Consider the following 72,089-nt stretch of genomic DNA (forward strand, 5'->3'; position numbering starts at 1 on the left):
GGAACATTTTATTTGTGAGAGAGCCTTGCACGAAGGGAAATTTGGGAGTTAATATTGGGGAAGAGAATCTTTTGCTACAAGGAATAGTATTTCTATGAAGATTGAGAGTGATTGGCCTGCCTGGCATTTACATGAAAGCTCAAAAGGATTGTATTTATCCTCCTCCATTTTAATGAATTTTGATTGTTTGGGCCAAATTTAAAAACAGAAAAGTGTTTGTAAGAAATAATAATAACCATATAATAGTTTTACGAATTAAGTTTGGGGAAGAGGAAGTATCTAATATTACTTGGTATTATGTCAACCAATGTTGAATTGCTATTTTGTATTGATGTAAGACTGTTTTAGTAGGTTTTATATTATTTTTATTTTTGTATAATTTTTAGGGAGTTTAATTTTAAGTTTTACATTTCCTTCTACAATTAATTTCTTTATATTTTTAATTTACTTTAATTAAGTAGTTTCTTTTATGTCATTAATAGGGTTTTATTTATTATAAAAACATATAAGATTAACCATTAAAATATTATATTTCTTTTGTGATATTTTTTTTCTTTGTACTTTCAATGTATCTTATCTTGTAGAGAGAAGATCGTTGCTTCTGCTGCATCATCTATTATTAAGAAAATTGAAGAGTTTTCATTGATCAAACACTTGCATATGCATAGTAGACACAAGGTGATATTGAATACTGTGTATGTGCCTCTGTGTATGTATATATATATATAGATCATATACCCCTATTATATATATACATACATACATGTATAAGAGAAAGAGAAAGAGAAAAATAGGGGAATATGATGATATGAAATTGTGATTTTATTTAATTTGACAGAGGTTGTTTAGAAAAGTAATTTGCCATAATAAATGGGTGCAATGCAAAGTAAACGATGATGGGCCTGGCATGGGGACATGGGTTGTGTTGTGTCTACTCAACTGGATACCCGGAAGATGTGAAATGTAGCGGTTATAAACTCATCATAATATCACAGTAAACCCCATTCAAACTTTTATTTATTTATTTTTTGGTCCCTATGACTGCAGACAAAAGTTGAATGTGAGTCGAGAGAGAGAGAGAGAGAGAGAGAGACAGAGCCCCAGTCCGTGTTTTGGTGGTGGTCTTTGACGTCTCTGACTCACTTTTCTCCCACTGCCCAAAAGCCCTTTCACGTGTTCCCAATACCAAACAATTCCCCACCCAGCCGCGTTTGACGCTCTCCTTCTCTCTCTCTCCTTTGTCTCTCTCTAAACTCTCTCTCTCCTCTCTCCTGTGTGTGTTATTCGTGTTGCCGAAAGCTCACCTCACACAACTCCACCTGTCCCAACCCCATTTTGCCAAATTGTCAAACACCTTGCATATATCTCATCACCTCCCTCATCTCCATGTGCCGACAATCAAAACCCCAATTCCGAAATCTGGGGTTTTTGTAATGGAAGACCATAATTCGGCTTCACCCCACTGCACCACCCACATGGAAGCTCAGAACCCAATTTCCGATGAAGCTTTACACGAATCAATTCACGAAATGGATGATTCGCAGATCGTCGGAGCTCCGGTGATTGTCGCCGGTGATGGGGATGGTCCTTCAGCTGCGAAGGCAGAGGGGGACGCTAGAGGAAGGGGCGGGAAGAAGAGGAGGCGGACTTTGTTGCCGAGGGTTCAGGCGAGACGACCGCCGCCGCCGAGGAAGAAGAAGGAAGAAGAGGACGTCTGCTTTATATGTTTCGATGGTGGAAGTCTCGTGCTTTGCGATCGCCGGTGAGTGGATTTTTTTTTTTGTTTAATTGTAGAAAATATCTGTTTTTGCTTTAGTTTGCTGCCAAATTCGTTCTACCTTTTTTGTTATTCCATTGACTTAGGTATTGTTTAGCTAAAGCAATTTTGCAATTTTTTGCTTCTGAGAGCAAAATTGTTGTGGCATTTGCTCAGATGATTGTGAAAGGTATTTCAAAGTGATAATTAAACAGTCAATCGGCTGAGTACCTTGTTTGTTGATTCCATTTTTGGGTTGTTGCTTGTTAGGGGCTGTCCTAAGGCATACCATACTACTTGTATTAAGCGCGACGAGGCATTCTTTAGATCAAAGGCTCGATGGAATTGCGGTATGTTGCTTTGAGTGAATCAATATTTCTTGGCATATGTGTCAGTTTGTTCTGTTTCTCTTGGATGATATGGTAAAGAATTTAGAACATTGCCATCTTACAATGCTGTAGAGGTTTGACCAATTGGCAACATATACCTAGAAGTTGTACAGGCCCATTCAGTAGTCGCCGAGGATCGAATTTGATGGGTAAAATCTGTTTCTCTGGAAGCTCATCTCGCGATCTGGGATGACTCTTTCAAGAAAATCAAGTGGAATCCATCAGGAAATGTAATGGCAATGTTCAGGAAACTTAAAACTTTCAAAATGTTCACTTCTATGATTTCTATATATATTTTTTCTATTTTCTTGAAACCATTTTTTCAATAATGATGCATGATTTCTTTAGCTATTGTAAAAATGTTTATACTGTGATTACCCTACAGTTTTTCTAATGCTTTATATTAATTTTTTCTGCAAGTTTTATTTCAAACAATTTCTTTCTGTTTGTTATGGTTATTGAACCGCATTTCTCTCTTGCGGAAACCACTTTTGTCTCTTCTTCAGGTAACTATGATCAACTCCTCTTTGCTTTTCTTTGGCAGTTAACATTAATTAGGAAGTATTAATAGAGATTTAAACCAGAGGAGTGATCATGCTGGGAAAAGTATGGAAAATGTCATGAAAACCATCCAAATTTTGTTATCAATCTTTGAATGCCCCATAAAAAAACAACCCACCTACGATTTTTTAATTTTTTACATTAAGAAACCATACGTGTGGAGTAAGACATGCCAATGGAGCAAAGTTGATTATTATGTCTCTGATTTATGTAGACATTGTTGGTGTACGTTACTTCTATGCAAACTAATGGTGTACATTACTCCTTGTGGAAGTTTCCGGAGGAGGCCAACTGTATTTGGAAAACTGTTGTATTGGGTGTGGCTGGCAGTTCAAGCTGTGGTTAGCATCCTGGATGGCAATTTGGGAATCATCCCTATGGGTTGCCAACAATGCAAACATTATTACTACTAGTATTTTAGAGCTACTCCAGTTACCACAATCATTAGCACTTTAGTCTGGAGACACTGGATGTTGCGCAAATTCTCAACCACAACCTCTTGAAGAGAAACCACCTCCACCCTGCTCCAGCTTGGGCTGCTTACTAGGTGAATATTGGTGTTCAACACATCAGTTCACGGTTAAAAAGTTCAGACTCTAGCCCACTGAGCAGTGGCTGTTTTATCTCATGCGTCAACTCAAATATGATGCTGTTCTTGAGGATGGAAGGATATAAGTAGGATTCAAGCAGTCATTCTGTTTTGACGATTGAGTTGGATCCGAACTTGGAAACTTCTATCTTAGCTAGTTGTGAGATTTGAGTGGATGAGCAAGAATGTACCCCAGTTAAATACACAACCAGAAGATGGATATCCCTCATTTGGCACACTAGTAGACTAATAGTAATCTCCTTGAGATGTGTTTTGTATTGATTGTTACTTACCAGTATGGTAGTGCTATCACCATATTGCTCTAATTGAGAAACTTGTTAGGTTGGGTTACTAAATGACCAATGAAATATGATTCCTCTCTCATCATAAATATAGTGTATAGTGTCTTATTCTTACACAACACGTCCGAAACATTAAAAAGGGAGGAGGATTGCATTTGGTAGCGGACGATAAGGTAAAGCCTTTACTGAACTCCTTATGATCATGAACTTTACAATATTTTGAGTAGTATTGAGGGTTTTAATTAAGCAATGCGTTGTATCAATCTTGGGTGCTTCAAAAAATGGGGAAAAAAATGCTATATTGGACCCTAAATGCAGCGAAAGGTGGAAAGGTTCCTTTGGTATTCTGCGACAATAGCATGTTTAGATTATTGATCTGGAATATTAATATTTATCTTCGTCTGGTTTTTATGCATTTGGAGGAAACTTATAATAGGGTCTCTAGAGATGTAATATGATGAATTTTAGAAAATAAATGGGCAAGAATATACTTTTGACGCGATCAAGGGCATGCATGATAGAGCTGGGATTCCAATAAAAATAACTAGAGGGGAAACGAGTGAAGTTCCAATCTTGATAGGCTTGTATTAGGGATCGGCATCAAAGCACTATCTTTTTGTTTTAGTTGTGAATGAACTGACAAAACACATTCAAGATGACGTTTTATAGTTTATGATATTTGCTTAGAATGTTATTTTGATTGTTGAAATTGAAAAAGAGAAAAAAATAAAAATAAATTAGAGTTTGGAGATAATCTCTAAAATCAAGAGGCCTTGCGATAAGTAGGATTAAAACTGAATATATGGAATGTATTTTCAGCATAATTCGCAGTCGCGGATGCAGTGTATCGGAATTGGACCCGTATTGGCATAACTTAACGGAATTGATTATCGTAGTCGTGAATTTTTTTTGGCCTCGCACATAGTGCTTAAATTGCAGTTATATGCAACTTTTTACCATAACTCAATAAAGATGGATATTTAATGAATTTTAGTGATTTTTATTGAATTCTCGAAGATCATTTAACACAACTAATAACCTATAAGTCAATAGCATTATTAAAAAGGCTTACTAATTTTTAACAAAAATAAACTAAATTTTGAAATAAATGAAAATTCACTCCATATATAATGCGTGTAAACTAAAAACAAAAAATAAATATGGAGATTGCATCTACTAAATTTATTCCTTTATATGGTGTTTATTAAGAATATGAAAAGAAACAATGTTATAATTAGATTCACTTCAATGCCTCAAGATTGCCAGCATGACGCTTTTCCGCTCCATTTGAAAATCTTCATTCCTTTCCGTGAAGTGTCATCGAAGGTGTGTTTTTCATCACATTAGTGTTCTTGTGAGAACTGAAAGAATTAGGTTGCACCTTTTTATGGCAAAACAAGGAAGGCTATGACTAATGGGTGACAACTCAAAGATTTCTTTCAACCAATTAAAAATTTCGTAAATGAATACTTCAACATTTAACTTTGTTTACACTTTTTATGTCATAGATGAACATAGAGGAATTAAGGGATAATAATAATACCATGTTATTGTCATATCACAAATTGTGAGTTTGTTTGTTTCAAAGGAGTCCCTCATTTAAGCAGGTCTAACAGCTTTTGCTTCTAATTCATTGGATTTCATCTCTAATAGATGTAGATCTTTTTAATTTTATTTATTTATTTTTGAATGAGTATAATCTTTTGCTGGGGTTAGGGGAAAAACAATAAAAAATCATTCTAAGACTCTTCTTATATTTTTCTATCCTTGTTTGATGAGGCTTAGAGCCTTAGACATTTCTCACATCGAAACTTTTGAAGAAGAAGTGAGCAAAGAGTATCTTTAAAAGCTAAGCCTTAGACTTGTCCCACATCGAAACATTTGAAGAAGTGAGCAAGGAGTGGCTTTAAAAGCATCGCAAGGGAGTTTCACATTGAAGTTTCATTTTTAGAAGGAATAGCCTGTTTCTATGAGAGAAACGGGCCTTCAAGCATTGAATTTTAATTCACGGTTAAACTGGCCTGCTCTGTGAGAAAGCTGGCCGGTTCTTGGCCATAATGGCCGTTTGGCATTAGGAATCGGTCGGTTATGTGAGAACAGGCCGGTTCTCACGTGAATTTTAGGACTCACTGATATATCGTTGAGTCTCGGAATTGGCCTCTCAATTTTTTGTTGCGGATGTCGTAAAACCAAAGGTAAAGAGATACCGAGGAAAATAATTTTGTGAAAGCAAGAGGAGATTGAAGATGATGTGGTGCATAAAATTAAAGCTAGATGGATCAAGTAGAAAAGTGCTTTTGACATATTATGTGATCGGCATCAACCTCTTCAATTGAAAAGTAAAATTATCTAAAGCCATGCTTTATGGGATGTCCATGATGGGCGACTAAAAAAATGATCATGAAATGAGCGTGGCCGCAATGCGTATATTGAGCTGAATGCCTAAATGTGTGGTAATATAGGAAATAATAAAATAAAAAATTAATATATTTGAGGGACTGTGGAAGTAACACTGTTGGTGATAAATAAGGGAAAGTAATAGGTGTAGCAAAGACAATAATCGCACCAGTGAGGAAGAGTAATTTGGTCAACATTAAAGGTAATGACAGGGGAGAGTGAAGACTAAGATTAATATGTGCAAGGATAGTGAGGTAAGATGTGGTAGCATGTGGTTTAATTGGAGTTATGGCTTTATAGAGTAGTTCATGTAACTGAAGGAGTTGGGACAAGACTTTATTGAGTTGGAGCGAATTTGGATTCCAAGAAAATCATACCCAGATTCTTAATGGAAAAAATCAATCAAATGCTAAGAGAATTGTCAAATTAGGTTTTAGGTTGGACTATTAAAGGCCTGCATCATTTTTCGTGATAATGGTGGTGTTGTCTTCTAAAAGGTACTCTGTTTCCTTTTAAGATCATCTATCTTTTGTATTTCCTATTAAAATCTAGATCTTTTGAAGTTTTGTGGTTCTTTGTGTGTCATGTCACGGAGTGTTGTCAATATGGTTAATGTTTCAGTCCATGACGTGGGAATATTTTCTTGGGTATTTGTTAGTTTTTTCCTTGATAGACTTGAATGCCTGCATTACTCCTTATTTTATCCTTCTTTTTATGTTTATAGATGCATGGTATTGTGATTCCTTGTAATGCAACATTGTACGCACGTCAATTTGTAGCTCATGATCTGGCTTTTTATTGAGTTCTGTTTCTGAATTACTCCTTATTTTATCCTTATTTTTTATGTTTATAGATGCATGGTATTGTCATTCCTTGTAATGTAACATTGTATGTATGTCAATTTGTAGCTTGCATGATCTGGCTTATTACTGAGTTTTGTTTCTTGCAGTTGCCAGTTGTTGTTGATCTGTATTTAGTTACTCTCTTTTTTTATTATTATTTTTTTAAAATAAAAGAAGTAATTATTAATGTCAACACTCGTAAAGTTTCTCCATTTTTAATTTCCTGCTGTTGGAATACATTTCAGGTTGGCATATATGTAGTAGCTGTCAGAAGGCTGCCCATTATATGTGCTACACTTGCACATATTCATTGTGTAAGGGATGCACCAAAGATGCCGATTACGTGTGTATAAGAGGGAACAAAGGCTTTTGCACAACATGCATGAGAACTATTTTGCTGATTGAAAATAATGAGCAAGGAAATAAGGAAACGGTATGTAAAATTTTATCTATTTGGCTTTTTTAGGCTGTGTTTTCTCTGCTCGGTCAAGCTCTTCATCATTGGGATGAGTTGAAGCTGGTTAAGGTCCTTTTTTTTCTGTGTCATTTCTCTCCTAGTTCCAACATTCGAAATTGTTCTCCACTCTGGTTTAGCTTAACCAGTGGTGTTTTCAAACAGCCAGAACTATCAACTGGTTGTTTTTGTGACTTTATAGCAACCATGTTGAAGGAGGTCTAGGTAGCAAATAATATATATACATACATACATACATATATATATATATATATAATTGTTTTGTTTGGGGTTTTTTGGGGGGGGGGGGGGGGGGGGGGGGGGTTGGGGGGGTGTGAGTGTCTGAATGGTGAAGATGGACATTTTCTTCACAACAATTGACTTGGTAACACCCAGCTGGTGTTATGTATTTTACTTACTCCTCTATACAAGAGAAGAAAGTATGAGAATGGAAAGAGTTAGAAAATAGGAAACAACATCAATACTAGAGGATTTTTCTCTACCGATTCCTCTAGTAACGGTAAATCTTCAATGATAGGAAAGAACATCAATGCTGGAGGATTTTACTCCATTGATTACCCAACTTGCCATTTAGATGACAAGTAGCAGCAAGTGCAAATGATGAAGAGGTGTAATAAGATGACCTCAATAAAAATGGATCTAGAGATCCAAGACTAGTAGCAGCAGCCTCAATTGATGAACAGGTGTAAGAAGATGACCTTAATAAAAATGGATCCGGAGATCCAAGACAAGAACCAAAAATGGCTCAGATGAAAAGAGAGAAATGAACACAAAACCTTGTCTGCTCTGGTACCATGTTAAAAATGAATAAATAAACAAAGTATGAAGAATACAAAGGCAAGGATATACGTGGTTCAGCAACTAGGGCTTACATCCACGGCACACAAAGCCCAAAGGGCTACATCACTTTTATTATACTCTTTCTTTTCATTCACAATACAATGGTGAAGGCTCCTTTATATAAGAGAAGAAATTACGAGAATGGAAAGAGTTAGAAAATAGGAAACAACATCAATACGAGAGGATTTTTCCCCGATTCCTCAAGTAACGGTAAAGCTTCAATAATAGGAAAGAACGACAATACTGGAGGATTTTCCTACGCTTATCCCTCCGGTAAATCTTCAACAGATAAGAAATGAAACAGTTCCATGGACAAATACTGTTAATGATTTCAGCACAGACATGCAGTGTCTAGTGTATCAGAAGAGAAATAAAAAGAATATGGTGAAACGATGAGGGTTTGTCATGTGGATAACTGTGGTGGTTGTAATTTTTATAAGTGGAAGAATGCCACAAGAAATAACATTATTCTTGGAAAATTTAATGGATTTACTGGATAGGGATTGATGTTGAATCAGTACTGTCCTACTGAAATTATGGTTTGGTTCAGAAGTGTATCATGTTTAGATTGTAATTCTTTGGCTTTCTGCTTCTGCCATTTTTATTCTTGTTTGTTTAACTTGTGCAGGCTCAAGTAGATTTTGATGACAAGAGCAGCTGGGAGTACCTCTTCAAGGTATACTGGATATACTTGAAAGAAAAGCTATCTTTAACTTCAAATGAGCTCATTCGAGCAAAGAATCCCTGGAAAGGAGCTGGTACTATGGCCTTCAAGCGGCAATCATCAAATTTACATTGTGGTGGCAAAGGTTCTGCTTTAGACAACTCATCTGTACGCAAGGAGACAAATGGTTCTAAAAGAAGAAAGATCAAGGAACATCCAGAGTTCCTCAAAAAGGACACTTTGAGCATGGGTAAATTAGATAGTGACAAAGGCATAATTATGATTGGTTGCACAGAATGGGCTTCTAAAGAGCTTTTGGAGTTTGTTGCACACATGAAGAATGGTGATACATCAGTTCTAACTCAATTTGCTGTCCAGGCTCTTTTGCTAGAATATATAAAGAAAAACAATCTTCGTGATCCTTGTTGCGAAAGTCAAATCATATGTGATTCGAGGCTTAGTAATCTGTTTAAGAAATCATGTGTGGATTATTTTGAAATGCTAAAGCTTCTTGAGTTGCACTTTCATATAAAAGAGGATTTCCCGAACGAAGCTAGTAAGCCTATTATTCAAGAAAGCATTGATGATGCTGTTGCAAGACAAGTGGATGCTGACAGTAACAACGGCAACATACTGATGATGGGAAAAGATATGAAATGTAGACCCCGTAAAGAGGGCGAAGAGAAAGGACCACAAATTAGTGTAGATAAATATGCCACAATCGATGTTCACACAGTCAATTTGATTTACGTGCGCCGTAATTTGATGGAGACTCTAATTGAAGATAATGAAAAGTTCCACGATAAGGTTGTTGACTCGATTGTGCGAGTAAGAATTTCCAATAGTGACCAGAAGCAAGATATGCATAGGCTTGTCCAAGTTGTAGGTATACCTGCACATCTTTTACAAGCTGCAGTTCTTTGAACAATTTTGTAGTCTTTAAATCACACTTATTATCACAAGGGGATAAAACAAAGACTAATAATACTTGGTCTGATATCGTGGACGTGTTGATATTTTTCGTACAGGTACAAGTAAAGTGGCTGTACCATATAAACTTGGTGAAAGGACGGCTGATGTCATGCTTGAAATATTGAATCTAGATAAGAAAGAGACTGTATCAATTGATGCAATTTCAAATGAAGAGTTCTCTGAGGTATTTAACAGAATAAATCTTCTACTTTCCCAGTTTCATATTTGTTTGATTCTTAACGGTAATTTGATTACAAATTTCTACCTTAAGTATTTTCTGATAATAGTCGGAATGTTGCTTCTGTAACTACATGCAATTTGCTGATTGCTGCCACCCGTCTTAATAGGTCTAATTTAAATGAAATCAAGAAGTTTGTGCTTGCTATATCACTTAGTGTCTATATGAGTTCTTGAGGCTTCTGTGTTGGCTAATTGTTATAGATTTTTGTCACATTTCTGGTATAGTGTTTTCTTCAATAAGTTTATCGAAAGTAATTGTCATAAAAATCTTGCATAAAGTGGCATGATGTTTATTTGTTGTATGGTATACCTATCATTGTTTTGTATGGCATGTCTTCTTGTCTAATTGTTCCCGACATACTACACGTGCATATTTTGTATTATTAATTCCTTTTGCATTCATTGGTTTCTGATACAAATGGCTCTAGTATCATAGATGACTTAACCTATCCTAGTTTGATACCGGTTTAACTTCTCGCTACTACATTCTTTTCTTATCTTATCCATATTGCAACTCATATCAACATCCCCATGTTGGATATACTAATTTTACCTTCTTTATTTAGAAAATGATAAAAATGTATGTTTTGTTTCTTGACAGCCCAGTGGTGCCAGTACAATGTGATATATAGTAGTGCTGATTTTATATTTAGCTTATTCTATGGTTATCTTTTAACTTCTCTCTTTTAGTTGACAAAATTCCATTATGACATTACAAACTAGAGGCACTTTGTTACATTGACTTGTGCTGAACTTAACACATCCCCCTTTTGATTATCCTTCGTTACAGATGACTAAGCCAGTCTTCAGACAACGAAATGGTTTTTTTTTTTTTTTTTTTTTTTTTTCCCCCTTTATTGGAAGGTATTGATATATACCGTGTTACTGAAATTTAGCCTTGGCATGGTGTATTGCTGCAACATGAAATATATTGCCAAAAAAAAAGAAAGAGAGAGAGAGAGAGAAAACACGAAGATATACAGGATACATTTCATTCATAAAGCACTACCACCCCCCCCCCCCCCCCCCCCCCCCCCAACCCCCCAACACACACACACACCCAAAACACCCAATTAATGCCTAGAAAAACAGTTTCATCCTAGAATTCGTATTCTTTTCCTAAATAAATTTAAAAAGGATCTTGCTCGTTATGTACTACAGCTACAGAGCTTAAAACATGACTTGTACATGTAATTCCAAAGTTACCATGTGGTTAAAGTCAGCAACGTTGTCTATATGATTTTACACAATCAGTTATATCTTTAGCCATCTGTTTTGTGTTATGATTTGGGGATTTAATTAAACATCCTTTATAAGGTGAGTTTGGATGAGGTTTTGTTGAGTTGTCCTTTATTCTGAGCGCTTTAATGTCGTTAACAATTTTGTGCTCAATACTGTCTGAGTAGGTGTAGTAATCTGAAGCATTGTTGAACATATACACGTGTGCACCATTTTACGCACTGAATTCATTCGTCATAAGATATCCTTTTGTTTAGGTTTTGATGCATCATTATGTTTCCAGGACGAATGCAGATATTTACAGCATAACATAAAATGTGGGCTTGTTAAATGGTTTACTGTGGTAAGTACATGTTAATGTCTTCTACATTTTATCAAAAGTATATATGTATTTACCGTATTCTGCTAAGAAGATTCATCCTTGGTTGTAGGGTGACATACAGGAGAAAGCAATGGCACTTCTTCAGGCAGTGAGACATAATGATGTAAATTTCTCAGCTTTTAATTGTAATGCATAAACACAACATATTATGCTGATGCGAAGTTGATATCAATTGTTGTTGGTTTCCAATTTTGCTAAATTCTTACAATGATCCTATTTATTGCATAATTTAGTATACTCTACTCAACTCAACAAAGCCGTTTTACAACTGCTTGGGGTTGGGTACATGAATCCTAGATTCCTAACTCTTATCATTTCTTGTCTTGCCTCACATCCGTCTGAATATTCACATTTCCGCCACACTCACTTTGTGCATATGTTGTTTCTTAGCTGCCCAACATTCTGTTCCATAAAGAACGACAGGTCTAATATACATTTTCTAGAATTTCCCTTTCAATCTTAATGGGAGATGTTGATCGTACGATGTACTAGATGCACTCCTCTATTTAACCCATCTTGCCTTCATTTTTATGATGTCATGGTTTAGTATATCTACTTCATTGGATACTGTGAGAATTGGTCTCGGGACTTGCATTGCTGCTGTGGATGTTATCATTTTATTTATTTATTAATTTTTTTTTTTTTGTAATTGTAGTGGCTGGAAAAAGAGATATTGCGGAGCAATCATCTTCGTGTTAAAGAGAGTGAAAAGGGGCACAAAAAAGAATATCCTTTGTTGATGGCATGTATTTTGATCTTCCTAATACCTTAAATGTGACTGATTGCTTGTTTATTGGGTTGAGCAACTTTGTGTCAGATGTGATAATATTGGACCTTAAACCCCAGGGGAGAGAGGAGAAAAAAAAGCCAGAAGTTGCATCTCTATCTGAAAGGAGATAGAGATCTGTATTAAACAAGTTTATATGATCTGAAAAGCAAAAGAAAGCATTGTAAAAATTTCCATGCTTTTCTACTGAACAATGGGTGCTATACTTGTATGACAAATGACTTCACCTGATATAGTTACCATTTTAGGACAAATGTCTACCTAGGCTGGTCTGGTTTAGGGTGTGATTCCTCCACGACAAGCATATATGAAGTATGTTCTGATGGTAGTGTACCATCGAATCTGCTGCAATGAGCTCAACTAGTCTTCATTGTATGCTATTTCTAGGTAATGCATATGTGGGATGTAGGTATATCTTAGTCCATACAGCTAGATCTGGTCCAAAAACCCTAGTGTTCATGTGGAATATCTTCTAGTGATATTTGTTTCTTAAGATGGCGCCCTTTATTTCAGTCTATACAGTTGAATTAGACATACCTCTCTTCCATGACCATGTCCACATGGAATTTCGCTCAATGATACTACTTAAATTAGAATGAAGTGTCTGCGTTCCTTTGCTGGGGTTTGGGGGATTTACCATAAGTGATAACGTAGGGAAAGTATAACTTCTCACAACTGTGCAAACCATGACTTTCTCAATTTACTCTCATCTTGTCCTTGATTGGTGTGCTTTAACTTCTTAGAATTGCAATTGTTGTTAATTGTGCTTGCCTTGCATCTCCATTAGATTCATCAATTCTCTCATTCAAGCTATGGGTAATATGCTTATTTTGTGGATTTTCTTTTTCATGACTGCCCAACATTCATCATCATCATCATTTTTGCCTTAACCCCATATGAAGGGATTGGCCAGATTAATTATCTTTTTCAATTATTTTCTATCACAAGCTGTTTCTCCTATTATATTTAATTTTTAAAAGTCCTTTCTATTACTTTGTCCCATTTTAGTTTAGGTCAACCTTTTTACCTCTTTCCTTCTACGAAAACTACCCTTTTCTTATTGGCCTATCGATGGGTCTATGTTGTACATATCCAAACCACCTAACTGTGCTTTCTCTTATATTAGGGCTAATAGGTACCACTCCTGATTTCTCCTCACATTTTGAGTACAATCCTCTCTTCTAGTCATTCTTATCATCCATTTCAACATTTTCATGTCAGCTACATAAATGTGTTGTTCTTGTTTGTTTTTTAGCACCCAACACTCTAGGATAGGTGGTCTCATTACTATTCTAAGAACTATTCTTTTAAATTGTTTGATATTCTTTTATTCGACTGCCCAGCATTCTCTATTATAAATCATGATTGTTTATTATTGTTGTTGTTATTATTATTTTTATTATTATTCTATCATAAAGGTTACCTTTATGCATTGAGTGTGGGTTCAAATCTTTAGGGCATCCAATTTGCACAAATAAAAGCCAAATGTTTGGTCTGTAAATAGTTTGCCCCTCCCATAAAGGCCCAAGGCGCACTAAAGTACCGAAGCTCTTTTGAAGCCTAAGCGCAAGGTGCAATATAAGGGAATGCCTGATGTAAGTAAGGCACGTATGTAATAACAATGCATGTTAATTATACAAAATATTGCTAAGCTTGGTAGAGATAGGAACTTACCATTAGATGAACTACTGATTTCATTGTACTGAAAATGATGCAAGTGATATCCGATACTTAACCACTCTATTATTTTTATTTGTTACTAGACGAATATAATTGGATATGTGCTGATATTCCTTGACAAGTTCCACGATTAGAGAGTGTATAGAGAAATTACAGCTTCCACCTGAGGAACCTCAGCGCAGACTGCATGAAATTCCGCAAGTACATGCTGATCCAAATTATGAATTTGAAGAAGATGCTGGAGAACTTAATGCTAAGAAAAAAGGTCCCTTGAATTGCATCGTGGACATGACACTTAAATCTGTCAATTGTTAATTTCATTCTGTTCCTTCTTTCAAATATGGCTACTCATGGTTACTCTTATTTCTGTATATGCAGATGAATGTGTGATATCATATTCTGGATTTGGTAGAAAGGGAAGGGGTTCGGTGTCTCCACGAAAAGGGGGTGATATTTCAAATGATATTGGTGGCAAGGCATGGAAAGTTTCAATGACCTGTGGGCAAAGCAGGAACACGTGTAATTCAATTTACCCTGATAAGGAAAGTCATCCCTTGGATGCGAGAAAAGATTCGTGCGGGTCGAATAGTTTAGAGAAACCAGGAGACCAGGTTGATTCTGCTGGTTCAGCGTTTGGTGATCGGTATAGTCAAGCTGTGTTGAGGTCCGGTTCATTTTCTGGGGTTGCATCAGGAATTTCAACTGCACCTCTCTCTACTGGAATGGCACCATCTCTTAACAAAAGTGAGAAAGACAAATTGTGGCACTATCGAGACCCAAATGGAAAAATTCAAGAACCAGTTTCTATGGTGCAGCTGCGTGAGTGGAGAATGAGTGAAAACTTCCCACCCGGTATGAGAATATCGGGTGTAAATGATAAGCAAGATGTGTCATTATATAGTTGTGATGGCAGGTGGGGTGGGAGTATGAATACAGTTATTATAGACAGTAAACAAAGTGAGGGAAGCTGTAACAGCAATAATGCAAAATCACATTCTAGTGATATCAATGAAACTATGAGCATTACTTGTTGCTCACATTTACAGGCTGGAAATTCTTCTCAATGCTGTGACTCATCCGAGTGTAATAATCCATCTTCTGACCTGCCCCAAGTACATAGTCAGCTTTTCCCATCCACATTGTCTGGGCGTCTACATGGAAATCTGACACATCAAGGAAGAGATCTAGAGGGCAAAAGATGGAACTCTGGTCCGAATAATTGGAATTCACACGGGACTGCAGTGTTTAAAACTATGGGTGTACATAGTCATGAGAACAAATGTAATAGTTGGGGCCATCCAGGCCAATCTTCTGGACAGAACTGGAAACCTTTGCCTGTAAATTTTTCTTCCACCCACCAGAATTCTAGCTCCAATCTTGCTTATGTGACCAAATCAACAGATTCATCAGAGCAGCACCGTGAAATTGGTTTCGTGAAACTGCCTTGTTGCACACAGAAGCCAAGCAATGGGAATTGGGAAAGCCAGGCTGCTGATAACAAGCAGTCTGTGTCGTCAAATGCTCCTGATCAAGAGTCACGTATTCAGGATCTGCCAAATGCTACAGAAAAATCTAGCATTGGGAACGAGAAAGGTCGGGTTACTATAAACAAGCAATCCGTGTCTTCAAATTTTCTTGATCAAGATTCAGGCCCTAGTTGGAGCAGTGCTTCTAGTCTTGTGGCTGGCAGTGGAACACAACTTCCTGAAACAGCTGATGAATGGGATGGATATTCTGCTACTCCGGCAAAATCTTCTGTAGAGGAATTAGACTCCAGTGTCGTCTCTGTCACTTCATTGAAACCACCTGAAGTGTTTGGTGATCATGCTGCTACCCCTACATCAAAGATTGAGCAACTTGCTTATTCTCCCCCATCTAGTTGGCAGGCAATTGATGCCGAGCCCATTGAAATTAGCACTTTGGCCGAGGAATCAGTCTCAGATCTGTTGGCTGAAGTAGATGCAATGGAGTCCCAATACGGCTTGACTTCCCCTACTTCGAAGCTTAACTGTGGTGGAGAATTGATGCAGAATTCTAAAGACGATTGTTTTAATTCCATTGAGGTGTCAAGCCCTACACACAATCCAGGAAAAAGTAATGCTTTTAGCTCCACTAGTGGTATACAATTACCTTCTCAATCGACTATGACAGATGAAAAACTTGGGTCATCTCGGGATGATATTCTTGATCCTGTAAAGAGGTCTGGTGGGCACTCCTCTACAAGTGCACAAGGGGAGGGAGAGACATGGTTTGGTGATGTCCCTGTTATGCATTGCAATGCTGGTTCTAATATCCAGCCTCTGGCACCGTCTACCATGAAGCATAACATTCTCGATTCAGATACTACTCAGACTGCAGGGTTAGAAGCTACGGACACTGGTTGGGGAACAATGAAGATAAATGTGGATTTGGGCTGGCGAGGATCAGATCAAGGAATTACGAAAATGGATTGGGCAACTGGTCTGGAGACTCCACGGGGAAATGCAATCATGGATTGGATTGCTTCACCTGGGAGTGTAGGGTGGGAGAACCAGCGAAAATCTAGTGATATGAGATTTACTGGTCCAGGAGATGGTGCTCTTTAGTATTTTAGTAGGAGTGGTCTTCATGAAGCTGGAAATCATCATTCGGTGGTAGTTGTGGTAGAGGAGGTGGCGGTTATACTAGGTCTTCACCCAAAAGGGCAACGGACTTTGTAGATTTTATGGGAGTGGACATTGCAAGAAGGGATCATCATGTGACCGACTATCTGCATTGGCGATGGTGAGGTTCCCTGGCAATTTTATACATTTTAACATTCTGTACAATAATATTTTTTAGAAGCATCTTGCTCTGCATCTGTTAATGCTTCAATTTAACTAAAAGTTCTCTGGGTAACAATGGCGTTAATCCATTTTTTTCTTCGAGTAGCTTGGCTGTTCAGCTGTACATTTATTTGTAGCATGTAGTGATACTAATAAAGTAATAAATAATACAAGGAGGCTGCCCTCAATACTTTAAAACATGAACTTTTCTTTCGGCTCTTACATTTTTTTAACCAATTCTTGACTTTCCATTTGTCGAAACTTCGAGTTTGTCTGAGAAATTTTGCTGAACTAGAGATGTTTTTTGAACTAAGATCTGCATATCAGTCATCTCAAATTTGTTGAGCACAATTCATGTTGAATAAGTAGATGTGAAGGGGTGAGTTCTTGATATGCATATGGGAGTGCTCTTCTTGCTTTCTATCTTCTGATTGTGTAAATAGGTTGTTATAAACAATCCATTTGATTGATTCTATTGGGAAAAAAAAAGAAAAGGGTGGAATGTGAAAAGAAAAATGATACATCCTCCAAAATTTCGGAGGATACACCAAGTGTTGTGTGAGTTGGGCCAAGTGTCGTGTGAGTTGGGCCATAACATGATGTTAGCCCACACCCTCACTCACATATCTCCTATTCGGCATTTTTTGAATTCGGGGATTTATCATTGCTCTTTTGAAAAATGTGTTTGTATGTGCTTATTTTAATTTTTATTTATTTATTTATTTATTATTATTATTTTTCACTTTGAATCATTTGTGGTAACGGCTACATTTGTTGTAGTAACTCCATTCAAAGCCTTGCACACCATTTTTTTAAGGAAGAAAATAAGAGAGGAAAGGAGAGAGTATATATTTGAATGTAGGGGAGAAAGGAATAGAAAGGAAGGAATCGCTGTGACAACCATTTTTGTTTGGCTGTAAAATTTTAGTATTTGGTTGCAAATTTAACGAAAGTGCCAAACACTGTACTCCTTTTCATTTGACCATGAAGGGCAAGGTATAGACAATTGTAGAAGAAAAAAAAAACGACTCTCTTTTCTTTAATTTTTTATGCCTTGACAATAAGAACTTCCACGGTGAAGTAACGTATGGCAGAGAATTGCTTAAAATTTCATTTTCATTAATAAATTTGAAGGATGAGAACACGTGGTAAGAAATGAACTAAATGTTGATACAAGGGTAAAATAGCTTAAAATTTCATTTTTTATGCCTCGACAAGGATTAAAATCCTTATGAGTATTATTTCCTTATTTTTATTATTATTATTTTTTTTTGTCAATAAATAAATAAAATTTTTCTTTTTTAAAAAATTCAAGTAAGAAATGAACTAAATGTTGATACACCATTTGTTTCGTCATTTGTGAGGACAAGAGAGGAGAAAATAGGAAAGAGAAGAGAAACTGTAAACAAATCCATCTTTTGGTTCACACAAACCAGGATTGTTATATACTAATAGTGAACGCAGCAACTGCATAAACATTTAAATTTTATTTTTCGATTTGATGGTGTTATACTATTGTAACCGTAATAGGTCACACGGGCATTGTATCTTCACTATAATTGGGGTAAAGTTTTTTTTAAAAAAATCCCTAATTATGTCCAAATTTGTAAATAACTTTGAAGTATTTTTTGTGTGCATAACCTGAACTATCACATTTAGTTGCAAAATGTCCAATTGCCTACACTATTTTTCTCTGTTCGTTTGGACGTAAAGGTATTTTGGTTATCGTAAAATATTTATGAAGAAAAAAAATATATTAAAATTTAACAAAAATAATTTTCATTAATTTTCGACAAGTTATTTTACATGCCCCGCCCGATGAACTAGATCTCAACCTCGACGTAGACCTTTGCCAAACACAGACAAAGTAAAAATAAAAAAATATTTTAACCGAAAACAAAAAATATTTTTCAAAAAGAATAGTTTACGTCGAAATAGAGTATTATTTTTTATTGAATTACACTTGATCTATTTTTGTGGTTGAAGTAAATTATGAAAAATATTTATACTAATTTAATTAAATATGCTCCCTTAAATTTACATAATTTACCTTTAATTTTGAAATTAATTATTTAAATAAAAATCTTAAATAAAAATTCTTTAATTTTGTAATTAATTATTTTTGAAATAATTTAAGTAATTTCTTAATTTTTCATTAATATGTTGCATATAAAATAAAATTGTCCTAACTAACCCGACTACCCTTTCAAATATGTATGTGTCATCTTATATTTTTTGGCCACATGAAAGGTAGATAGAAACATCCAACATTGCAGAGGCACCTATTATAAAAAAATTATTTATTTATTTATTACCATCTCACACGACCGATCAACCGAACTTTGAAAATGTAAATCCTCCTCTCTATTTTTTTTTTTTTTTTCTTAAGCTTTCAATCAAAAGACTTCATTTAATAATGGTAATAGACTTTTCTACAAAAACCCACAAAATTCGAACAAATCTCCCTTCTGAACACTCCAACAATTTATTGGAATCATCTGAATAAAACCCAAACAATGCTTGAATAATTTCTGTCTTCTACAAAATTTTGAGTGTGTCACACGACGATGTCGTCGCTATTGACGCCGACGCAGAGGTACGCCGCCGGAACTCTGTTCGGGTTGGCCCTTCACCAGGCCCAGATCCACCAAACCCGCCCGCTTGGCTCGCCTGCCGCCGACGAAGATGACCCAACCGATGAGCTCCTCAGCAATAGCAGCAGTAGCGATTCAGTCTCGGAGGATCCCCACCTTTGGGTCCATGAATCCTCCGGCCTCCTTCGCCCCATCTTAAGTTAACTTCTCTCTCTATATATTGATATATACATATACATATATAATTTAGTTATTTTTATATTTTGTTAATTTCATTTTCATGTCAATGATTTGAAGTTTTGATTTAGAGGAAAATGCTCATTTTGGGTTTTCGTTTATTGAGATATTTCTTCTTGTTCTGTATACTGATCATGATTTTAGTAATTCCTTTGTGTTAACTTTTAGATGTTAGTCACTTATCAAAAAAAATTTTTAGATGTTAGTCATACAGAAATATATTTTGAAGTTCTAATTTAGAAGGTAATAGTCATTTTGGGCTTTCGTTTATTGAGTTATTTTATGGTTGTTTTGTATACTGATTATGATTCTAATAATTACTTTGTGTTTAATTTGTTTGGTGGCTGTGAAAAATGTTTCAATAGGAAAGAAATTAGTATTTTAGAGCTTAGTTACAGAATTATTTTATGATTTTAATTATTACTTTGTGTTTAATTTAGTAATGTTCAGTTGAGGGCGAGTTTTGAAAGTCCTATTTCAATTTTTGTTATCAACAGGTTTCTAGAGATAGACAGAAAAGCATGGAATGGGCTTGAGGAAACTGCTGGAGTTTCTTCTGCTAAGAGTCATGTTGGAGCGGTATGGTTTTATGTCTTAAGATTACGATTTTATGTAAAAGAATATTTGAACCAGACTTTTTCCACTGTTGAGAAATACTTTCGTGGTGAAGTTAGAGTAGTATGCAAACTTTCTATCTTGCTTACAATTGTTCATGTGCAGGAGATAAAATTGAAAATTCCTCTATCATATATATGACCATATGTTGCTATATTGTACAATGGATGACCGACCAGACAGATGTCCTTTCTCCCCTCAAAAAAGTTCTTTTGACTGGGAAGGTTTATAGAAATGGCTCTTCGTTTCAGTATGATACACATTCAACCAATAGCATGCACAAATAAAATTCCTTGGAAGCCTGTTCATACTCTTTAACATTTGCCATGATTTATACCGAAAGATGTAATGTTCATTTATGATGGATGCCCTTCATCTATGAAGCACGGACACAGGTATGACACGACACGGATACGGCGACACGGCAAATTTTAAAAAAATAGGACACGGACAATATGCCTATAAAATAATATATGTATATATTCAAAATCCACAATACCATAAATCTAACCTCCCCCAAAAAATACTGTAATAAAAAGAATACTTCAATTAATTAAGAACAAAGCAAAGTTATCAACAACTTTACAGTTTACATTTTACATCCACAAATATAATTGTTCTGATTTCTCTTTGTTTTTCTTACTACGATCTAAAAGTTTATTTAATTCCAATACTGAGATGAATGAATCAAATAAAAAAATAAACATAATAAAATCATAAAATTTAATAAAAGTAGAAGTTCAGAGTCTCAAGACAAAAGAGTCAAAAGAGTTAAACTTCTAAAATTACATTAGGTATCCCATTTTTTTTAAAAAAATTTACAAAATATACCCCGCCGTATCCGGTATGTGTCCCCTGCGTGTCCCAGCCGTGTCCACCCCGTATCCAATAAAAAATAATTTCTGAACACTTCACAGAAGTCCAAGCCTCGGACACACGTGTCCGACACGGATACGGGACCCCTGAGAGAGGTGTCCGTGCTTCATAGCCCTTCATCGATGGGTTTAAACTAAAACAATGGCTCTTAAATTGTCCGTACTCAATAGTTAAAAATTTGAGACTTGGGAAAGGATCCATAATTACAAATGTAATTTAATATGAAAAAACAATTTTTAGAAGAAATTCAAAGTTTAGCATCTTAATTTACTTTTTTTGTTTGGATGAGAATTCAGACAATAATTTGGGAGTTTTGGTGAAATTCTAGTCAAATTAAGGAATACTAATCCACATTTCAGTCTCAAAAATTTAAATATTTTGATTCTTATTCTTATGCACTCTCGTGTATGTATTTTTGACCACCTTAATTACAGGTCCAACACACTGCTGATGGGTTTGATTTGCATTATGTGTGTTGTACATGCTTGCGAATGACATTACTTGATTTTGGTGGCCAAACAAGATTTCCAATTAGTGAGCCCTAACCATCTAATCCAATGATCAGCTATTGTCTACTGTTACAAATTGTGTCAGGTTTAAAGCCAATTTCTGGTTTAATGATGGTTAGTGTGGGTTAATTGTCTATTGTGATTCATCTCATTCTGTCTGAGAATGGCCATTGCATGTTGGCCTTTTAGGTACTTGTTATGTGATCTGATGGTGTCTCTGAAAAATCTGAACTAATGTGTGTAATAGTTGTAACAATGGGTTATATGGGTTATTATAAACTTCAAAATGCAATTGATAGTTGCAAAATTGAAGAATTGTGAATATTTAATATATATATATATATATTTTTTTTTTGATAAGTAAGAATTTATATAAAACGCTCAAAAGGGGAGCGGAACCCAAAGAAACACAAAGGCCAAAAAAAAGCCTCAAGCCTTCAAAGAGGCCAAAAAAAGAAACAATCTCCTCTAAAGATCTATAATCTCTCCCTGAAACCCAACAAAAAAGAGTGGAAATAATAGAGAACTTAAGCAAAGAGACAGGCTTCTCCTTTCTATCAAAATGCACCACCAAATACAAAGAGTAGCAGCCCTCCAAGCATCACGAATGAGAGCCCCAACTAAGAAGCCTCTCTAAGCCTCAATCAACCCTCTAGTGAATATTTAATATTTAATCAAATTATATTTCAATTATATGAAAACTCACTTAAGATGTTAAGTGTTAATGGGAGTTATAGTTGTTTTAGCAAATGTTACAAAAATAATGGCAAATATTTTTAAAATTTTTACAATCCAATATATTACAACCGTTTCTGCGTTGTAGTGTTTGGTAACTACCACATTGTTGTCTTGAGGAATGCATTGAATTTATAGTTTGAACTTTGAAGTTGTAAATGGCAATTGGTATGCATAGAATTAAGGAAATACCGGAGCTTCACCTTAGTCACTTTTCACTGGTATCTTAAGATCTTGGATGGTCTATGAAGATAAGTTTCATATCACTTGCATAGATGTATATAAAAGTTCTCAAGAAATTTTGCCCCAAATATGGAGAATGTTAGCTATAATTTTAATAGTGACGGAAATGGTTATATCCTTAGAAATGGGATATTGTAATACTTCATATATATATATATTTTCAATTAAAGAATTCTTGTAGTATTCCAAAATGCAACTCTCTCTCTGTTTGTTTTTTTTTTTTTTTTTTTTTGTATGCCTTAGCACCCGTGATTTCGTAATATATCTCTTTGATGTTCCTACTTTCCTAATACCTCCCTTTTTGGTCATCTTTTTGCAGTTTTTAAGGCTACTCTCAGAAGAAAGTGGCAATACTTCTAAAGAAATGAAGGATAAGGAACTTGCCTTGTCGAATGGTGTTAATGCTATGGCATCTAGTATGGAAAAATCTTCTGGAGATTTCAAATCTAAGAGGGAGAAGCATCGTGAGTATGAGCATGAATATAGGGAAAAGTATTCCATTGATGAGATGCAATCAAACTCTGAAGGGGCAAATGCCCACTTTGAAACTCAGCGGGCAACAAATTGTAATCTGATATGCAATGAACAGACATCTACCGAGTCTGGCAGTGAATTTGATAAAACACCCTTCGAAGAGGTAACAATGCTTAGTTACCAGAGGAAAGTGACAGTTCTATATGAGCTTCTTTCAGCTTGTCTGGCAGATATTCCTGAAGATAACAAAAATAGTACACGACGAAGAAAGGGATATGATGCTCGACATCGCGTGGCGCTGCGGCTTCTGGCGACCTGGTTCAATGTCAAGTGGATTACAATGGTTTGTTTCCCCATATGGTTAATATGTTATAAGCTGTCAGCCATATTCTAGAAATTTCTTCTGTCCTATTAGTGACATACCTCTAACCAAATACTAATAAAAACTGCAGTGTCACCTGATAGAATATTATTAATTCATTACTAATCCTATTAGAATGGCTTTGATGAATTTGTCCCATTATTCTTTCCTGTTTGGCTTTGCAAAATACTCCTCTATCGTGTAGTATATCTCAACGTAGATGGTAATTGGGATTCATGAATATACCTGTCCCTTATCAATACTGTAAAGCATCTTTTATGTCTGGCTCATAAAAGGAAAATTTGAGAAAATATGTCTTTTTGTTACTTGTCCTTCCAAATGTAATAAAAAAAATAAGGGTAGAATGGAGGTACTACTCTCTAAAAGCTCCAAAAGTCGCAACCTATATTTACAGAATTAACAATGTATAGATTTTTCTCAACATCCCTCTTATTTCCTTTCTCCTTAAAGTTTGCACCTATTCTGGATGAGGAAACTAGTGGGTCCCATTAATTTCTGCATAACAAATGTTTGAAAAATGAAGAATAGGATATGTGGGTACTACAGCCACCCAGATTGTCACAATGTTCGGCATATCTTAAATCTAGATGGTGTAATACAGTCTATTAGTATCAAGGTAGGTTTCTCCTGGCCACAATTGTTGTAGATCTCAGTTCATAAGAATGTGCATATTACTAGAAATCTCTTACCTAATTTACCTTCTTTCAACCTCAAAGTTGTATGCTTCTGCTGCCCACTCCAATTTTATTCTATTTTATTTATATTTGTAGGAAGCCATCGAAACTATGGTTGCTTGCTCTGCTATTGCTATATTAAAAGAGGAAGAATCAAAGAAGGATGAAACTGGAACTCCAAAAAGCTCTTGGGCTAAGTGGAAACGTGGAGGTATCATAGGTGCAGCTGCATTAACTGGTGGAACCTTAATGGCAATTACTGGTGGTATGATGTCCTTCTTAGGTTTCTCTAAAGTTTAAACATCTTATTCAAACAATGTTTCCAATGACATGAATGTTTTAAAATTTCATTTTGTGTCGTGTTCTTCAACAGGTTTGGCTGCTCCGGCAATTGCTGCAGGATTTGGTGCTTTAGCACCTACATTGGGCACTCTCATCCCTGTGATTGGAGCAAGTGGGTTTGCTGCAGCTGCAAGTGCTGCAGGGACTGTTGCTGGGTCTGTTGCAGTGGCTGCATCTTTTGGAGGTAATACATAATTAGGTTTAATGGGTTGCTTTTTGTAGATCTCACATCAAAATTGGTTTCTTTTGTAAAAGTGCTTACAACAAATGGCAAATAGTTGTGGTGAAGATTTCTACACATGAAGCATGGTGAAATACCTGCAATTCCTGTAGCTAGCTAGATAGATATTAAATCATGTGCTTATCTTGTTTTAGATTTTTCTTTTAAGTTTAATTAATAATTATCACAATCAGTAATGTATAGAACTGATAGCATTTGTGTACTATTTGCTGCTGGAATCAAAACTTGAATTAACAAAGAGGATATGTGAATATCAGAAAGGACGTCATTCTTTCATGTTTTAAAACTTTCCACTGTAATTATAATTTTTTAAATTAACACTTTGTTTATCACAGCTGCTGGAGCTGGACTTACAGGGAGTAAAGTGGCTAGGAGAACTGGAAGCATTAATGAATTTGAGTTCAAAGCTATAGGGGAAAACCACAACCAAGGGGTGAGTTTTTATCTTCCGTCTCCCAATAACTAGGGACTTCCTTTTCTTTCTGTCCCTTGGTAAGGTGGATATTTTAGTCTTCCAAGGAACTTTGTTAAATCTTCTCTTTTTCCAAATTTTCGTTTAATTTTATACTGACTGATATTTCTTTTCAAATAAATGTTGTTGAAAAATTCTATCCTCATAAAACCCTTCCCTTGCCAGCGGCTGGGAGTTGAGATCTTGATCTCAGGATTTGTTTTTGACGAGGAAGATTTTATAAGGCCGTGGGAAGGACAGAATGATAACTTGGAAAGGTACACCACATTTTGAATGTTCTGACTGTTAATTATGTTCATGTCTGCCCACTGGATACAATTTGGTCCTTGTCAAGCAATTCACATTGATAGCCTGAATGTGGATATGTATATATATTTTTCTGCTAATTCTCTCATTCTTTTTCTTATAATTTCCTTTGTGCTTGACTTTACCATGACCTTTCTCCAATTTATATTGGTTTGCCACACATGATACTTTGCCCGAGCAGCACTATCATTTTATTGTTCACAAATAAAATCCACAAGTACGTGCCAATCATATATATATATTAGAGTGTAATTTTTATTTTTAATTGGAATAACTTTGAAGTTATCATTTATACGAAATATTGTATTCCAGGATTTTGGTTAATTATTAGGAATTTTAGGTTTTTATTGGATAGCAGGTAGTTTCAAATTTCAGGATTTATTCGAAGTAGGTAATAACTTGATTCATAAAAATGAGGTCGGAGATAATATGATCTTAAATCAGGGCACACCTACTTTTTTATTTTTCTTATTTTTCTTATTCTGATCCTAAAAAAATTAAAATTTTATTAAGAAAGAGAAGTACAAAGTACAGGAAGAGAGTTCCTTACGCCAACAGAGATATCATGAACACAACTTATAAAAAAAGAAAGATATCATGAACATATGTCCCATTCTACAAGAGAATAAAGAAAGCTTAAAAAATTTATTTTGATCAAAATATATAAAGAATTCTTTAAGAGATGATGATCCTCTTTTGGCTAGAATGTCTGCTTTGTGTGATTCTTGGAGTCCACTCAAGTGTGCAGTCCATCTTCCTTTATATCAAGCTCTGTTTAATTGAAGCCATGGCCCTAGATAAATTGGAATCTTGAAACAGGATTAATTTGATTAATGTGGTTGGACGCCATAATAGTTACGGCAAGGCTTTGTTGAGTTAACATTTGAGCTATGACCCTGTACTACGGAGTACGGATCGTAGATCCTTATACGAAATGCTTTTCTAAAAAAACTTTATTCCAGCTTTGTCAATAGTACAACGTCGAGTGAACATGAAAATAATGTTACTTCAATAATGAGCTATCAAAACCGTAGTCATGAATTCCTAAGGATCAAGCATTGACGATTAATTTCATCTTAGTGCGTGCTACAGTAAACATAATCGAGGGTCTAATTGGTAAAGGGCAGGAATAAGAGTTTAGCTATAGGAGGTCCTGCCATGTTTTTCTTGCGTGGAAATTATGTTGTGATGCAACGTATGTTGAGTAGCCTGATTTTGTTTGTTTAATATTTATTTTCTGTATGGAGAATTTTAAAGTTAATAGTTTATTATTATTATTTATATATTTATCTATTTATCTAGTTGTCTATTTTTGCAATTAGAATCTACATGGTAAAGAATTATAGAGCCCTTGAAGAACATTTACTGCTTTCATACCCTTACAACCCTAACATTTCTTTAGGTATGCACTGCAGTGGGAGTCTAAAAATCTGATTGCTGCAAGCACTGCAATTCAGGATTGGCTTACTTCAAGTAAATGGTTCACCCCTCATAGTTGCTACAATAAACTAAATAGTTACTGCAACGGTATATGATATTGCCAACGTTACTATATCCTGCAGGAGTTGCTTTGGGGTTGATGAAACAAGGTGCTATGCTTACAGTGTTGGGCACGCTTTTGACAGCGTTGGCTTGGCCAGCAACATTACTTGCGGCTACTGATTTAATTGACAGCAAATGGGCAATTGCTGTGGACAGGTTTTCCACTTCTCTCTGTCACTTCACTGTAAGTAGAAATATTAGGAGGAAAAAGGGGAAGAAATTGTTCTCTAGTTCCATTCCATTCGATGAGCATGTATGCAGTCACATCGGAAATAAGGTGTATTTTCATTCTATAGAACTACTTGAAATGGAACTTTGAGAATCGTTAGTTTTGGAATTCGATTGAGTTATAACTTTCTTTAAATGAACTATTGTACCTCCATTAGCCTTCTTCAGACAGCATATATTCGCTGTATGTAACTGTGGATCATTGGCTCAGAGAATATTCCAACCTTGTCTATTTTCTATTTCAAACCCTCCCATATATACTAGATGTGTACTGTGCAGGAAGGATACATTTTTCATCTCTCATGTTCCCATTTCTTAGTATCCTTTAGGAAATTTCTTGGTATAGCATATCATTTTAGTTGTACCCAAAGTTGTTCAAATCGCGATTCTAGGTCGTAGAATCGCACGATTCTACGATCCTAGACCCCCAAAACGAGTTAAATCGCATGAAAATCGCTCCTTTGGGTAGAATCCTATAGTAGAATCGTATGGTAGAATCGTATGGTAGAATACGATTTTATTGCGTGCCTTTACGATTCGTATAGTAGAATCGCTCCTTTACGATTCTATCACTCCTTTACGATTCTACTGATTGTATACGATTTTATTGTGTGCCTTGTTTGGCCCTGTATTTTTGCGCTGACACACTGTTTTGATGGGTTGGGCTCTTTTAATAAGAAAGCCCAACGATCTTGGGGCCCAAAACAGTAAAGATAAAGATGAAATTCTGAATTTGGTGAACATTGAAGACTCCAAATTCAGTTGGTCTTCGACATCAGGCCTTTTTTTTGGTTTCTTTGTTTCTTGTTCAGATATTCCTAATTGATAAGCATGGGTGATTCTTGTTCAGTTGCACCTTTGTTAATCTGTTCTGTTTATGTTCTATTTATTTTTTTGGATATAAATTTGATACTTTTGGTAAGTGTATAATGTTTATAACTTTATGTTCATAATTCAGTAATTCATATTGTTATTAGCACTAGCATCTGAGTTAGTAATAATTCTTTTTTTGTTTTGTTTTTGTTTTTGTTTGTTTTTTTTTTTTTTTTAATATATATATATATAAAATTCATATCTAATTGAATTGATGTTGAAAGTTTGAAACTTGATTAGTTGAATTATTTGGATATATTAGTAGCACTACATTCTCTTATACATTATATTTGGATTGGTACTTCTATACAAGTTTTGTGTTTTGGACTCATCTTTGCTATATGTTAGAGATATTAGATTGAAACGTTTTTCTACTAGTTTGGTAGAATCTTACGTTTCTCGATCCGATTCTACGATTCCGATTCTACGGAGTCCCCAACAATCCTACATAGAATCCCGACTTTAACAACCGTAACTTGTACCCTTTCTTATTCTCTTCATGGATGAAAAGGCTAGTCTAGTGCACGTGTCTCCCTCCATTTTAGGGTCTGGGGAGGGTCAGATGTAAGCAGCCTTACCTCCACATATGGAGAGGCTATTTCCTGTTTTGAACCCGTGACCTATAAGTCACAATGAAACAACTTTACTGTTAAGCCAAGGCCCACCCTCATACTTATTTTCTTCATGGACCTTTTTTCTTAATGTTTTGTAGATCGGATAAGGCTGGAAAACTTCTTGCCGAAGAAGTGTTACTGAAAGGATTGCAAGGGCACAGGTATACAAGTATCAAAATTAAGAGCATTTTTACTCCATTTTCTTGAAAGTATGATATGAGCAGTACATGCAATTCTATTCTTGGCTGCCCATGAATTTTCAGGCCCGTGACACTTGTAGGCTTCTCACTTGGAGCCCGGGTGATTTACAAGTGTCTCCAGTTCTTGGCTGAAACAGAACGGAATGGTAACTCTTGGTCATAGCATCATTTTTTTTCATGAATGGGTCGGTTTTATGAATGATCCGAATGTAATTCTACTGAATTTTGGCAGCCGAACTTGTAGAGAGAGTTGTTCTTCTTGGGGCACCCATTTCGATACAAGATGAGAATTGGGATGCTGTTAGAAAGGTGGCTGAAGTTCTTTTCTACTTTTTCTCTCTTAACTTTTTGCCTTTTTCATCTTTAGTATTGATCACGCTTATTACCTATCCTTAGTATATATAGAAGTTGCTTTTTTTCTGTTTTGCAGGTAGTTGCTGGCAGATTTGTAAATGCTTATGCTACAAATGATTGGATGCTTGGAATCGCTTTCCGTGCTAGGTATGTGCCATATGCAAATACTCTCGGATGCTATACATTATGGCTGACACTGCAGTTGAAGGGCAAAAAAGATGCCTTTACTTCTTAAATTATACAATATATATATATATATATATATATTCCTTCTGAAGGCAATTGGCCATCTGATGTTTTTTATACCTTTCGCTGAACCTATTCTCTTTCTGAAATGGAAGCATGAGAGTGAAATGTTTGATCATTCTCTCTCTCTCTCTATATGCACACACACACACACACACACACACACACACATATCTAGTTGGGATTCTGTTTACTATTTATATGTAATATGTCTATATATATAGGCTACTAACCCATATATTTACAGGCAATAAGGTTTGTGTGTGTTCAGAACTTTCAAATTTGCTGTCCTGCCATATGGAGCTTTGGCAAAATAACCTTTTAATAATTTTCGTATTTAAACTTATTTGATTGTATTGGAACAGCCTACTTAGTAAAGGATTAGCTGGAATTCAACCAATTGATGTTCCTGGAATTGAGAATGTAAGTTCTGCTTGCCATTACCAATTTTTTTACCATGGCAGATGTTCCTTATTTTAGTTCTGCATTTTCTTTTCGGATATGAAATTTTCTTTGGTTCCACAGGTGGATGTAACAGAGCTCATCGAGGGCCACTCTTCGTATCTATGGGCTAGCCAGAAGATCCTAGACCATCTTGAACTTGATGCCTATTTCCCCGTGTTCCACGGTGCTGTTATTAAAACCTAGAAACTGGGTTCAGTTTCTACATAAAACCAGTTGTTGCTTAATTTTTTTAGTGTCAGTCAATCTCTTGCTTCCATTTTTCTTGCCAATTGAATTGTCAGTCAATCTCTTGCTTCCATAGCTTTGAGTTTCTTGGCAAGATTTTCGCTTCATTGTTCTAAAATTGAGATATCATGGAAATTATGTTTGGCAGAATCGGTGAAATTTAGTTTAAAGTTTGAACTAATTTTCTTCGATTTGGTGCTCTGAAAATACAATAGGAACATTGTATTGGATTTTTCACTAGCTGGGTGAATGTACATACTGTGTTGTCATGCAAGTATTAACATTTTCTTCTTTATGAAATTAAGCGCCACTATACTTCAGGTGTTCTTTTTGGATAAAATTATGGAAAAACTTTGGATTCAATTGTGAACTGAACCTAATTGACTATGAATTCATGGTATTATATATTTTTTCTGATCTATATTTGACAGGTTTTACATGAAGAAGATTTGGCTTATGCTACGTTTGAGATCACCAAATAGGCGTTTTGAATGGAAAAAAATTTAGTTTAAAATTTGAGTTAAATTTCATCTAATTTCATCCAACATTATTACTTGAGAATTTCATCTAAGTTAAAATCTCATTTTATCTTAATTGTATTTTCAGATCATGTGGTACATTTGTAACTCCTTAATACATATTGTCAATATATATATATATATATATATATTTATATATATACATAAAATAATCTGAGCTTGAAAAGCTAGCCTTGGAAATTTGGAATATAAAATAAACGGGACTATCCTGACCTAATATTTCAAGCTGATCTGAAATTCATGAAAGAAAAGACAAGTCCTTTGTATGGAAGATAAAGAATTACATGTTTGCATTACCCTCTGCGATTTTTTTATTCACTACAGAGATTCTTCACCTAATAGAAATTAGTCAGAAACTGAATAAAGATACATCATATAGTCAGACAAAAAGAATCCAATTCTAATTCAACATCCAAGAAGAAGATATATGATTTGAAGCGATTTAGTGCAATCTTAAACAACTAGTTACAATACTTGTGTCATCTATTTTCTTTTAAGTAAAGAAATGCACTTGATTACTGTCGTTATTATTATTCTTACCTTACAATTGGATCGTCGGTCGGACATATGAATTTTTTTTAAAAAATTTTTTTTTCATACAAATAGGTTGGTTATATGAATTTTCTTTTTTTGCACTCTGGATCAGTATGATATTATCACAAATCAGTATCAAGACTTACGAATAATTTGGTACCCAATTAACACTAGTTGACAAGTAATAATGTTGGATGAATTTCAAGTAACGATTATATAAAATAATTTGGCATATACAATATGCCAGTAAAGCCCGTCTAGCTCAGTTGGTAGAGCGCAAGGCTCTTAACCTTGTGGTCGTGGGTTCGAGCCCCACGGTGGGCGCATTGTCACTTAACTTTTGCCGCTCTCTCTCCTGTTTATGCTCAATACCACTCTTCTGCAAATCTCTCTCTCTCTCTCTCTCCCTCCTGTTTTTGTTCAATACCACAAACACGAAGGTAAATGTTGAAAGGAGTGAAATCTCTCACGAGTTCCAAGGACGACGACTACATTTTCTCACTTGTTCATCTTTTCGATCCCTCTCTCTCTCTCTAAAAATATTTGATCCAATTTCTGTGTAATTGCTGAGAAGTTGGCTTTTAGGGCTCCAATCTCTGCAACGCCCAAGATCGCAGTCGAATGGCCGCTTATTACGCGGCATGTAAGCGGGTGGGACAATTCAGAACCACTTTGAGCATCAATTTGGCCCCTCAGATTAGGTCATCATCTCATCTTGTGAAATCCAACGGAAAGCGCTTGTTTCTTGTGGACACATTAGCACTTGTAAGTTTGCAACTGATCTTCTCTCTCAAGTTCTAATTTTTGATCTTTCATTTTTCCAACTATGAGAGATTTGATGATTGATTAGGGTAATTTCTTGCCGGATTGTAGTTGCTTTGACCTCAAATGTTCAATTGTTAGAGAGATTGAGATTTGATGAATTGATTAGGGTAATTTGTTGCCCTAGTGGTAAGGATGGATTGTAGTTGCTGGGAAAATGACATTTGATATTGTTGTATGCATGTGTAGGTTAGGAGATTAGAAGCACAAGGTGTGCCCTCGAAGCAAGCTGAGGCTATAACGGGCGCCATTACTGAAGTTTTGAATGATAGCTTGGAGAATGTGGCCCAATCCTTTGTTTCAAAGCCAGAAATGCATAAAGTATGGTTTCGCATCCACAGACACATGTGCATTGCTAAGATTGGTATTGCAACTTTCTATGTGGCTGATTTGTATTTCTCTGCAGATTGAGATGGTTCAGGAGTCCAATTTGTCCAAATTCAAGTCTGAAGTTCAAATTTCACAGGTACTTTGGCTAGAGCTTGATAAAGTTGTGGCTTTTTATTTGACTGTATTGACATTGTTATGTCTGAGTAGAATTAAAGTAAGCAGCTTCTGAAATCTGAATTATTGTTTGATGCTTAAATGTTATTATAATGACAACAACATCATTGGTGCAAACATTTTGATGGCAGAACATCTATTGTGGAATTTGAACTCCCAGATCCTGTGCATTCTGAAAAGAATTCTTTTCATGGTTCTCTCTTCACTTTGAATACTAGAGCAATAGCGTAAAATGTCAACAAAAGAAACTGAGAGCAGCATTTCTATATGTTTAATTGTAGGTAGGATTGGATTTAGTAGTTCGGTTTTGTGATTTGAGAAAGTGTGGCTTCTCGTGGGTGTGTAAGAATTGGATTGCACTGATATGATGGAAGTCATAGGAAAATTCGGATTAGATGGAAGTCAAGATTGAGTTGAGAGAGAGAGAGTTATGTAATGTCGAGGTCTTCATAGATCAGGGCTTTTCCGAAAGTCAATCCGACTGTCCAAGCACAAAGAGACCAATATCTTTTCTAGCGTTTGTAAGATTCTTCAAGAGATTAATAGTATAGTTCTATCCACAATTGGGATCCCATCATGTACAATGTGGTTGTCTGATAGAATTTGATAGTGGGTTGAATTGTGGCTATAGAGGTGGCAATCCAATGCATAGGATTGGTAGTGAAGTGTTAAGATAGCGCCGAAGTGGCTAACCATCCTCGTAAGCTTTTGTTTGGTTCAACATGGTGTTACCACATCATATAAGGCGAAAGTCATCTGGGAGTCACTTGATGTCTATCCTTCTTTAATTAGGCAGAGATATATGCTTTAGGAGACACCTTGGCAAACTTTGGGATTCATACACCAAGTTAGGTACTCCTAAAATACCGCACTGTAACATGCTTGTGTGTTTGAGGTGGGCTATAACAATAACAGTATAGTGGGCTTTGTTCCCCTTACTATGAAGTGGGCCATTCTGACAGCCATGCATTGTGTTGGAGAAATCCCCTTACAACCCCAAACACCCATCACTACCCCCCCCCCCCCCCCCCCCCCCCCAAACCCAAAAATAAAAAATAAATTTTAAACTTCATAAATCTTTTTATTTTTTATTTTCATACTACTAATTTGGCATCTGCAAGAAAAAAGTTTCTTGGTCTGCCCCTGGAGGAGAGGTTAATTGTAATAATAAAAAAAATGTATTTTCAAAAGGTTAGAGCCTCACTAAAAATAATAAGTGCTTGTGGAGAAGTAGGTTAGGTCTTTCTACAGCTAGACTTATGTAGAGAATAAATAAGAAGATTGGGAGTTTGTTTGTAGAGAGATGGATTATAAAGCCAAAAATGTTATGCGGTCGTGTCTTATTGAAGGCCATAAGCATGCCAGAGAATTAGTGATAATAAGCTTGTGGAGGGGGCTATACGATAGACGAACTGATAGAGAGACATATTATCTTCAACAAGCCTCTCTTTCCGGGGATAGTAAGTATGCTGAAGATTATAATTCCTTTCCAGAGCAAGATAGGCTTGTTGAAGATGAGGATCATGAAATAAGTCTTCATCTCGACTAGTAATCTCGAGGTCTTGGACTTGGCATGTAATGATTTATAAGCATGATTTTAGATAAATGGAAAGAGAGGAAAAATCTTATATGTCATCCCTATGGAGGGTACCATGAATGAAGTTGCAAAAGTGACCGATCTACCTTTGTCTTGGTGTCTTTAGGTCTTAATTTCCAAACCCCAGGTCTAGGTTTCAAGACTGGAAAGAGAAGAAAGGGGGGAAAAAAAAAAGTTGCAAAAGCGAGACTCAAATAAATAAATATATATATATATATATGTGTGTGTGTGTGTGTGTATATTTTGATAAGTAAAATTGAATAAAAGCGCTCAAAAGGGGAGCGGATCCTAAGAGAAATACACAAGGCCTCAAAGGACCTCTAAGCCTTCAAAGAGGCCAAAAAATCGACAATCTCCTCTAAAGATCTATAATCTCTCCCTGAAACCTAACAAAAAAGAGTGAAAATAATAGAGAATTTAAGAATAGAAATTGACATCTCCTTCCCATCAAAATATCTCCTATTCCTCTCAAGCCAAACACACCACCACACACACAGAGGCGTAGCCCTCCAAGCATCCCGAATGTGAGCCCCCAAAAAGCAACCACTGCAGGCCTCTATCAACCCTCTAATGGATCTAGCCATAACCCATGGAAACCCAAACAAGCCAATCATCAAATCCCAGCAATCTCTAGCAATGGTGCAGTGTAATAGAAGATGATCTGCTTTTCCTCGTCTTGAAGACACATATACCAACGATTGACCACCACCACCTGATTTCTCCTCCTCAAGTTATCCTGGGTTAAAATCTTTCCCAGAACAGAGGACCACACAAAGAAGGCCACCTTAAGAGGAGCCTTTGAGCGCCAAACAGACTTCCAAGGAAAGTGATCTCTAGGTTCATCCGTGAGGCACCTGAAAAAGGACCTAACCTCGAAACGCCCCTGAGAGTTAGCAACCCAAGTCCAACTATCAGAGTCCCCATCCACAATCCTCTGGCGATACAACAGCTCCAAAAATCGAATGGCATCCTCAATCTCCCAGTCCTGAAACAATCGCCTGAATCGAACATCCCAAACCAGTCTCCTGTTATCAAATAAATATGGAGATATCTTGTGATAATTAGAGATAACATGTAAACAATCATCGTGATAGTGATGAAGTGGTGATGTCCGATAGGCCTGAATGGTACTATCATTCTTGTGGATTTGTCTCACTCCCAATGGTCAATGGTTTTCGTAGATGCAATGGTTCAATGATTTTCGTAGATGCTGATATTTTGGTTCTGGAATTGCCAAAATAATGTTTGATGGAGACTAGAATCATGTTACAGGTACTGCCCGTTGTAGTCATACGGAATTAGAGAAGTTAACAAAGCTGTCAACATAGGATCTGTCTAGCAAGACTACATTTAAAGACTTCCAGTTTCAAAGAGGGAGGGGGAGCATACTTAAGATTTTATGTGGCTTTCCTGAATTTATTATCTCTTATACGCGGGAATTTTAACAAAATTTAATGGGCATGAAAGCTCTACTTGACATCATTTTTTCTTTCATGTGTTCCTGTTGGAAGTTTTTATAATATATTTGCCCGTCATAATCAGTGGGCATTAGCCTGGCACTATATACTTCGTGGCTTCATAAAAGAGAACCTTAAATGGAATATTTGAAGGATACTTTGGATGCCATATAAGATAATTATTTTAGTTCAATTGGATCAAGTGGGAAGGTCCAAATTAAGCATTTACTCATCTTAAATTAAGTCTGTTGTTGACCTAGTGAAAGTGACATTTTTTTTTACCCAACAAATAACACACTCACCCATTTTGCCCCTACAAGCACTTGAACCCTCAACAAGGAGATACCACTGCAACCCTTGCTGAAAGTGTCGTGGTTGCTTGAAGCTAAAGCGACTGATGTGCAAATCAACTTTATTATTGGTTAACACTTCAAATTGCTAGAATGTTATTGCTAGAATAACACTTTTAACACTTTATTATTGGTTACAGTTTTATTTTAATAAAAGAAATGGCACCTTGAACCCTCATTTCTCAAAAGTTGTGTGCAAGAGATCAAGAGTGGAGTTGGCATCTTTAGGGCTCTGTTAGATCACTACTGCCCACTGGATCTTCTCAGTTATTATCTCTTTAATGTTGAGCTCTTTTATAATTAGAAAACTAAAAAAGACATCTTTTTTGTTTGTATAGCTTTATAAAATGGGCAATAATACCTTTTTGAGAACATAAATAAAACCTGGCCTGTTGAACGGCCTAGTATTAAACTGGTTGGTCAACCGTTCAATCGATTCTTATTAGTTTCTTGTCTTAGGTGGTATTATAATAAAGCCCTACAAGGTTAGAATGCTGTACTAGTTTTATCACTCTAACACCTGGTCTTTTTTATGTTGCCCTAAAATAAAGCATCAAGTGGTGGAAGACTTACTATCAAATGAATCCTAGTCTTAATTTGAAATTGTCATTCCTTCATGCACTCTTACAGAAGGTCACATTGGGAATTTAATTGTCTTGTGAGCCATTGGGTGTTTCTCTATGTCAATTAGTTAGTTTTGCATATGAAAGATAATTTTCTGGAAATATTTGTTCAACTCACCACATGCTAGTGTCCATATTAAATTAGGGATATGAACCATAATATAAATTACAAAAATCCAGTAATAAAGGGGAATATCAACTGCCACTGACTTTCTTATGTGACTAAAGTTCCCTTCATAATTATGTAATGCCAAAAAAACAGTCTCCCTTTCAGAATTGGTGGCTTGGTTTTGGAATTGGAAGAAATTTAGTTCAAAGTTTGAACTGAATTTTCTCTAATTCCAAATCCAAAGCACCGATTCGGTGCTCCCAAACGCTACATAAATTTATTCATTTGTGAGTTCAGGTACTTATTTCTTCTGAACAGTTCTGGAATATTAGAATAACAGTGACCATATTTAAAGTTTCCATGCCTGGTTATTTATTTGATCTATAACAGGGACACCACTTCTCTTTGTTGCAACACGAGACTGAAAAACTTCGTAGTGATATAGAGAAGATGCGGAGTGAATTGAGGTCTGTTTTAGGCTCTACAAACTGTTTCTGCATGCTAACACACACCTACGAATTCATATCCATTTTGTTATGAACTTCATAAGCACGATTTGACTGCGATGCAGGTATGAAATCGACAAAGTCACTGCTGGGCAGCGTCTAGATTTGAATCTTGAAAGAGGGTAAGAAAAGTTCTTTAGTTCTTGTTTCTGAGCTCAATGCTGTCAGTGTTATATCATTACTGATCTCAATGTGCAGGAGAATACGGGATGAGTTAGCAAATCAGAATCAAGAAACCTCTAACCTTACTAACAAACTTGATAAAGTGAGTATATTATTGCAATTGAGAAATTATTTTCTTCAGTTGGTTTAGTCTTTTTTAATTTCAATATATATATATATATCTCAGGAAATTCATGCATTAAGGGCTGAGTTAGAAGCAGCAAAATATGAAGTGATAAAGTACTGCATAGGTACCCTTGTCTCTATATCCGCTGTTGGTCTGGCTGTACTCCGCATTTTGATGTAAGCTTGTTGTATCACAATTAATGGTGACATACAAAAAAAAAAAAAAAAAAAAAAAAAAAGAAGAAGAAGAAATAAAGAACTGTAGTGTATGTTTTTTGTTGTAATTTTTGTTGCAAGGAAATAAAAAATTAGAAATGTTGAATCACATTGTTGAGGAAGCTTATTGTAAGAAAGCAATCATTGACTCGTTCTGGACCTGGATCCTTCTAACCCTTTTATTAGCTACATTCTTTTCTTTTAGTTTTTGCTTGATTTAATTATACCATTTGAACTTATAGTTTTTGCTGAGTCAAGGAATGTGAAATTATTCTAGTTCTCCCTCTGTCCCAAAAAATATGTTGTGTTATTGTGAGTCACGGTTTTCCAAACTGGATATCTTTTTTGGAACAGATAGAGTAATATAATAAATTGTTCCATTTTAAGTTGTGATATATATCTATGAAAAAATAAAAAAAATAAAACGACAGAAAGAAAAAAGTGTGGTGATATTTGCACGAGTATGGCGTGTGTGTGTTTTTTTCTTTCTTTTCCCAAAGTGTTGGTGAATGATGTTGGTCCAAGCTGTCAGAGGTACTTGGGCCAGTAAGCCCACCTTCCAATTTGTACCATCTGATTGGCCACTTATGATTAGGGAACATGGTTGTCCGGGCCAAATTTAAAAAAACCAAATTAAGAAAAGGTTACCTTTTGCAGGGTGATGATGGACCACAAAGACAATACTACTACTCTCTCTCTCTCTCTCTCTCTCTCTCACACACACACACACACACACACACACACACACACACACAAGACTTTCATTGGTAACCCGTGTAATGAATACGCTTTAGGATAGTGGGCTTAGCCTTTGGATCTCGTGGGTTCTACTGGCTCATGGTTGAGTTCGGTGCACTTAGCAAGATCAAGAACTTTGTGATGTTTCTTATTAATGAAAAAAAAAAATTCTAATAAGATAAAAAATAATAATAATAATTTTAAATGTGTTAATTACGTTTCTTATTTTTCTCAGATTTCTCTACGAGAAACCTTGACCTAGGACTGAAAAAGGTAGGTAGAACAGTGTGTTAATGAAATCAAAGCATTTGCATATCTTCTACCAAAAATACAATAATTAATTTACCTGCCCAAAAAATAATAATAATAATTATTAATTATGCCATGTTTTCATCATGCATATGTTGTGAATTGTTTCCTAATCTCCTCAAATATCAACATCATCAGCTCTTACCAACACAACCCCAGTGGACCCAACAGGAGGTTTTGTGTAAGTTTTCAAGGCGTTGGAAGAGTGAAGTTTGGTTTCTATGGAAGGCACTTACAACTGAGCTGACTAACACTTGTCCATCATTTTCTTCTTCTTTCTCATCATTTAAGTAAATTGAACCAATTCATAAAAAGCCACCATCAAATCACACCCTCAACTCACCTAAAATTCCCTCTCTCTCTCTCTCTCTCACACACACACACACACACACTTGTTTATATAGGTCATACTGATTCGATCTGCTCTACTTTGCCAATTATTGTATATCATATGTATCCAACTAAAAATTGTAGAGTTTAAAGTCAGTACACGAAACTCCTATCATTGTAAAGTTCATGAAGAATTTGTACACATAATTCGTTTTCTTATTCAAAACTCTACCCAATTATTAAAATAGACCCAATTATTAAAATAGAACAACATTATCGTTATAGTGGAAACTGAACGCTCTACTCACTAGATAATGGTGATCTGATTTTTTTTATTTTTTATTTTTTTTTTCTTGGACCTTCTCTTTTAAACAACCATTACTTATTTATTGTAACTTGTAAATATGCAACTTTTTAGTGCTGCATATATTTTTTTTTTATATAGTACCTACTCCACGGGGGCAATTTGGCTCATCATTATCTATAATGGATAACTTTGGCATGTTGAGTGGTCACTATTTGTCCTCTTGGTTAAGAATGTATTAAAAAAAAGAGGAGGGCAAAAAGGCAGAATCACCCAAATTATAATAATATAAACCTTTTAACCAGTACTAAATATACATCCAAAAGAATTGTGCCTTTCTTAGACTATGATTCATTGGCTTTCTAGGAGAGTAGAGTTCAAGTTTTTATTTATTTAATTTTAATATATATATATATATATATATATATATATTTAAAAAGTAACTTTACAAAAAGATTAAAGGGTAGAATCTTTAAAAAATTAACGTCGTCTTTTACTCACATCAAAATAGTCACAGTCGGAATGTTTTCAAACTAAAAAGCAGTGAGCATTTAATATAGACATGTGTGTATTTACTCACATCAAAATAGTTACAGTCGGAATGTTTTCAAACTAAAAAGCAATGAGCATTTAACATAAACATGTGTGTGTATAGATATATATATAACACGTTATCTTTTACTTACATCAAAATAATTACAGTGTCTGAATGTTTTCAAACTAAAAAACAATGAGCATTTAACATAAAACTATATATATAGATGTGTTGGCACAGTCTACATCACTACACACGAGTTTAATAATTTTTCATTAGGCATTATTGTCCCTTCTTGATTATCATTCAAGCAATTAACATAAAACTACACATCTCGTGAGCTCATGAGCCCCTTTCAGCTTATTCATCACATGGAAGCCTCGCACTTGAATAGAGTCCCACCCAAAATCAAACATCTCCAAATTAAAACAATTAACTTGAAACATTTATTATTATATAATTTTGTTCATATATGCAATTCAAATGAAAACTTATGTGATACCCTTTATTTGAATGTGATAGAAAGAAATAAAAACAAAAAAGAGATTGGGTTACAACCAAAAGATCAACATAAAACAATTGAAATAGAGGCTTTCTTGTTTTGGTCATCCCTTTGATGTTATTTCTTCTTCTTTTTTTTTCCCTCTCAATATTTATAAACACAAAAAAACAAAAAAATAAAAAAAAAAAAAAAAAAAAAAAAAAAAAAGAGAGCAAACCACCATGATACGTCACCGTATCAATCCCCTTAGTATCCACAAATTGTAAATCCCAGCAAATCCACTCTGCTCAGTGCTCCAATATTGTTGGTTGCCTTTGCCTCCTCAATAGAGTGGACACAGCAGGCGTGGACTCGGTACGGCCATGAGTCGAATCGCTTTTGGGGCGGTGAGTCCGAATATGTCACCCACGTCGATTTCACTCGGTTTCATTCCGTCCGGCAATTCCCACGTGAAGCTGTGTAGAAGGTGAGCCACGGCCATCTCCAGAGCGTAGAGTCCGAGCTGCATGCCGGGGCAGGACCTCCGACCCGACCCGAATGGTATGAACTCGAAATTACTCCCTTTGAAGTCCGGCATGTTCTCTTTGAGGAACCGGGCGGGCTTGAATGATTCGGGGTCAGACCACGAATTCGGGTCACGCCCAATGGCCCAGGCATTGATCATGACCCGGGACTTGGCCGGAATGTAGTATCCGGCAACCTCAGTAGCTTCGGAGGTCTCGTGGAGGAGGAGGGGGATGGGCGGATGGAGGCGGAGCGTCTCTTTGATTGAGCACTTGAGGTATGTGAGCTTGTCGAAGTCGGACTCTTCGACCCGTCGATGGAGTCCAACCACGTCAGCGAGTTCTTGTTGGACTCTCTTGAGATCTTCGGGGCTCCGCATTAGCTCTGTCATGGCCCACTCTATGGCCGAAGCCACCGTTTCGGTCCCGCCAAACATTACGTCCTGAATTACAATAATAATAGCAATAATAATATTTTTTGGTCAATAATAATAATAATAATAATAGAGTAATTAAAGCCATTAAATCAAAGCTGGCCGACTATAAAGTGATTAATTGATATTATGCTAATCATAAGATATATTTTTTTTTCAGGAAATTAATTTATTTGACTTATTTTTTTGGATTTATTTATTTCTTTGTTTAGTATGTAAAATCTCAAACAGAAATCCCTTTGTTTTATTCGATACTCAGAATCCTTAACCTTCCAAAATTTAGGGGTATTTTGGTTTTGTTGCTGAAATTTTTGTTTTTTCCTACCTCTTTCTAGCTAGAAATTTTACTAAACTGACAAAGAAAAAAATAAAAAGGAAAAAGATATGAAAAAGTGAAAAAATTGGCTAAATGAAAACATCTTAAACTTTTTGGGGAATTTTTTTTTTATTTTTTTATTTTTTATTTTTATATACAAATGGAATCGGTAAAACATGTATGATTAGAACTTCGAATTATATGAAATTTGAACTAAAGATTTAAAGAAAGTACTTTTAGAAGCAATCCCTTCGTGCTCTAAAATGTTGGTAATGTTATGCAAATAAATTTTTTATACATAATTTGATTCATTTTATATCTATATGTACTTCACAAGTTCGTAGCAAAAACAAACATATTTTTATTTTAGAATTGCTACTTCATAGTTTACATCATCTTGTTTATGAATCATCCTAAAATTTTTTTTTTTTTTTTTTTCCTCCGAAAATTCAACCACTTTGATATATAAAGAATAAACTGTACAACTAAAAGGATGGCGTAAAGAAATATTGACATTAATATATAGTAGTATATAAAAATGAAAAAAAAAATGTTTTTTTTTTTCATTTTTATTATACTTGCTACTTTAACAAGATTTAGCAATCACAATATTTTACACTCAAAAAAAAAAAAAAAAAAAAAAAAAATCATTTGACTAAAATTCTTTAAAATTTATACGTTAATCGAATGACATTACAAGAGGGAGGTCCATCTCATAAGGAAAATGACATCACTTTAGTCTCTTGTGATGGTTAAAATTTATAAAAATTCCAGACATATATATATATATATAATAATAATAAATTAAAATAAAATCATTTGACTAAAACTCTTTAAAATTAATACGTTAATCGAATGACATTAATATTTCATAAGGAAAATGACATCACTTTAGTCTTATGTGAGGTTAAAATAAGGATTAATTTGACTTTTTAATGTGAGTAGAGGTTGCTGTCATCACAAGTAAACTCGTAAGTAAAATCACACTGATATAAAAACCGGTAAAAATGATCTTTAAAAATGATTTTAAAAACAGAAAAATAGCAAATAATTAAGTTATTATGTTATGGTTTTAATCGACAACCAACCTACCATGATGATGGCTTTGATATTATCTCTAGTGAGTTTGATGGAGTTTTGTAGATCGTCTGATTCGCTGACTTTTGCTTCATCACTGTAAAAAGCCAACAGATCATCAACCATGTCCGTCTCAACCTGATCATCAGAGACACCATTCACTCTCTTCTTCTTCTTCTTCTGCATATGATCATCGATGATTCTATCTATAAACCCATCAAGCGAAGCCCGAGCCTTGGCGAGTCGCGAGTTGAGTCCCTGCGGGTCAACCCAGCCGAGCCACGGAATGAAATCCGCGATATTGAAAGCACCAAACAGTTTGGAAAACTCTTGCAGTATCCTGATGAACTCGTCCTGTCCCTCGTCCGAACTCGTCCCGAACGCGGCTCGGTATATGATGTCCCGAGTCAACTCGAACACCAACTCACCCACATTGACTGTGGTCCCCACGTTAGACGCGACCGTCCTGATCGTGGTGTCCACCTCGTCCCGGACGGAATCCCACGACTCGGCCCGTTTCCGGCTGAACAGCTTCATGACGCAGAGCTTCCTCATCTGGCGCCAAAACGGGCCGTAGTGGGCGAAGGCCATGTCGGCGCGGTCGTAGGTGAGGTAGCTGATGGCGATGGTGGCCGGGCGGTTGGAGAAGATGTTGTCCTGGACCTGGAGGACTTGGCGGGCGATGTCCGGGGACGACACGGCCACCATGTGGAGGAAGCCCATGCGGAGGTGGAAGATGCCGCCGTATTGCCTGGCGAGTTTGGCGAGTCCCCGGTGAGTTAACTCGCCCATCAGCTTCATGTTGCCGATCACCGGCAACCCTTTTGGTCCCGGTGGATATGGCGGTCTCCGGCGGAGCCGGGATAGAAGAAAAAGAAGTAACAAAGGAACAATGAAGAATATTGTCATGGTTATAGGTTCTTGCATGTTCTCAACAAGAAGAGAATTCATTTCCATTCTCTCTCTCTCTCTATATATATTTCTCTCTCTAAAATATAACTCTTTCTCTTGCAACTCAAAGTGTTGCTAGATTTTGGTAGATATTATGGGGTCTTATATACAAGTTTTTTTGGTTGGTGTTGGCACACTAGTTGGTTTTCATACCTTTTTTTTATTTGCAAACACTCGTTCTCTGTCTATTTTCAATTTAGTTATACTATTAATTAGTGATACTAAAAGTGGAATTATTTAAAAATGCATGAATATATATACTAGGTCAAAGAGTGTGAAAATAAACAGTGAATGCTAGCTCTTTATTTGAAGATGGGATAGAAGAATTGATCTAAATTAAGTTTAAAATCGAAAATAACCTCTACATATAACAATAAAATTGAGTATATTTAAGACTAGTCAGACTTCACAATTACGATACTGAACTATTCATTTTAAAATTAATGGTGCTAAAAAATAAGTGTATTTACAATGTGTATACACATTTTTTTTTTTCCGGAAGGTGATGTGTATACACATTGTTAGCTGGAATAAGGTAGGACTTTGTTGTCTTCTCACTTATACACGAAGTTTGGGGCCAATACATAAACCAGTGACTCGTATATATTTTAAGGAATTGAATGGAATTAATATGTTTGGTACATAAAAATATAATATATTTGAGAGTTAAATTTTTGAATTTATTTGAGATGACTTTATTTATTTATTAAAGGATTTAATTATTTTATAATGATAATAAACGCACGTAACTTTTAATGTGAAATTATTTTGTTTTTCTTATTCAATTCAATATAATTAAAGACTTGGATTTTCTAAATTATCTTAAGTTGAATTATTTGACGTGTAAAATCTATTCAACTAATTTAAAGATGAAATTAACACCGTATTGATATAAGGAAAATTTCCTAAAGTTTGAAAACTGCACCGTTTTAAAATAACGAAAATTCACCATACTTTAACGACGTCGTTCTCTTTCCCTCATCTTTTCCAAAAAAGATTGCTCCCTCTCTCTTCTTGTTTATCTCCACGATTGGGGGAATATTTCGCGCCAAAAATAAATGTGCAAATTAAAAGCTTTTGTAATGGATTTTGTAGTTTAAATTTAAAAAAAGAGAGGAATTTTGCAATTTAGATTTCAAAAAAAAAAAAAGAGTGAAAAAAGAGGAATTTTGCAATTTAGATTTCAAAAAATAAAGAGAGTGAACCAGATCTAGGCGCCAAAAATCGTGGGAAAGAACATTTATTTTTGGTGTGCATTATTCCCCAAACGTGGGAATGAGCAAGAGGAGAGTCATTAAAGTATGGTGAATTTTTCTTATTTTAAAAGGGTGTAGTTTTTAAACTTTGGTAAATTTTTTTTTCTAAAAACGGTGCAGTTTTTTTAAAGTTTTTAAACTTTTTTTAAATTCGTTGGTGTGGTTTAACACAAGTAGTACATAGATTTTAAATGTCATGTGTCAATCTGCAGAGAATTCAACTTAGAATAACTTAGAGAACTTAAAAGGATCCAAATCCTATCATCAAAACATTTTTAAAAAATAAAATAAAATAAATTTCATTATAATCAAATATAAGTTTTTTTTTATCGGATAAGTTATAATCAAATATAAGTTGTATTATGTCATTTAGTCTAAGGTTAATTAAATTAAAAAAAATAAAAGAAAAGCAAAGAGCTAGCTTTTCCCTTCTCAGTAATTACTTCATGCATAAACCTACCTTTATAATCAAATATAAGTTGTGTTATGTCATTTAGACTTTTTCAACTTTTTTAAGTTGTTAGATCTAAACCTAGCTTTGTAAGACATTTAAAATAAGTGTATAATTCAAATACTAAACAAAATGATGGTTATGCAATTGATAAGCATTTCTATTTTATGAAGAGCTCTTCCCTTCTCAATAATTACTTCCATACATAATTTTCTTAGTATTTCGAATAAAAAATATGAACACATGGAGAAAACGCCAAAGCTACATAAATTAAGAAAGATATATATATATATATATATATATATATATATATATATATATATATATGGACAGAATTACTACGTGTTAATTAAATAAGTAAAATGGCGAGATAAATTTTTAGATTTATTGGTTAATTTACTATCAATTTCACTTATATAAATCTTTTAAGGAAATGAACTCAAAATTGCTAATCTACAAAAGCAAACATTTCGCTATTCCTTGATGAGCTCAAAAATACGATCAAGACAATAAGAAATTTTTTTCTTTTAAGACCCACTGATTTATTATTTTGGTTTAATTAAACATATGCTATAAAAGTGGAACTGATAAAAATAGATAGAATAAACACATCCTACGAAAGTGCAAGTGGTAAAAATAGATAGAAATACCTTTTGGTATTCAAGCATTTTTAATCAGGACAAAAATACTCCAAATTATCTATGTATGAATTTTTTTTTTTTTCACTTTCATACGACAATTATCACTAATAGAAGCTGTGAGGTAATGATCAATATGTTAATGTCATTTTCATTAATCATTTTGTTGTTCTTCTAATTTTGGTGGGATTGAGAAAAAATGTATGTTAAATTACTTCTCAGTTAAGATAATGTTGTGATCAAAGCTCTAATTAAAACAAAATTAAAGCCTTAATCAACCCGGCTTATGTTTGATGCGTAGATTAATATTTTCAAGACCCACTGTTACACAAACTATCAAACATTTCAAGACCTGTATTCTCTTTTGCAAATAAATAAATAATAATAATAATAAAATAAATTTTATATATCAGAGAATATAAATTATTCAGCTATATATATACACTAATATTAATAATAAAGTGGGCAAAGTCTTCATTTTAAATCTCACCTTTCACCAAGAGGTGATGGATCATTTTGACAGTCCCATTGTTGACAAATGTAAATGTGTGGGAATACATGTTATTGTGTTATTATATCAAGGATCTTGTGGTTGAGAATTATGCTTTGTTGGGTAGAAAATAAAAAAAATAAATGGAAGGGAGAGAAGAAGAGATGATTGAGACATTCTTAAGGAAAGAGATTAAGTGTTTCTCTATTTTTGTTCGGTTGGATGGAAGAGAATGAAAAGAACTAACAATTTAATTTGATAGGTAAAATAAAAGAAAAGATAAATTTTTAAGTTATTTTTAATGAAGTAATTTAAAATTTCTATAATAGGCTCACTTTCTTCTCTCATATCGATAAAAATTTGTGAAGAAGGAAGGACCTTCCTATTATCATTTCTTTCCTTATATTATTTTTATCGAATTAAAAAAATTTGTTCATTCCTTCTTATTTTCCTTCCACCCCTCTTTTTTTCTTTCTACTGAATATAGCATGGAGAAAGTAAATGTGTAAATGATATGTGTGTTTTTGTTAATAAAAAAAGAAAAAGAAAAAATGTGTGAGTGCTGACCTAAAAAAATAAAAATAAAAATAAAATAAATAAATAAATAAAATTGTATAGAAGAGGTGTCTTGTTGACCTTATTAAGATGATTTTTTTTTTTTTTTTTTTTTTTTCGGGTGTTGTATATTTTTTAAAACTCACAATATATATATATATAATATATATATAGAATTGATGGTTCAACTTATATGGCTATATATATATATATATATATATATATGATGCTGGATTCTAGATGTAAAACGATATTCAAGTTCTCAAAATAATGATCACTTGGGAAGAGCAATGCGTGGGGGCACTCTATATCTTTTTTGAAAAGTTACAAGGAGTGCCTATTGTGTTAGTTCACATCATTTGTATATATATGTAAAAAACAGCTGTATAAAAAAATTTAAAAATTAAATGTTTAGCATTTAGTAATATCTCTCTCTCTCTATATATATATAGATAGATGAAGGCATTATCACGACTCCATTTCAAGTGACACTAGTGATATTTAAATTGCATTTCTAAAGACCTGTAATTGAATAATATGTATGGTATGTTTGGTTGATTGGAATTAGTGTCTCAAAAATTATAATTGGGAAAAAATAATTTAATGTTTGAACAAAAATAAAAAAATCAATTCAAATTCAAAGTACCAATTCTACGCAATCAAACACAATCTTAATTTATCCATAATTAAGCGTTGAATACTCCCATCAAAAGATATCTAAGTTGAACAGTGCTTTGTTCGGTAAGAAAGAAGGAAGTGGAGGAAGATAAAAAAGAAGAATTAAACCTTGTGAGGAGTATGGTCACACTTCCCGGCAGTGTCCTACAGTCAGACAGGGACAAAGACAGGGACAGGGACAACATGTGCAGCATGGACAGAGGGCGCCAATGCCTCTACCAGCTCCACAGGTTCTTCGGTAGAAAGGAGACAATGAGAGAATAATATGAAGAATGAGTATATAATAGGAAGAACTGAATAATGACAAAGGAAAGACGAGAAAACAAGTGAAACTATTATAAAAATTTTAAATTATTACTATTCTAAATTATATAGATACAATATATTACTAATTATCATAAATTAAAACTTTTATTCTCTTTTACCCCAACTAACACAGTAAATTATGAGCTTTATTATCTTTTATTTCATTCAATTGAACAAATTAAAAGAGATAATGACATAATATATTTTTTAGAAATATCTCATTCAGCCCTTCTTGTCAACTCTTCATTAAATTTTTTTATTTTGTACTGAACGAAGCATGAGATAGAGACTAATATTTATTCCTACAAATCTTTGTGGTGGGATTACAACCGGCTAACCATACACAATGAAATCTTCTTCATCATCATAAATAAAATATTTTCACGTAATAAATAAAAAATATATAAACATCATTTAAATTGTTAATGCATTGAAGCATTGTGGTACTTGTCAGATAGTGTGTGTGTCTAAACATATAAAAGGTGAGAGATATTGATGTTTAACCTTATTGATAAGTCCAAGTCATTATCTTAGTTAGAGATTTGAACCATTGACGGTTTCATCTCACCATTAAATATTTTTGGTTTTTTGTCTTTAATCAGAAAAATCTTAAATTGCGTATATTGATATGCAACACTCAATAACACTCAAAATTCAAAATGATTATTCTTAATATCTAAGACAAAGATTAGTTAATGTAATCTTGCGTGTTAAACCATCACTATGGCGTCATTATTATTTTATATTATAGTTACTTACAATGAGATTTTCCCCAACTCAACCCGTGTTTCACATATTCTTGAGAAAAATATTTAAAAATAGAAAAAGTTCTTAATAAATAAATAGAGGGTCTAAGCATAATATATTATATATATATATATATAAAACTCAACACTAAAATGATGCTTATGGGTCAATGGGTCATTCTGTGTCCCGCTAATGAAGGGCACGTGTCGAGAAAAATGACGTGTCAGTTGCCACGTCACTTCATGTAGGCTTGTGGAACCTCTTAAAGCAAGATTAGATTGAAATGTTGAAAAAAATGAAAAATGCTAATAATGGTTACAGTCAAAATCATCAACAATAATGATTTTTGGAGGCATCCGTAAAACCTACTAAAACCTAACTTTTACATATCAATATCAATCAAAAAAAAAAAAAAATTTCCTTCAAAGTCGAAACAAAAAAAGACAATTCACACCAAGAACATTTTATGACTAGATTAATTCTCAACCTTTTTTTTTTGCAATCAACGTTAAAATCAATTTTTTTATATATATATATATATACACACACACACCCACCAACCATAAGAAGAAGTTATTGTAGGCACTCGGCACCTCATTTTGGTATCACTTTCAATTAAATAACTTTTGTCGCAATTATCTAGATTTTGCACTTCATTATTACATACAATATTAAAATTATAGAAATAATCAGTTTCTACAAATATTGATGATAATATAAGTCTGGATCTTCAATTTATATATCATAATAAGTTGAGTATTACAATATGATCGTTGCCAATATCCAATAAAAAAAAGAAAAAAAAAAAAAGAAAAAAGAAGAAGAAGATATTAATTGTCTTTTATTCTGAAAAATAAATAACAATTAATTTGGTAGGTGAGAATATATAATTTTTTTAATATGGTCATGGAAACGCAGCCAGGTACCCATCGCAGCCAAAGATCTTTCTTTGTCTCCATGTTTGTAGGGCCACCAACCAAAGTTGCAGAAATCTAAACCTTCAAGAACAGCATTGTTGACTAATTTGATCTATTTTTACATGAACAAAAATGGTATGAGGAATAAATAATTCTCTCTAGAGCAATTCTTACTCATATATAAAAAAAGGTGGGAAGAAAAGAAAAAAAATATTTATATAAGGAGATATGTGTCCCACATCAAATTAAACATAATTATTGTTCCAATTTAACTGATACGGCCTACCCTTTCATATATTGAATTCATAATAACCATCCCATACAAAATGAACATAACCTCAAAATAAGGGATGGCAGATTATGGATTCCTTTTTTCTATTTTATAAAAAATCAGTTAAAATGTATTTGTTTTCTTAAAAATTGTCTTTTAATTTTAATTTGAAAAAGAAATGAATCACACACTGTATTTTCATATTTTTTCTTACTTGTCTATGTCCAAAAGGGGGGCCTCTTCCCTTATGGCTCATTTCCTTCCAATTTGCTTAACCTTTCACACTCCCCAAACCTCTCTTTTCCTTTCCATTTTCCTTTCTATTTTCTCATCAAAGCATTAAATAAAAAGAGAGCAAGGTAACTCCGAGGTTGAACAATAATGAATGTACTTCCTCCATCCCTTACATATAAATGAGAATTTTTAAGGAGACATACATTTAATGCATTGTTCTCTTTTCATATTATCAATTTTGTTTTTTCTAATTTAAATATATATAGTTACAAAATTTAAAATTTTTTAAAAAGATAAAAGACAATAATAGAAATATAAAACATATTTATTTTGACTTTTTAAAAAGAACAACTAATTTAGAACATGTTAAAAAAAAAAAAAAAAAATTACTAATATCAAATGAAGGGAACTTAAATCAACAAAAATATTTCAAGTACCATTTAAATGAGTAGCGTTCGGATGCCCACCACATCATTGTAATAAAGCTATGTGAGATACTGATAAGTGGGGTGCCATCAATTTTGTCAATTTTTTTTATACCTACTCAACGTAAGGTAGCATTAAATGAAATTAAAAAAAAGGCAGAAGCCATGACAATTGGCATCATAATGTTCACATATTTGCAAATACCTGTGACTCAGATATTAACTTGCAAAAAGGACCATACCATTTGGGCATCATGAGGTGGATGATTCTGATGGCCAAACATGGCATTAACTTCATAAATTAATGTGGAAATGGACTCTATCCTCAAGTTTATTTGCCAATTGTAATGTGCCATTGCGACAGGGCAGTTAGGTTAAGGTTACCGATAGAGTGCATGTAAAAGATGGTGTTAATCACAATCACGACTTTTAGTTTAATGGTATAATTTTTATTTTTTTAAAGGAGAAAGAATTTATATCGAAGATGAACCAAGTGTGTGATTATAATTCATTTAATAGAGGTAATTAGTTTTGACTTTTAACAATAAAAAAGGTTAAATTCAAGAGGTTACAGTATAACCTCTTACTTTTGAAGATGATGATAAAATAAAAAAATAAATAAAAATAAATAAATAAGGGGACAATTTGTTGACTTAGTTTCTCCTTAACAAGCGTGTTCTAATCTTATTGAAAAAATATATTCCTTTTTTTATTATAAAATTTTACTTATGGGAAAGAAAACATTTTGATTCCATAACTAATTTGAGTAAAATAATATTGATTATCAAAATAAATATTTTAATCAAGATGATTGTTTATTGATAAAGTAAGAGCATGGGTTTAACGAACTATTTCCAACGCACTCAACGGTCAATTATTATTGAAAGTTAAATTTACACACAACGAAAGTATCGTCATCACATCGATCAACACACATATATATAGAGAGATAACAATTATAAACATCCATATACAACACAATATTTTACATGGGTTACATTCATGAAGAGAGATTCTACTATTATGAATCAAATAAGAGAATATACGTCCAGATGTCAAGACCCCACTCGTTCACTTCTACCTTCTCACCACAACACTCACCCTTAAACCCCTTGCATCTTTCATCTCTCTCTCTTGATACCTCTCAATCCATCTATAATTATAGAATCTTCAAATCTAATTCCTTGTTGGACAAGTATTCCTCAACTTGTCTACAAAGAGTTACTATATCAGTTGGCTTACATGTCCAACTGGTTTAACTTTTCTTGAAACTGGTTCAATTTGGGTTACATGTTCAACTAGTTCAACAAAAGGTTGAACTAGTTCCATCATAATCACTTCTCCCAAAACATTTTACTCGCATACCAAATTCTAGCCACAAAACCCAACAATCTCTACATTGGTTTGAATTCGGTCTTCATGTGCTCCTCTATAGCTCCACCATAAACAAAGATCTCTTCATAACTCCACCTTTACAAAAAATCTATCAACTTCGAATATAAAGCAGTACGATAAATTTGAGAAACACTTTAACAAAGTAAAATAAAGAGTCAATTTGCTACAACAAAAGGAATTTTTTAGCTAAGAAATATTTATCACCTAATCAACTTCGTAACAAGTAGTAGTATATTATTATGAAAATTATATTTTGTTGCCTTTATCGAGAAGTGCTCACTACGAAACTAAATATATTAGCTACAGAGAAGTTTTGTCGATAATGATGCATTATAGCAAGTGTAACGGATTTATTATTATTTTTTTTTATAGGAAAAGACTTTTTGTTACGAAATTCAAATAATTTGCTATGAAAATTTTCTTAGCTATATTAGCTAGGGGAAGTTTCGTTCATAATGATGCATTATGACAAGGGCGGTGGAATTTTTTTTTTTTTATTTTATTTTTTTTGGTGGTAGGAGAAGACTTTTCTGCTACGAAACTTAAACAATTTGCTATGAAAATTGTGTGTAGCTGAGAATTTATTTTCTTTTTGTGCATACACAATTGATAGTACTAAAATAAATCAAAAATTTTTCTCAGCTGTTTAGAATGGACATCAATTAGTAACATATACCTTAACAATTTTTGCCAAGATTCAGAAAAAAATGAGAGTTTTTAAGTTTGTTTAAGAACACTTCATCTTCTAATATTTTCTTACCCTTTCTTTTGCTTTCAAAAATCAACCCAACATTATAGCAACACTAAGCATGCAATTTCATTTTCATTCATATTCTCATGTTTTGTAATTATTTACTTAGAAAACTTGTTTTTTTTTTTCCTTTTAAAAAATTGTTTACACAAGTTTTTAAATGTCACGTGTCTTTGATTAAAATAGGAGATTGACGAATTTTGTCTAAAAAAATTATTAAATAATTCTGAACTATCAACAATTAGTGAACCATTTAAATGTAGACTATCGAATAAAAAAAATGAATCCACGTCCATGTATTAATATATTATAATTTACAAAGTATCATCAACGACTTTTATTAAATTAGTCACCAACTGTTTAATAAACCAGAACCAGCAGAGTTTTTGTAGTCTGAAACTGTGATATCAAATTCTCAACTGCATTAGGCTATACAGATTAACTCTAGAAAGTCAAAAGTTCAATGCGGAGAAACGTCAGACCTTTGAACGGTTCTGATCAATTTGTTGTCCGACATCAAACAGTTGGACAAAAAGATTAGCCAGGTTGGACTACATATGAGAAAAACCCTACCGACCATTGAATGACAATTTGTCTAAAATGTTGACCTTTATAATATATAGTAATGAATATATAAAACTGGTAAACAAAGTCAAATAAAAAGTTAGTTTGTGGGCCATCATCTATATGGTTTTGTTGTATATTTTTGTGGGAAAATTTTAGTTGATTTTTTAAGAGTAAGACTATGGATCACATAAAACAAAACCTTTCCAAACTCTGAATCAAAGTTGGGAATAGTCTAATAATACAACAAAATGATGAGAAAATTCGTCAGCCTTTCCTCATATTTGAGTTTTCAAATTGTAATGGGAAGAAATTTAGGATGGTTCCAAAAAGAATACAAAATGAACTTGTTCTGTGTTGTGTTTTTTTTTTTTTTTTGGTTTGCTTTTTTTATTTTTATTTTTTATTTAATAAAGTGATCATCCATTGATAATAAATATAAGAACTATAGTATGATTAATAATATTTCTATTTATTACATTTATAATTGTTTTCGATGGATTTTTATATCAAGTAACATTTTCATATAAATTGAAGCAAAAACTATTTTAAAAAAAAACAGATTCAAATGTGTGTTTGTTTTATTGTATCTCTCATTTGATCTCATAGTGAATATTATTTAGGATTTTTTAGTAAGTTAAATTAGTTAGGAATTTACAAATTTAGAAAAATGTTATAGCTTGCAATAATTGAAATTAATAAATAAATGTTTGTATTAGAAAAATTATTTATTTTTAGTGGATGTCACAACTCAAAATTTGGATGCAGATACATCTCATAATAATACTCAAATATGTGGATATGAACTAATGAATCATTTCTACATATCATATTCAATTCTAAAATTAAACATAAAATTACATCGAGCCCTCGTTACGAAATCTATCTTGAAAAAATAAAATAACAACTTTAATTTTCTCAGTCTTTATCCCCAATTGTTCAATCATCAATACCATTACAAAATCTATCATTAAATAATAAAATAACTTTGATTTCCTCTAGTCTTCATCACCAATTGGACGATCATCAATACCTGAAATGTTAAAAAAAGTTGAGCTCACAGGCTCAACAAAATCAGTACTTTTAACAAGTAATAACCTTATCATACCACTAAATAGAACTATAGCATCACATAATAATTATATAAATATAACCTAAAAAAAATTGCAGCCCTAACCAAGTAGCTACTAAGCAATGTTTATTTATAATAAGTTAATTGTAACGGGTGGATGCTTACCTATTTACTCAAAAGTTTAAATTATTGGATAATGCTGCATACTCACTCATTTATACTCATTCACTTTTCTATTCGAATTCAATGTGGACAAGTTTCCCCTTATTACATTCTCTCCCACCCTGCTTACCCGGGGTACAGACCCAGACGCTTGGTGTGACATCTGATTAAAAATTGAGTATGATTCTGATACTAACTGTAATAGGTGGACGCTTACTCATTTACCCAAAAACTTAAATTATTGGCTATTGGATAGTGCTGCATACCCACCCATTTATACTCATTCACTTTTTCATTCAGATCCGATATAGGACAAGCTCACCCTTGTTACACTAATCCACTTAATTAACTATTAAAATCTAACTCTAAATATCCACATAAACTCCTCATATAATGATTCACATTTCCAACTCAAGTAAGGAAAATATCAAGCCTTATAATTAAGAATCACATGCAACCAAATAAACACAGAACAAATCCAAATATTAACTAATGAATCTAACCTTAATTGAAAATTGATAATTGTTATTTTAAAATTAAAATTTTAATTTTTGTGGGTCTATTTCAATTGAAAGCAAACACTTACTAAATTAAGAAGCACATTAAATTTCAATTGGAATGGACCTACTGATGTTAAATTCATAATTTTAAAACAACAATTATCAGCATTTTAATTTAACATTAACTAGTAAAGTCAAATTTTATCATTTCACAATCCACTTAACATGGATATGGGGTACTATGATAAGTTTTGTTAGTTCTGAGTAGGGGTGGCAATTCGTGTCATGGGTCGTGTTCGTGTTATGTCGATGTAAGGGCTAGTTTGGTATGAAGGAATGAAATAAGGTAGAAATGGAATGAACCAGAGAATGGAATGGGTATGGAATGAGAATGGAATGGGTATGGAATGAGAATGGAATGACCATTCTCATTCCCTCGTTTGGTTATGCATGGCTTAAAAAGGAAAACTAATCTATATATATGTAAACTATATATATATATATATATATATGCGTAAATATATATTTTTGATGTATATTTGAAAATTGAAAAGGGAATATCAAGAAAAAATTGACTTTTATTGGATCTCATTGTTTGAGAAAAGTGTTTATTTTTACTCTGTATTTTTTTAATTGGGGAATGGGATGGCCATTTCTCTTGTTGGAAAGTGAAATGATTTTTGATGGAAATGGGCATTCCATCTTTAAAATTACTTTCCAAACAAAAGAATAGAATTAAAAGCATTTCATTCCAATTTATTTCATTCCATTCCCACCTACCAAACTAGCCAAGGGTATTAAATAAGTAAACCCAAATGGCATTCCATCTTTAAAATTAGGGCAAACTACAATGACCTCCCCTGAGGTTTGGACTAATTGCAACTAAATCTGAGGTTTGCCATTTTTTTTACAAAGACCTCCCCATGTCAGATTTTATGATGAATTTACTTATTTACCCTCGTTATTATATTGTTAAATATGATCAAAATATATAAAAACGAAAAATGGCTATTTTACCCTCAACCATACAATTACGTCTTCCCTTTTCTTTCTCATTCTCACACGTCCTCTCTCTATCAGCGCCGCTGCTGCCATGAACTACTTTGAACCTATCACTGTGAACCACGCCACTACTATTTTGATCAAACCTTGAACCTGGTCGCGAGATCAATCTCTCCGCCACCGAGCGCGAGATCTTTGGCATAGTTGTTTCGTAATCCATCGGTTGTGGTTGTGGGGGGTTGAGGACGGTGGTGGCGGCGGCATCGGCATGGATTGTGATATTTTGAGGTTGAACTTTTGGCGACCACCATAGCTGTGGAGTTTAGTCACCTTCGCCGGAAACAATCTAAAGTGGCAATGATGACCTGCGAAGAAAACCTGTAGCGATGATGACAATCTGTGGCGGCGATCTGCAATATGATCTGTGGTGGCCGACGTAGCTTCGGCCCACGGCGACAGTGACGCGGCTATGATGTTGCCCCTTTTATTTGGGGTGAGAGAGCTCCTTTGGGCCTATAGGAATTGAGTTCAATTCCGTTCACTTGCATCTTCTAACAGCAGCTGGGACTTCTTTTTTTTTTTGGTCCTCTTTAGTCTTCTTTGATTTGTTGAACAAAAAGTGTGCTCATGTACGTGGGTTTGTTCCACATAAAAGGGTGGTGGGTTGGTGGTGGTGATGATGTTGATAATTGTAATACCCCTAGTTTTCAAAAGGATAAAATGGGAATTTAATTTTCAATTTTTGATTGGTGTTTCATTTATTTATTTATTGGACTTATTTGTTATTTGTTTAAATTAATTATTTTATTTGTCTAATTGATTAACTAGGTATTTATTTAATTATTTATTGACTTGAAATTATTTATGTATTTTGAGTGACTTATTTGCTTGTCATTATTTAATTGCTTTCTTTTATTTTTTTAAGTGTAATTATTTAACTGTAATATTCATATATTTGGGATGAATGAAATTGTTTTTGTTACTTGTGTAATACAGTGGTGGCGTATATTTAAAATTAGGGTTTTAAATTATGTAAATAGGGTAGCCGACGTATTAATAGGCTGGGATTAGGATTAGGGTTGTGCATAAGTCTATATATATATAGAACAATATATGTTGCAAGGGTTTTAGAAAAAACCCTATTCACGTATTAACTAGAGAGGGGAAATACAGAGGGTCTGGAAAGGTTTTGGGAGTAAACTGGGAGAAACAATTAAGCTTCCAACTATGGACTGAGGGTGTACCATAGAGGAAGGAAGAGGTTGGTGGTGGAATAGAACTGGAACAGTAGGAGTTGCAGACAGTCTATAATTTGTCGGAGAATTTAGCAATGGCGATAAAGGTTTCGAACCGAAACCTAAAGGCAAATTTCATTCTATCTCCTTCCTGTAAACTTGTGTACTGCATTCTATATAGACTCCAGGAAGTAATTTAACTTTTAAAACTGACCTTTGATGCATGTTTTATCAGACTGTATTACGATTACATTTAAATACTGAAATCGGTTCTTGCATAAACTATTTGATTATGTATTAAACTTTTGTAAATTAATTCATAATGGAATGTGAGGAGTTGCTAGGATGGTTAGGAAGTTAATTAAACTTTGAAACGGAATTTTGATGCATGGGATCAGATTTTAAACTATTCGTATGTTCAGTTAACTGTGACTGGTGTTTTTGCATAAACTGCTCTGTTTCTGTTTAAATTATTGTCAAACAATTGTTAGTGAAATCAAAGGAGTTTCTAGGAGTATTAGGGCTTAGATTGAACCTTTAAAATTCTTAAGAAACTTGGAACAGACAGTTGGAATTATCGCCGGAAACGAAGAACAGAGGAAGCAGAAAGGGGAAAACTGGAGGTTAGGTGAGTAGAGGCGGCTCCACAACAGGTAAAGCCGGCTCCACAACAAGTAGAGGCGGCTCTTCAAGAAGTAGAGCCGGCTCTAGAAGCTTAGGAGCCGGCTCCAAGGGTTTCCAGAGCCAGCTCCTTTGGTTGCTAACACCTACGGGTGTTTTCATGTGGATTTCCGTGTTTCAGGGGCTTGGATGTGATTTCAGGAAAATTGTGGGAGGTTTTAAAGGTTTAAAATTAATCTATTTAAGCATGAAAATAGTTAGTATAAGCTAGTATTCTAATCTTAAAAAGTTGATCATGAAAAATAGACATATGATTAGGCATACTGTTAAGGAGGGAGGAAGGATCAAGTTGCTGATTTGTTTAGCAACTTAAACGAACTGTTACTAAATTGTTTGTGAGACGTTATATGATTATATATATATAACTAAATGAAGGCTCAAGAAGTTGGTTTAAAGTGTGTTAATAGACTTCATGAAATTTTAAATAATAATTTGCATGTCGTCACGGAATATGAAAGGGTTGATGCTAGCAGCTGTTTTAGCAAAGTAAACGGACTAATAGGAGTGTGGTTATAGAATCTGAGTGTGTGTGCTCAGTTTATATATCTGAGTATCATTATATCATACTCCGAACTTACAGTTGGGGATTAAATAGTTGCCATGAGAATTAAATATTAATTTGCATGCCGACAAGGATTGAGGAGGATTTAAATGCTTGTCTTCGTTTTAATAGCGTAAATGAACTAGTATGGATGTATTGGTTGGGAATTCTAGTATAATGTGCAGTTTATAATTCTGATATTCATTATATTATGTTAGGGATGATAATTGCTGAACTGTCGTAATTTCTGTTCTGTCAAATATATGGAAATGGATGGTTTAAATTGTTTGTCATTACATTAACAATTTATTTGGAGAATTAATGATTATAATTATATAGTGGATGCATGATGGGATCTTAATAATATCTGTTTTCTATTATGCTGGTTTCTGGATATATTTGATATTCATTTGAATGTGCATCATCTGTGGATCATATGCATGTATGTACCGGTATGGGACGGTGACATACGAAGGGACGGATTAGGTCAAAACGCTAATTCCAACCCATTCATACATAAGGAATGGATTAACTAAAACAGTTAAATCTTACATGGATGCATGTCCTGTCAACTAAAACTGTTGAATGACACAATGGTTATTTGTTTTATCTTTCTGCACTAGGAAGGAATTTATATATATACTTATAGTATCGTGATACGAGCTTGAGTCTCCTGATCACGGTTAGGGTGCGTATATCGCAAAGGTTGGATAGCTAGATATAGCTGATGTTCCATTATAGGTCTAAGTACTTGGCCGCTGGAAAGTGTGTTTTTATGTCACCTTCTACCCAGGCTGAACTCTGTTATAGGCTAGTGAGCATCCTTTAGTGTGTATATATATATATGGACTATTTTAGATATTGCCGAGCTATCTAGGATGTATTTGCGTATCGGGTTTATGAACGGATTGTAGTAGGATGGAACTTGCATGTGGGCTTGACCCACCTTTATTTTTCAGGTGTTCGTGAGTACCAGGCTTAGGGCTTGATCGTGCTAATGCAGGTACAGTCACTCACTCTTTCGACTACATAGGATTTCTTTTCTTATTTTAGTTTTGGGGTTTTATCCTGTAAATTTATTTATCAATTGGAACAATTAGGGGTCCACTGGATGGATTCCCGAGTTGTATGGATTTGAAGGATTAAATAATATTAATTTATTATTTAAAGTTTGAGGATTTTTATAGATTTCTTTCAGCGCATTATTATTTTAGATTTCTTTTGAAGTTAGACAGGAAGTTAGACACTTACTTGTGTTAGGAAGTAGGGTGTCAAAGACATGAAGGTGGGATCGAACATCTAAATATAGAAGCTTGTGTTACCAAACTAACGATACTTTCGTTAGACAAATTGGAAAGGGGATGTACGGACTGAGGTTCGTCACTCTTAGTTCTTTATTGCACCTGGAGGAAACATAATGCTTCACTGAGGGAAACAGATGTTTGGAGGGCAGGTAGGAGGAGGGACATATGGATTTGTCTTAAGGTCCGATATCTAGTAGATAGTCTAGATGGACTGCCAGAGATCTTTCGATCATTGCTGCCACTTCTTATACTAGAGTGGGACTGACAGAGTAGTTTCCACGGATCTAGATGAAAGATTGCTGGTTTTATACAAGGGTCAGGATTCTGGTTGTGATATTGTTTGACTGATAAAATTAAATCAGTTTCACTTTGTCTATTTTGGAACTGGTAAGATATCAGTTCCTACGAATAGCACGGATCACGAGACGGCTTAGATGGATAGATTTGGTGATTCACACTTTGCATTAAGCTTCGTCTGGTGAAAGTAACAGGAAGGAGGATGATTTTATCAACCGATATGGTAATTGAACCATCGGTGGTTATTGCGCAATCCGTTGTGGTTTAGTATGTGGAAATAATAACACTTGCTATTACCTGGGAAATAGAAGTGGTCAACTTAGAATATTTGGGCTGACCCCACAAGAGGTAGTACCTTACTCAGATGCGTTTAGGGTATTGAAGGAGGATTTGTAGTTATCTTTCTGATTCAAGGAAGGTCGGAGTAACTGAAATGTAAAATTTATAAATTTTACGGTGCAGTCAAATGGATAGGAGTTACAGCATGACTTACCAAGTTCGTTTTGGTGAGTCGGTATGGTTAGAGACCTGTATATCACTGTCTCCAAGTGTCACCTGTTAACAAGGAGTAAAGTTGATACTTGGATATCATTGGAGGTTTTAGTTGCTTCCTATATCAACATGGAAATAGGACCGATCAGGATGGGATGGTTGGTAGGAAGTACCGACATTGGTTGGAATTTTACTTCCATCTAGATTAGGAGTCGTGGATCAAGGAGGTTCGTGCGACAATGTTTGGGATTTTGGATAGTAGGTTGTGCCGATCTCTCACTGGTTGGTCCGGTATGGAAGCGAGGTTATCTGATAAGATTTGACTTTATGTAAGGATACATCGGAGAAACAACTCTCTTTTGGTAATGAGTGCGCACGGTTTGGAGGCGACAGTCGGATTTTGTGGATAGTTGAACTCGTACATAGGAGTTCTCTATCAAGAAATGGTTGTTTTGGAGGAAGGTCAGTTTTCTGTATTACACTTCCTTTTCACGGATTTTGTTAATCAAGTTAGGCAGTTGTTTATATTATAGCGTTACCAACTTGTTAAGCGCTGGATGCATCGGAATTTTATGCGTGTGTTCAATGGAACTGGAAGGAATAGGGATTGTTACCCTTCACTAAAGATGGGTATGATTGGATCGTTGATAGATACAACCTAGGAGATGTACATTTATGCTATTTTTTCTTTTCCATAGAAACTTAGTGTATTGTTGGTTATGTTGGGAATTTGGTGGAGCTCATATAAACGGCTGTGCCACACGAAAACGGAAATGAATTTTGCAAAGTCATTAATTCAGAGTTTTCGTGAATTCCGAGGACGGAATTTCTTTTGTTAGGGGGGAAGAATGTAATATTCCTAATTTTCAAAATGATAAAATGAGAATTTAATTTTCAATTTTTGATTGGTGTTTCATTTATTTATTTATTGGACTTATTTGTTATTTGTTTAAATTAATTATTTTATTTGTCTAATTGATTAACTAGGTATTTATTTAATTATTTATTGACTTGAAATTGTTTATGTATTTTGAGTGACTTATTTGCTTGTCGTTATTTAATTGCTTTCTTTTATTTGTTTTAAGTGTAATTATTTAACTGTAATATTCATATATTTGGGATGAATGAAATTATTTTGGTCACTTGTGTAATACAGTGGTGGCGTATATTTAAAATTAGGGTTTTAAATTATGTAAATAGGGTAGCCGACGTATTAATAGGCTGGGATTAGGATTAGGGTTGTGCATAAGTGTATATATATATAGAACAATATATGTTGCAAGGGTTTTAGAGAAAACCCTATTCACGTATTATCTGGAGAGGGGAAATACAGAGGGTCTGGAAAGGTTTTGGGAGTAAACTGGGAGAAATAATTAAGCTTCCAGCTATGGACTGAGGGTGTACCACAGAGGAAGGAAGAGGTTGGTGGTGGAATAGAACTGGAACAGTAGGAGTTGCAGACAGTCTATAATTCGTCGGAGAATTTAGCAACGGCGATAAAGGTTTCGAACCGAAACCTAAAGGCAAGTTTCATTCTATCTCCTTCCTGTAAACTTGTGTACTGTGCATTCTATATAGACTCCAGGAAGTAATTTAACTTTTAAAACTGACCTTTGATGCATGTTTTATCAGACTGTATTACGATTATATTTAAATACTGAAATCGGTTCTTGCATATACTATTTGATTATGTATTAAACTTTTGTAAATTAATTCATAATGGAATGTGAGGAGTTGCTAGGATGGTTAGGAAGTTAATTAAACTTTGAAACGGAATTTTGATGCATGGGATCAGATTTTAAACTATTCGTATGTTCAGTTAACTGTGACTGGTGTTTTTGCTTAAACTGCTCTGTTTCTGTTTAGATTATTGTCAAACAATTGTTAGTGAAATCAAAGGTGTTTCTAGGAGTATTAGGGCTTAGATTAAACCTTTAAAATCCTTAAGAAACTTGGAACAGACAGTTGGAATTATCGTCGGAAACGAAGACGAAGAACAGAGGAAGCAGAAAGGGGAAAACTGGAGGTTAGGTGAGTAGAGGCGGCTCCACAACAGGTAGAGCCGGCTCCACAACAAGTAGAGGCGACTCTACAAGAAGTAGAGCCGGCTCTAGAAGCTTAGGAGCCTGCTCCAAGGGTTTCCAGAGCCGGCTCCTTTGGTTGCTAACACCTACGGGTGTTTTCATGTGGATTTCCGGGTTTCAGGGGCTTGGATGTGATTTCAGGAAAATTGTGGGAGGTTTTAAAGGTTTAAAATTAATCTATTTAAGCATGAAAACAGTTAGTATAAGCTAGTATGCTAATCTTAAAAGGTTGATTATGAAAAATATACATATGATTAGGCATACTGTTAAGGAGGGAGGAAGGATCAAGTTGCTGATTTGTTTAGCAACTTAAACGAACTGTTACTAAATTGTTTGTGAGACGTTATATGATTATATATATATAACTAAATGAAGGCTCAGGAAGTTGGTTTAAAGTGTGTTAATAGACTTCATGAAATTTTAAATAATAATTTGCATGTTGTCACGGAATATGAAAGGGTTGATGCTAGCAGCTGTTTTAGCAAAGTAAACGGACTAATAGGAGTGTGGTTATAGAATCTGAGTGTGTGTGCTCAGTTTATATATCTGAGTATCATTATATCATACTCCGGACTTACAGTTGGGGATTAAATAGTTGCCATGAGAATTAAATATTAATTTGCATGCCGAAAAGGATTGAGGAGGATTTAAATGCTTGTCTTCGTTTTAATAGTGTAAATGAACTAGTATGGATGTATTGGTTGGGAATTCTAGTATAATATGCAGTTTATAATTCTGATATTCATTATATTATGTTAGGGATGATAATTGCTGAACTGTCGTAATTTCTGTTCTGTCAATTATATGGAAATGGATGGCTTAAATTGTTTGTCATTACATTAACAATTTATTTGGAGGATTAATGATTATAATTATATACTAGATGCATGATGGGATCTTAATAATATCTATTTTCTATTATGCTGGTTTCTGGATATATTTGATGTTCATTTGAATGTACATCATCTGTGGATCATATGCATGTATGTACCGGTATGGGACGGTGACATATAGAGGGATGGATTAGGTCAAAACGCTAATTCCAACCCATTTCTTCATAAGGAATGGATTAACTAAAACAGTTAAATCCTACATGGATGCATGTCCTGTCAACTAAAACTGTTGAACGACACAATGGTTATTTGTTTTATCTTTCTGCACTAGGAAGGAATTTATATATATACTTATAGTACCGTGATACGAGCTTGAGTCTCCTGATCACGGTTAGGGTGCGTATATCGCAAAGGTTGGATAGCTAGATATAGCTGATGTTCCATTGTAGGTCTAGGTACTTGGCCGCTAGAAAACGTGTTTTTATGTCACCTTCTACTCAGGCTGAACTATGTTATAGGCTAGGGAGCATCATTTAGTGTGTATATATATATATATATGGACTATTTTAGATATTGCCGAGCTATCTAGGATGTATTTGCGTATCGGGTTTATGAACGGATTGTAGTAGGATGGAACTTGCATGTGGGCCTGACCCACCTTTATTTTTCAGGTGTTCGTGAGTACCAGGCTTAGGGCTTGATCGTGGTGATGCAGGTACAGTCACTCACTCTTCCGACTACATAGGATTTCTTTTCTTATTTTAGTTTTTGGGTTTTATCCTGTAAATTTATTTTTCAATTGGAACTATTAGGGGTCCACTGGATGGATTCCCGAGTTGTACGGATTTGAAGGATTTAAATAATATTAATTTATTATTTAAAGTTTGAGGATTTTTATAGATTTCTTTCAGCGCATTATTATTTTATTCTTAATTCAGTTTTTATTTCTGTTTGTTTATATATTAATTGTCTGATATCCCTCGGATCTGTGCTCGGACTTGATCACCCGTGACTCTAGAATTGAGGGATATCACAATAATTTTGATCCTAATCTTAACCATAATTGTAACAATGACCTTAGGGGTTTTGTTTAATTCTTGTGGGTCTTTAATTCATAGAGCTTAGACTCGTTGGTGAGCCAACTTGGCGAGATCATAAGGGACATTTTTGGGCTACCCGAGTGTGACACACCTCGGAGAAGATGTGCAGTACTTTGTTTCAGAATTGAGGCCTCTGTTTGAGGAAGTGAAGATCAAAGTGATGAGTTCTGGTCAGCGATTGCAGACCCGAATTGCTATTCAGGTGCGATTTTGATTGAAAATCAATTTCAGATATGAGATTAACCCAAGTACCAGTTCGTCATTGATTTGGTGGTAGTTGGTGCATGTAACCGTGTAGCCTTGGTAGCCGATGCGATACCCCTCGAATCCGAGACACGGGTTGATCAGGCCCAGGCCCAAACCCGAGGGAATATCAAACAATTAAGTTTTTTATACCGAACACGGAATACAAAATAAAATAAGAATAAATATTAAAAACTGAAAAGAATACTAATATAAAATCCTTAACTAATAAAACTTAGTTAAATCTAACTGTCAAAACCTCCATGATTACAACTCGGGAATCTAACTAGTGGACCCCTAAAGAAAATCTCAACTGAACTAAAACTGAAAATAAATAGGCTGGAATCATCGAGAGAAGTCCTACGTAAACAGATGAATATGAGACTGTCCTCGACCAGCACGATCAAGCTCTAAGGCTGGAACCGTCCTGTACCTGAAAAGAACAATAGAAAAGTGGGTCAAACCCACGAGCAAGTTCCAATCTAACTGCAATCCATACAGTGACCCGATACGCAGATACACCCTAGATACCTCACAATATCTATTTAGTCCATACATACATACACTGGACTATAATAGGGGTCTCAGCCTGAATAGAAGGTAACATGCGAAAACGCACAAAGGTGGGCATGAGTACTAAGACCTAACAGGGTACACTTACCTACTATATCCAGTTACGCATCCACTGCATATACGCACCCTAACCAACGAGCCTGAGACTCAAGCTCATCCCGTGGTACCATAATCATATATCTAAAGTCCGTCCAAATCCAGAGTATGTCATTCAATTATTCATTGAGGTAACATACAAAACACAGTCCAGTTAGTCGTTTAACTTATTCACCTGATATGACTTAAACATAATTTAGGATTCAATATTTTACAATCCATTCATTTAATCCGATAGGTTGGTCTTAGCGTTTTGAGCTACACCATCCATAGTATGCCACCGTCCCATACCGGTGCATACAATCCTCCATATCCATATAAGTTACAAAACCAAGGTAACAGTTCAGCAACATAAATCCAAATTCATAATCCAGTTTCCAACCATAACTCAAATAATTGGAGAATATGGTATAACATTTCAGCAAGTTCAGTTAAAAACATAATCCAGTTAATTGCAAAATAAGATTTAATTATTCAACAATTAAATTTCACAACCATTATCCAGTCCAAATCCAAAGTTGCATTAATTGCAAAGTAATGTGTGACATTACAACAATTAAATCCAATGTAAAAATCCAGTTTAAAGGAAACCAAGTAAACTACAAAATTATGAACCGTAGTTTAGCAACCAAAATCTAGAAACATGCATAGGTCAAAACTAATCAATACCTGACCCTATCATGCATTTAAAACAATTTTATAAACATATTAGATCCCACTGAAATGCCCAAAAATAAGTTTAATCAATTAAGTCTTCATCCATCCTTTAACCGTATACAATGTGCACAAATTTTACACGGTGTATTCTGTTAATTTAGAGGTAATCTTTAATCAATTAAAAGTCTTATTAACACCCAAGATTACCTTCTTAATCACTCTGGAGAGTCCCATGATTTTACAGAACAGTTCAGACACTCAACCGTTTCAAAAAAATGCGTCAAAAACCATTAAAGGAAGCCATTTTGGGGTGGAGCCTGCTCCAAAACTTTGGGAGCAGTCTCCAATCAGCCTGGAGCCGGCTCCACTACTCTTGGAGCTGGCTCAACTTGTGTGGGAGCCGGCTCCCACTTCTAGGGACCCGGCTCTCACCTTCTTGAGAGCCGTTTTCAACCGCTGCAACTCCTGTGACTTTCTGCATCGTCTCCGGTCACCCCCAAGCTGTCTATTTGGTTTTAAAATAGTTCCTAAGGGTCCTCACTGTGTTCAGTATAATCCCCACGATATGTTTATAGCAGTTGAAATTAAATACAAAAACTACCAGTTATACAGACTAAGCATGCTTTAAGAATACGATTGAAAACAGACATGCACGAACTGTATTTTAACAGATTACCACACATATATATATCATCAATATGGCATATAATATACAAGTAAACTCAGTTACTCATTAATTAATTCCTAGAGCCTATCTAGGTGCACAGAACACAAGCCACGGGGAAGAGGGAAGAAAAGAACTTGCCTGTGATTTCAATTATGAAATCTCAGCGTCGTGTCCACTGTTCCGGCAACACTGAACGATTGTCTATCCTCTTCTTACGTCTGCTCTTCCCTTCTCCTAGGTCCGACCTTGAAACCTCAATCGAATCCCATACCAAATGTGCTCTGTTCTCTCAAAACCTCACTCTGTATCTCTCTGTCTTTACAGAACTCAGTTTACTTCTATAGGCTAAGTGTTATGATCGTAAACCCTAGACTTATTGTCATGGTGTATTTATAAGCTTTAATCCCTAAAACCCTAATCCAGGTAAGATTAGAGACAGAGCTCAACTGGGCCCATAAACCACCCTTGTTATAAACCTTGTCGGCTTCCACCTACGGGACTTCTAACAGAAACCCTAATCGTGATATTACAAAAATGTCCCTAATTTAACAACCGAATAATAAAACAGTGAAATACAAATAAAATAATATAATTAACAAGTAACAGAAAATATCACACAACCATTAACAATTTAAATAAATAACAATGCACATAAAACCATTTAATTCAAAAAAAATCAATTAATAAATGCAAGTAAACAATTAAATCACCAAAAAGAGCAATTAAACCAAATAAAAACCAACAAAATAAAAATTAAAATGCCGAGACTATCCTTTTAAAATTAGGGGTATTACATTCTCCCCCCCTAACAAAAGGAATTCCGTCCTCGGAATTCGCTCTTACATTCTTCTAATATTCAGGAAACTGCGAGCGAATAACATCCTCCCGTTCCCAAGTAGACTCAACCTCATTGTGATGACTTGTGATACCCCCGGATTTTCGAATGCAGGTTGGCCAGGCCCATGCCCGAATACCCGAGGATATCAAAACAAATTGATAATAAACGAACACATAGTACAAAATAATAAAGAAGAATAAATAAAATGCTGACAAGAAACTAAAATGATAATCTAATAATAAATCTCAGAATATATTTCCATTAATTAATAAACTCTTCTGATACAACCGATCCTCCAAAATACAACTTGGGAATCCATATTGTGTGGACCCCTAGAAAATCCAAACTAAACAAATGGCAGCAATAACTGTCTAAATCGGGAAACTGAATCATAAAGGAACTCCTATGTAGCATCGGAAAAATGAAGTAGACTGATCCCCGCTCAGCACGAACAACCTCTACTCCTGACGAACACCTGAAAAATAATGGTGGGTCAGGCCCACAAACAAGTTCTACTCTACTATAGTCCAAACAGAGATCCGATACACGTATACATCCTAGTCAATCCAACAGTAACTAGTAGTCCGTATATATATATACACACACTAAAGGAACCTCACTAGATTATAAGGTTGTCTCAACCTGAATAGTAGGAAACATGCAAAATGCACATATAGTGGGCATGAGTACTTAGACCTACCAGGGTACACAACTGCACTATATCTAGCTACACATCCCTGGCGATATACGCACCCTAACTACTGATCCTGAGACTCAAGCTCATATCATGGCACCATACTTATATATATAAAATCTAGTAACCATCTTATTTAGTATAAATTAATCCTCCATAAGTTATTCAACTTGTTTAGCTGACCTGACTTGAATATAGGTAGGACTTAACATTTTAGTTAATCCATTCCCTTATATATAGGGATGTCAATTTTTACCGCCCCGCCGAGGACCCGCCCCATCCCGCCCCGTTAATAACGGATATAGGAACACTTTTTTTTACCGTTGGGGCGGGTATGGATATAAATTTTGTACCCGTTGCGGGTCATGGGGTAGCTAAGGGTTCAGTATACATATCCTAGGGGCCCCGCCCCGCCCCGCCCCGCCCCGCCCCGCCCCGCTAAGCATATAATTATATATATATATATATATATATATATATATATATATAAAACTTATCTTAGCGACTTACCTAGTTACCCATCTCTTATAATCCTAATTCGGGATGTAAACTTGGTATTAAATTTGCTTTTGTTTTAGTTATGGTGGAAGTTAGAGCTTAAAACTTCTTGTGATTTGGTTGTATTAAACTTTTATTTTTGTTTATTATGTTCTCTGAATTATGTTATGTGTATGTTATTTTTTTTTATTTTTGTTGGGATACATAATTTGATTTATGTTGTGTCATTCCCAGGCTTTCCACATATAAATAGCAGGAGCTTAAGTTCTAAAAAGTGGGAGGAAAAAATTTGTTAGCGGGGCGGGCACGGGGGCACAGTATTTCCCAACGGGGCGGGGCTGGACATGAAAATCTAACCCGTTGCGGGTCTCGGGGCGGGCATGGACTTAACAAAATTAAAAGGGGCGGGGCGGGATTTAGGGAAACCCGCTTCAAACCCGCCCCGTTGCCATCCCTACTTATATAATAAATTAACCCTCCATAAGTCATTCAACTTGTTCAGCTGACCTGACTTGAATATAAGTAGGACTTAACATTTTAGTTAATCCATTCCCTTATATAGAATAGGTAGGACTTAACTGATAAGTTAATCCGTCCCTAGAATGCTACCGTCCCATACTGGTGCATTAAACCACACAATCCAGCAATTAATGTAACGATTAAGGAAATACATCAAACAATCCAGAAAAAACTATGATAATATGATATCAAGTTATCACAAAATAGGAATAAATTATTATTTATTTAAGCTTCCTATATCATATGTCCTACACAAACTGAATCTTATACATAATGATATTATATTATACCGTCAAATAAGCATTCTCCATATCCAATTCATCCTACACATTTAATCTTAATTGCTAAAACATTTTAAAAAATTAAATCCATTCGTTTGTTTAAAACATTCAAATAGCAAGCATAATTATGATTGAGCCTCTTTAAATTTATTTAAACCCAAACCTAGTTCCTATTTAATGTTCAGGAATCCTAGGCATGTTTCTACGGTCCAACATTCCACATATATGAAAAATACACAATGTAAACATATAAAAATTCACACCGGAAATCAAATCAAAATTATGCATTTATCAATTCATAACACAAGAGTAGATATGAACCAATTTCATTAAACCTATATTCTAATCCAATTAAACATGCATAATTATTTAATTTTATGTGTTTAATGAATCCTGGAATTTCCTAGGCATGCATAGAAACACGAATCAAAGGGAAAGAGATAGAAGAAGAACTTGCCTTAAACTTTCGGATTGAAAGTTAAACTTCTACTTCCTTGATCTTCTCTCTACATGGTTTTTTTCCTCATTCCTTTCTTTTCCTCCTTCCCTCTCTAACTCTCTCTCTCTCTCTAGAATATATCACGTGAATATTTCTAACCCCCTTTTACAACTTATAGCTATATATTTATAGGCTAAATAAAATAACCCTAACCTTTTTCCCAATCCAAGTCAACTTAAAAAAAATATATATATATTAAAATATTAAAAAAGTAAGTAAAATATGTTACGTATATAATTTATGTATATCTTTATTAAATAAATAAATTATATACATCCCATTATTTATTAATGGATTATCCAGTAATACTTAAGTTACCATAATATTATAAAGTAACTTAAAACATAACACGTATCAAATCTATGTATATTTTTATTATTTAAATATGAAACATATACATCAGATTAAATATTACTATACAAGTTACCATAAAAGTAATTAATAAATTATTTTTCCTTTTATATATATTAAAAAGGTAAGTAAAATATGTTACGTATATAATTTATGTATATGTTTATTAAATAAATAAATTATACACATTCCATTATTTATTAATGGATTATCCAATAATACTTAAGTTACCATAATATTATAAAGTAACTTAAAACATAACACGTATCAAATCTATGTATATTTTTATTATTTAAATATAAAACATATACATCAGATTAAATATTACTACCCAAGTTACCATAAAAGTAATTAATAAATTACTTTCCTTTTTATATATGTATATAATATATATCTATATATATACATACATAACTATCCATGCGTAATAATCCATACACATCTAACCTCCTATTCAAGTAGTCTATGGGACCCAATTGATTGGCCCATTACTATTAACCATAACCATAAAAGAAAAATAAAATAAAATAATAAAAGAAAAGAAAACATTTAATTTACTTACTCAAAACACTATTTAAGCACATAATCTAATTAAACAATTAATACATAAACAAATACAAATAATACATAGACACATAATTAAATAATCAAGTAATACCTAATTCAATTAAACACATAAGCAATTAGTCAAATAATCAATTAAATAATTAAAAATACAATTAAAACAAATAAATAAATACCGAGACTATCATTTTAAAATTAGGGGTATTACATTCTTCCCCCTTAATAAAAGGAATTCCGTTATCAGAATTCGCCCTTACTTTCTTCCATTATGCTTGGAAACTGTGAGCGAAAAACATCCCCATATTTCCAAGTAGACGCAACCTCACTATAAAGGCTCCACTTAACTCCAATATACCAAGTGGTATACAGGATTCCTATAATTTAAGAAACACAATAATCATACGATGCGTAGGTTGTATCAAATAACAACGTAATCCTCCAATGTCGACAAGGGAATGATCTACATACCTCCAAGTGTCATAGAATATACGCACAAACTCCTATGCACCCAACGCTAATAATTTTGTAACGCTAATTCAGAGGCGACTGTCTCAATTGCGAAATACAATCCTCTAAAAGTCAATGTAATAAGTAAAATTAACCTTTCTCCAAAAATCGTCTTTCTTCTTACATGGAAAACAGAACAAGCCAACTACTCCCTGATAGAAAAACTCTAGTATACGAGTTCAACTATTTACAACATCCCACTGTCGCCTCC

At 34.4% G+C, this 72,089-nt stretch overlaps 4 protein-coding genes and 1 non-coding gene across 5 annotated transcripts; 4 read left to right on the plus strand and 1 right to left on the minus strand.

The window, feature by feature from the left end:
• Nucleotides 1-1,078: 1,078 nt before the first annotated feature.
• LOC132266624 (zinc finger CCCH domain-containing protein 44-like) lies at nucleotides 1,079-17,123 on the plus strand. Its single transcript, XM_059767551.1, has 10 exons — nucleotides 1,079-1,762; nucleotides 2,027-2,106; nucleotides 7,082-7,269; nucleotides 8,780-9,701; nucleotides 9,844-9,971; nucleotides 11,550-11,609; nucleotides 11,698-11,751; nucleotides 12,304-12,374; nucleotides 14,244-14,380; nucleotides 14,494-17,123. The coding sequence occupies exons 1-10, from the start codon at nucleotides 1,434-1,436 to the stop codon at nucleotides 16,698-16,700; spliced, it is 4,176 nt and encodes a 1,391-aa protein (XP_059623534.1). The 5' UTR covers nucleotides 1,079-1,433; the 3' UTR covers nucleotides 16,701-17,123.
• Nucleotides 17,124-19,207: 2,084 nt separating this feature from the next.
• LOC132266625 (uncharacterized) lies at nucleotides 19,208-30,666 on the plus strand. Its single transcript, XM_059767552.1, has 15 exons — nucleotides 19,208-19,711; nucleotides 20,246-20,329; nucleotides 23,048-23,545; nucleotides 24,355-24,523; nucleotides 24,632-24,784; nucleotides 25,177-25,274; nucleotides 25,479-25,570; nucleotides 27,022-27,092; nucleotides 27,182-27,317; nucleotides 28,975-29,037; nucleotides 29,140-29,222; nucleotides 29,309-29,385; nucleotides 29,507-29,577; nucleotides 30,042-30,099; nucleotides 30,202-30,666. Exons 1-15 carry the CDS (start codon nucleotides 19,487-19,489, stop codon nucleotides 30,322-30,324), a joined length of 2,001 nt encoding a protein of 666 aa, XP_059623535.1. The 5' UTR covers nucleotides 19,208-19,486; the 3' UTR covers nucleotides 30,325-30,666.
• A 1,024-nt stretch (nucleotides 30,667-31,690) lies between these two features.
• TRNAK-CUU (transfer RNA lysine (anticodon CUU)) lies at nucleotides 31,691-31,763 on the plus strand. The gene has a single exon. It is a non-coding gene; the product is annotated as a tRNA-Lys (tRNA).
• LOC132266626 (protein FMP32, mitochondrial-like) lies at nucleotides 31,744-38,150 on the plus strand. The gene is made up of 7 exons (XM_059767553.1): nucleotides 31,744-32,204; nucleotides 32,451-32,582; nucleotides 32,668-32,727; nucleotides 37,292-37,368; nucleotides 37,473-37,529; nucleotides 37,606-37,672; nucleotides 37,757-38,150. Exons 1-7 carry the CDS (start codon nucleotides 32,061-32,063, stop codon nucleotides 37,874-37,876), a joined length of 657 nt encoding a protein of 218 aa, XP_059623536.1. The 5' UTR covers nucleotides 31,744-32,060; the 3' UTR covers nucleotides 37,877-38,150.
• A 2,455-nt stretch (nucleotides 38,151-40,605) lies between these two features.
• LOC132266627 (cytochrome P450 84A1-like) lies at nucleotides 40,606-44,009 on the minus strand. The gene is made up of 2 exons (XM_059767555.1): nucleotides 42,975-44,009; nucleotides 40,606-41,575 (listed from the first exon to the last, which is right to left on the minus strand). Exons 1-2 carry the CDS (start codon nucleotides 43,914-43,916, stop codon nucleotides 40,952-40,954), a joined length of 1,566 nt encoding a protein of 521 aa, XP_059623538.1. The 5' UTR covers nucleotides 43,917-44,009; the 3' UTR covers nucleotides 40,606-40,951.
• Nucleotides 44,010-72,089: the final 28,080 nt, after the last annotated feature.

This window comes from Cornus florida, unplaced genomic scaffold (genome assembly GCF_030987335.1).
Source record: "Cornus florida cultivar Cherokee Brave unplaced genomic scaffold, ASM3098733v1 CherokeeBrave_3.0.0_Hap2_Chr07, whole genome shotgun sequence".
NCBI lineage: Eukaryota > Viridiplantae > Streptophyta > Magnoliopsida > Cornales > Cornaceae > Cornus > Cornus florida.

What these genes read in the sequence shown, in the direction of transcription:
- LOC132266624 (XM_059767551.1), top strand. Translation starts at nt 1,434, where the DNA reads ATGGAAGACCATAATTCGGCTTCACCCCACTGCACCACCCACATGGAA. An exon ending in AGCAAGGAAATAAGGAAACG is followed by an intron (nt 7,270 to 8,779) that starts GTATGTAAAATT and finishes TAACTTGTGCAG; the next exon opens with GCTCAAGTAGATTTTGATGA. An exon ending in ACTTAATGCTAAGAAAAAAG is followed by an intron (nt 14,381 to 14,493) that starts GTCCCTTGAATT and finishes CTGTATATGCAG; the next exon opens with ATGAATGTGTGATATCATAT.
- LOC132266625 (XM_059767552.1), top strand. Translation starts at nt 19,487, where the DNA reads ATGTCGTCGCTATTGACGCCGACGCAGAGGTACGCCGCCGGAACTCTG. An exon ending in GGGAAAACCACAACCAAGGG is followed by an intron (nt 25,275 to 25,478) that starts GTGAGTTTTTAT and finishes TTCCCTTGCCAG; the next exon opens with CGGCTGGGAGTTGAGATCTT. An exon ending in TCAGGATTGGCTTACTTCAA is followed by an intron (nt 27,093 to 27,181) that starts GTAAATGGTTCA and finishes TATATCCTGCAG; the next exon opens with GAGTTGCTTTGGGGTTGATG.
- LOC132266626 (XM_059767553.1), top strand. Translation starts at nt 32,061, where the DNA reads ATGGCCGCTTATTACGCGGCATGTAAGCGGGTGGGACAATTCAGAACC. An exon ending in AAGATGCGGAGTGAATTGAG is followed by an intron (nt 37,369 to 37,472) that starts GTCTGTTTTAGG and finishes ACTGCGATGCAG; the next exon opens with GTATGAAATCGACAAAGTCA. An exon ending in GATTTGAATCTTGAAAGAGG is followed by an intron (nt 37,530 to 37,605) that starts GTAAGAAAAGTT and finishes CTCAATGTGCAG; the next exon opens with GAGAATACGGGATGAGTTAG.
- LOC132266627 (XM_059767555.1), bottom strand. Translation starts at nt 43,916, where the DNA reads ATGGAAATGAATTCTCTTCTTGTTGAGAACATGCAAGAACCTATAACC. An exon ending in ATATCAAAGCCATCATCATG is followed by an intron (nt 41,576 to 42,974) that starts GTAGGTTGGTTG and finishes ATTGTAATTCAG; the next exon opens with GACGTAATGTTTGGCGGGAC.